General features: G+C 38.8%; 1 protein-coding gene and 1 long non-coding RNA gene across 2 annotated transcripts; both read right to left on the bottom strand.

Moving 5' to 3' along the window:
* Positions 1-17538: 17538 nt before the first annotated feature.
* Positions 17539-43369, bottom strand: gtpbp8 (GTP binding protein 8). Its single transcript, XM_088607491.1, has 7 exons — positions 43118-43369; positions 42210-42555; positions 41045-41143; positions 39735-39865; positions 38047-38146; positions 25475-25593; positions 17539-18416 (listed from the first exon to the last, which is right to left on the bottom strand). The coding sequence occupies exons 2-7, from the start codon at positions 42543-42545 to the stop codon at positions 18320-18322; spliced, it is 882 nt and encodes a 293-aa protein (XP_088463617.1). The 5' UTR covers positions 42546-42555; positions 43118-43369; the 3' UTR covers positions 17539-18319.
* LOC148676391 (uncharacterized) lies at positions 20097-25465 on the bottom strand. Its single transcript, XR_015926635.1, has 2 exons — positions 23132-25465; positions 20097-23084 (listed from the first exon to the last, which is right to left on the bottom strand). It is a non-coding gene; the product is annotated as an uncharacterized LOC148676391 (long non-coding RNA).
* Positions 43370-72089: the final 28720 nt, after the last annotated feature.

Raw genomic sequence — 72089 nt, 5'->3', positions numbered from 1 at the left:
TGACTTGGATGAGAGAATCCAAGAGACAGTAAGTCTTGAGGGTGTACAGGTAGTCGAATTTGTTCTCAACGATACAAACTTAAAAACTACACTGGTAGGTCCCAAGCACAGTCGTTGTGGATCCTCTGGGGCGCTAGGAACAGTAAACGTGGTCATCTTGACACTGCTGCTGGCTAGCTGGATCATGGCTGGGGTAATGTGTTGGATGCTGTTCTCTTGTATCAAAGCCTTGCGGGGTAGTTTGAATGAGACAAAGGGAGCAATGGTTTATCACCGAAATCAGGTAACCACTCCCAAACGTCTGTCTGCTGCAGAGCTATCCGATACTGATAGTGAACTGCCGGAAGTTTAAGGTCTAGGGCTAATGATGACGCCCAATGCCTCATTTCTATGTACCTTATAACTGAGAGCAGGTATACGCAATGTTCTTTCCAACACTATTTCCTGTACAAATTCTCGAGAGGTAATGTGAATATTGGGTGGTAGAATCCACCGGGGTACAACAGACATCACATAACTCTGTTTTTGTTTTGAAGGCAACAACGCCTCAGGACCTCGTGACCTTCAAAAAGGGGGGATATGTAGCGGCAATGCTTGTTAATAAGACAGAATTAAGCGTTGGTATGCTCCTAAAAGAGGCCCCATCTCACCCTCCATCTCTGTGGTGCAGCCACAGAGAAAGAATTCATGCAAGCTGATTTAAGATGTTTTCTTGTGATAAGAAACAAACTCCCAGACGGGGATGCAATTAGCTAAGCCTGGCTATCATGATCAATGGTCATCCATTGTCGCCTATCAGTCTAGGGAGTGCCGAATGGACATCTGGACTGCATTCCTAAGTGTCAAGAGTAAGTGACTTATATCTCACCTTGACCAACCAATCAGGGACTGGCAGGGCGTGGTAATACCACATGGGTCTCCAATGCCCGCCAAACTCTCAACCAATCAGCACACATCTGGGTCTTGATCAAAAAGGGAGCGCAAGCTCAGTTCTGAGCTCTCCTTGGCCATTTTCGCGCATCCTCAGAGACAATCACGTGACAACTGCTGTTGTCTGCAAAAGGACTTGGACTTTGTTCTAAGCGCGAGGCCGAGGATCCCGTACGTACTCAGATTCTACCAACGTGAATGCTCCGCTTGATCAACGGCAGCCTACAGTTGGACCCTCGTCGACAACCTGAATAGCTTATTCAGAAGCAGCGCTGGACCGGGAACGAACCAGTTTCTTCCCAGGCAAAAGAGTGACTTGTGAGGACTCGCGGTCACACTCTGTGCATAGAGACTTTCTACTAGCCAGCCGGACTGCTGGTAGATCCCCTCGGAGCAACGACTGCCCTGCGCGCCGCAGTTAGATTCCTCCGCCCGTCCTACTCCGAGCTGCACCTTGACTGGTTGGCCGGTAGCCAGAGGACGCCGACACAACGCCCATTGGACAACCGCTGGAACAGAGGCTGCAACAGAGCCTGTCAGCTGGTTTGGTGTTCGTGCCGGGAAATTCCAAATCCAAACACAGTGGATAAGTAAACCCCATGTTCTACATTGCGTCTCGAGAATTCAATTGTACCTCAACACAAGTTGTTATCAATTTAATTCATGAGTAATGTATTTACTTCAGAGTTTAGAGTAACAGTGGGTAATAACACTGATTAGCGATTTGGTTACCGAACGATATATATTGACATATATTCTCTGTTGTGTATCTCTTTGTGTTTGCATCTCTTCGAGATTATATACCTTGTATATTGATAACCCTCACAGTAAGGTCTGCTGCTCGTATCCAGGCAGACTAGTATATGTTTGGTGCACAGTTTATATTAATAAATGTATCTTGTGTATTGAACCCGTGTGTGTGCGTTGTTAGTTGTTCTGACGATTGATTTTCTAAAAGCCCCAACGAACAACCTCGTGAATTACTGCTACAATTAATAATTGTCTCAGTAAACCCATCAAACCACTACACTTACAAGGGAAATCTTCTGCCCCTAATGCAAAACCAAACCCTCCTCCCATCCCAGTTTACCCTCTTTATCATCCTCAAAATCTACCTCGATTTTCGATTTAAAGCATTACTGCTTACTGGGTTTTTGAGGGGGAGGTGTCTTTCGCTGGAAATCTCGCCTGCCTCCACTACTCAACCCCCTCCCTCCCGGAGTGCTGGCTGTGACGAATTAAACCGGTCTCACAGGTATTCAAAGTAGGAAGTACAGTGTTAAGTGGTAGCTGGGCTACTCCCTCAATAGAATCGCTTTAAGGAAAAGCATTTTCAGAGAGCAATCACGCTGTGTTTATGTAGAAAAAGCGATTAAGTTTATGAGCAATCTAATTACCTATTCGCTTAAAACGCTATATAAAATAAAGTTTATTTAGAGATGAATGATAGGTGACTATTCATTGTTATTAAAAAGACTTAAATTCGATCATGTCATGATATTTAGAAATATAAATTTGTTTGGTGCGAGTGAGGTTTTATTTAATCTCTGACCAAGGGAAACGTTTCATTTTTTCAAAGAAATGTTTGTTAAAAAATAAAGTCATAGTTCCATGGGATTCAATCACAGACCATGTGACATGGGAGTCAGGAAACTAACACACAGCGCCACCGGATTTAATAACGCAATATAAACGCTATAAAATAATGTGACTGGGCACAGAAAAAGTTTACAGCACAGTACAATAATAAATGCTGAAATAGAATAGAATGAATATGAGTCATACCCCTGTACTTCCAAAGCAATTAATTTATCCAAAGTTTATGGATGCGGTTGAACATTACACATAACAATTCACACAGCTTGCTGAGTAGGGATTTTGCCTATTAGCAGAATTTCTTGACACTTCAGCAAGAAGATTAGGTCACAAGCAAGGATGTGCCTGTGTCTTTTTTCAGGCCACAACATGTAACATTGAACAAAAGTCTTCAATCTTCAATTTCTCTAGTATATGTCCAGAAGTTAAATTTTGGAGGAATTTCATTGAAATAAAATAATCTCAATACTCTACATTAGAAAGCGAATTTCTCCAAATGCAGAAGACTGATGTGTCCTTTAATGTGAAAACATTTGTTTTGTACTGTACCCATCTTCAAAATAAAATCTCATACTTCTGACAAAAATGATAAGCAGTTACAGTAGCTTTATACTGTACCTTGTATTGTCTGCAGCAGCAATTTCAGTGAACCATCTGCCGCCATATCATATCTCGTGCTTCATGCATGAAACACACATTTGCATGTTACCTCAAACTCACATGCTCAACCATTTAAATCTCTCATAAATTCATCCAGGCTTTCTCCTGCTCAAAGAAAAAAAAAAAGTTGTGACAGATAACTAAAAGCAACAAACCCTTGCAAGGTTATTAAACACTTTATAATTTTAAAGTGCACAATCTCTGAAGTTCCCTTTAACTTCACAATAACCTATAGTCATTACAGAGTGTTGAACGGCCCTGGTACTGCCCTGATATAATACTGAGCATGCCTATCAAACAGAATTACCAACTGTCTGCCTGGTTTTTGTGCACTTGCTAGTTTCCAATAAATAAATATATAAAACTATTGTTTATAGATTTGAGAGAACAAGTGTAGGTTTTAATGATATACAGTATGTGTATGTGAGAATTTTTATATGCTGTACACAATCCTTTGCCAGTAATTAATAATAAATTATTGTTATAGTTCTGTCACTTGCTAAAGTGAAAGTTGAAAAAGATGTCTGGCACTTGTGTGAAGTACTTACAGTATGAGTGTAGTACAATGTCTGAGGTAGGCATGAATGACTCAGCCATGGTGTTACCAAATTATGGAATTTGTTTTGTTCTTAAAGGGTCGCTTTCATAAAGATATGTTGCAGATGAAGAGCTCTTCCTTGCTCAGAAAGACAGGAGCGGTAAACTATGAGCTCTACTTGCCACTTACAATACCAACAGTACCAGCTAACTTTAGTAGTGACATTTTCATGGATCTTTTTAACAATAAAATTTACAACATCAGACTTCAGACACAATTAAACAGGCCTCAGAAAAGTCTGGTACAAACATTTTCAGCATGGAATAAACCTTTACTTTAATGGTATAAACCTTAAATGGATTCATATTCTCAATAAGATTTGGTGCTCAGTAACATGACTTAGAAAATGACAGAAGACATACGTATCATGCTTATCCTTCTATTTTTCATAATCGTAAACTCCTTAAGGCAGTTACATTTTCTCTGTTCTGACCTGGAGTTACAGAGAAATTTAAATTCTAATAAGAGATTTGTAATGAGGAAAGTCATACCAATCACTCATACCAGGATTTGCAATTACAATACAAATACTTTCTTTCTGTATGTGTTTATTTTGCAGTTTGAGTCTATGGCATTCCTTTGGGGGTCTATACTCCAAGGCATGACTTTTTTATGGGAATATGACATTTTTTTAAAGTCTTTTAATGCAAGCTTCATATAAACCCTTAGCAGTGGTTACTGTCTGGAGCAGGTACTTGAATGGCACAGATTCATTGAAATGATTCAATTTCTTTTGAAAATATTTGGGATAATACATATTCCAGAAATCACAGCCGTTGAATTATCCAGAAATTAATTTCTCTCAGGGTGTATTTAACCCCTCATGGACGGCATTGTGTGAAATGAGTTTGTAGTTCCCCATTTGCCTCTATTATGAGATGCTGTGGACACTATTTTAGACATTTTAGGAGTGTCCATAGGAAGGTATGTTCTAGAAAGAGTGAACTTCTGTTTTGCCATTATTTTTAATAGGGACGTTACATGTTTACACTTGGTGCTCCTACTAGAGGAGAGGATATGATTAATCTAGGCTTATCACAGAAACTGAAACACATCTGGTTGGTGAGTCTACTGTGGGTAAAATGTTACTGGTACCGCATGTTGTAAAGCTCGGTATTTTCTCTCTTGGCCTGACTTTTTTTAATGTCTGAGTGTTAGAATCCATGTTGTTGCTGGTAAGGGAATGGTAGGTGCTGTGATTGACACAGTCAAAGCCTTGTACAGAGATACCATTGTAGCTGTTTGACAGTATTTTAGATGCCCTTAGTTAAAAGCATGGGAGGAAGTACTGCCAAGGGGAGGGGGGGGGGAGCAAGGATTTTTTCTTTGAGTTTGTGAGGTTATTTTTTGTTATATTGTGTTTCAGAAAGCAAGAAAATAAAATTTACTGTATGATAAAAAGAGAAAGAGCTGGAGTAGATCCTCAGATCAGTTTGCTACCAGCAATCAAACAAAAAAAATGGAAAGAATTGTCTCCTCCTGATTGGAACCTTACTGTCTTTTTATTTATCAGGCTACCTTTTAATTTCCACTGAGAGAAGGAAGTCACTTGTCATGCAGCTATTTTATTCTTCATGGCACAATATGCTCTAAGTTAGCAAATGAAACATGAACACTTATTAAAATATATCAAGAATACGATTAACATGAATGTATAAACATCCAAACTATACTTTATCACATTTAATTATTGGGTTAGCTTTTTATTGAGCCAAAATGTTATAAATGTGTGAAGGTCTGTAAAATGGAAATATTTATATTTTTCTCTTTTCTGTTACCTGCCTGACAGCATTTTGTATCCCATTCTGTATATTACTGGAAAATATTAGACCCAACCTAAAGAATTCATGGGGGTAGTGGGACACAGTACTGCAAAGAGTCTCCTAAAGGGACAGAGCTATTAGTACTTATGTGTTTGAGTCTGGAGAATATAGTAAACTCTAAACATTAAGGGAATGCATGGAATCGGAAAATATAAATTGCATAGTACACAAGACTTAACTGGTTTTATTCTAGGAAAGCAGACAAGACTGAGTCATGGGACTCAGAGGATCCAAGGCTAGACTGAGTATAATAGGCTTTGGGCTTCTATTGTGACATCTACTGTAAATTACAGAAATGTTAAAAGTAAACAAAATAAAGTAACTAAAATGTGGTCTGAAATCACCCCTTTAGACACCCCTTTTACTTCACTGGTGTCAGATATGAAAGGAAATAGTCTCCCGTTCTGTCTGCTGTGTGTTGCAGCAGAGGGACTCCCTGCAGCTGAAAGGGGCAGAGTAACTTGCATGCCCTCTAGTACAGTTTACACATGCACGACTTTAAAAGCTAGCAAGACAGGTTTCGATTCACATTAGCTGGCGAGCCTTGTTAAAAAAACGAATGATAATGTAACATGCCACTGTTCATGAACAAAGTTATACTGAGATTTCCTAAGATACGCGATTAAAAAATAAATAAATAAAAATTTGAATCTCCTGCGGAACACATTCCATAAGAATCAGCGGTTTTACAGTATATATCGCCTTTAAAGGTGGCTTCTCAAAACGCTTTACGGGATAATAACAACCAGAACAGCAGCAACAACAATATTGTATTTCGTTGCACTTTGAAAACCAAGTAATAACTTAACTATACAGTACGTGCAAACGTTTCGTATGTTGCTGTCGTGAATGCCTGCGTACCCATAAGTATCTTATTTGCCTTGAGTCTGTCTACAGTATATCTGTCCCACTACCCCCCTCTCTCCCTCAATTCAATTCAATTCAAGGTGTTTTATTTGCATGACAGATGGGTACAATTCTTGTTGGGAATGTATACTTTGATATTTACACCCGGCGCGGCACCGAGGGAGCGTCTGCATTTATAACTTGGTTTTTAAAATTAGTCAAGCAATATGAAGCATCTCCTTTTACTTTTAAGTTCCTTAAATACATTGAGCACAGCTTTCTCACCATCATTACACAAAGCAGAAACTGTCCGATGACTCACAGTACAAGTGAAAAGATTACAGATTTTAATCGTCTTTAATTTTGTCTTTAATTTTGCCTGTGGAGTGTATCTTATTAAGCTCTAAATTGCATTTTGAGCGCGGTTTTTGACTTTTTTTTAATTGCATTTTGGGCGCGGACAGCACATACAAGGGTTAATGAACTGCGCCAAGAAATTTAAAATAGTATTCTTTAGGTGTGAGGGTAGGAGTGGACCGCAGCAGGCATAATCAGCAAACCAGGAAAACAAAGAACAGGACAGGTGAGATGTGTATCCAGAAAGCGAGTGATCAGAAAAAGGAAATGGAAAATGCAGAAAAAGGAAACGCTTTACAGGATAAAAACAATAACAACAGTAGTGGCTGGGCAAACGATTTTTTTTATCGAAATACAAATTGAGATACTGTATAATGATGTGCATGAACAAAGGTATACTGCAATTTTCCTTAGATACGCGATTAATGCTTCGTAGGAGGAGGCGGTCTTTTCCTCTTGTCTAACAGTCTGTCCACAAACAAAACATTCCTGTTTGACAAGAGGAATTGAAAAAAAACAATTTTGTCAATGAAAACCGGTGTGTGTGTCTCTCTCTGCTGGATGTCCCTCTCACAAACTGCTGAATGAATAAAATAATTTTATTGAAAACGCGTTTGCGATTGTCTGGTATTTAATTTGGTCCCTTTTAACTGTTTTTCGATCTACTGTATTGCTTTGAGATGCCACTTTTAAAGGCGATATGTAAAATAAAGTTTTTTATTATTGTTATAGAGAAACATGATCAGATTTTCCCTGGTTCAGAAAAAAGATCTAAAGTGCTACACATAACTTTTTTAATTCGATGTATTTAAAGCAGTGAACTACTGTAGGTGTCACATAACATTCAGAAATACAATCACGTATTTGACAAATAAAAACGATTATAATCTAATCCTTCCACGTTTGATCCCAAAATCCCAAGAAATATAAATCTTGACGGGTAGAAAGCTATGCTGAAAGTTTATTAAGATACTTAGAAGACAAAGATACTGTATCAATTTATGTTGCATTAGCCTGATTATGATTAAAAAACACATATAATTAAACACGCGTTTGCGATTTAAATCAGAACACGATTTAAATCAATATAAATGTTTATATTGTAACGCATACTGTCCAGCCTCCATTTCTCTATGAAAATTTACTCTGTTGCACACACACACAATAGAAGCAGGAACCGCTGTCAGAAGGGAAGATATGTTCAAAATATCGCAAATATCGATCATGTTGCGATATTTTGAAATCTAAAAGTCAATTGATTGTCCATAATATCGTTATTCTATTTTTTCGAAGAAATGTTTGTTAGAAGAAAAGTCCAGCACCAGCTGGATTCGAACACACAACCTGCCAGTTGGTAGTCACGCACCTAGACCAGTAGGCTACAAGACAGCTTGCATGAACAGGCAGGCGAAACAGCCCTACACAGCCCTGTCGCAGCACACGAATACCGTTATTAAATTCTTTAGATACGCGATTCCATATTATATTAGCAGAAAAGCTTAAAACTACCACTTTTTCACACGCTATTTCACATGCTAGTTAAATACTTCGATGCTTAAAATCGTTAGGGAGAAATGGAATACCGGTGTGTATTTTTCCTTTAAAGTGCCGATTCCTGGAATCTGACTGGCTGACACCCCTCTGAAGTGGTTCCATAAAATCTGGTATACGGAAAAGAAAGCGTTGATAAATACAAGTGTCTTTTAATACACTCTTTGCTGTGCTCTTGAGGATCCTTGTGATATTTTAAGCTCTAGTTGAATGATAAGTGTCGCATTTTAAATCATTTTCGTAGTTAGAAATTATGAAACGCCCTGTTAAAAGCAAGGAAGTTTTATGCCCGTTGAAGTAAAACAAAATGCCTGACAAAGTATGGCTTGGACAGATTCCAAGTGCTTGTACAAATGTACTAAAGAAATTATACTTTGAGTATACAGCTTGTCCAAAGTCATCCATTATTAATACTATTAGTAATATCTTCAGTAAAGGCTTTGATGCATAAATATTTCTGATAAAGGTAGGTTGTGTACTTTTGTCCAACTGAGCAATCTTGCTTTCATAAAATATACCAACATTTTAATGACTGATGATTAACATGCTGTAATACACAGTTCAAAATTAAAGGCTCAAATGCTGTACATGAGAGGTTAAGCTCCCCCTGGCGGTTTTACAAGGCGACGCCGGATAGTTAGCCACGTGACACACGTGAACTGCGTGATACCGCGACACGCCCACCGGGGTATGCCGCGAAATACCTCACCCATTTTGAATGGCTGCATCTGTATCTCTAAAGATCTAACCTGGACTGTAAACACTGACTCTATCATGAAGAAGGCTCAGCAGCGCCTTTATTTCTTGAGGTGCCTCAAGTGATGGGGGATGCCAGTACCTGTGTTGGTGAACTTCTATTGCTGCACCATCGAGAGCATCCTCACCAACGGGATCACCATGTGGTACGACAACACCTCTTCTCGAGAGAGAAAGGCACTGCAGAGAATGGTCAATATGGCCCAGAAGTTCATTGGCTGTGGTCTCACCGAGATTAAATAGCTCTATGCGGACTGCTGCCGTGGTAGAATTCTGGCCATCACAGAGGACAGTCACCACCCCAGGCATGAGCTCTTCACCCCACTGCCCTCAGGCAAGAGATATAAGAGCATATGGACACTTTCCACCAGACTCCTCAATAGCATCTATCCACAAGCAGTGAGATTGGCGAACACATTTAGCCATGCCCCTCGGACCACACCTACACCATCTACCTCATTATGATTTCTTAATTATTGCACATCTCCAGTCATTGTTTACATGTCTGTATTGTTTACAATCAAACTGTTTACTTGTTTACGTGTACATTGTCTACTGTTTGTTTGTATATTGTCTTGATGCACTGTCTGCACTTTTTGTTTTTACACTTGTTTTACAAATGAGAGACTTTCTGTAAATAAGAATTCCATTGTACCAGTACATGTACCGGTTATATATGGCAATAAAGTTCAAGTTCAAGTTCAAGTTCACCTGGCAAAAGCTACAGTCTGAGGCATTGATCGTCTGGTCGTAAACCAGAACATTGATAGGGACATCTATGTGAAAGAAACACAATACAACCAATTAACAGTCAATTGTAACAGTCAATCCTTAACTCTCCTTTTGCAGGACAGAATGTCATACTATAACAAAGATTGTATCCCACCTCTTTCAGGATAACTGGACTGATCAACAGCGATAAAAGGAATTCAACAGATAACACTGTTTATATGGCAGAATAGAACTGTATCTATAAGATTGTCTGCAAACACATAGCAATAACAATGGTATCAAAACAAATGCATTCAGATTTAGAGTTCCTGGACTTTCAAAAGACATAATCATTTTGTTGACTGGCAATGCAAAAAATAATAAGTCCGTCATCCAACAGTATTTCTTAAAAACGAAGAAATGTAAAGGTCCACAAAACAAAGGGTTGAATACAGCAATATTGGAAGTCAACTCTGTTAAAAGGTTTCAGTAAGACAAATCCACAACCACTATCAAAGAGGAGCTTTGAACCTGCTTGAAGTCACTGAGAAAAAAATTGAATACGAACCAGCCAAAAGTTAACAGTTCTGTTTCACAACCTGTTATCTATACCTTCATTTCTTCTTACATGATTCTGGTACTTCTTGGAGTATCAAACAACACTTCCACCAGAACACACATGCTTCTCTCTCCTCAATCAGGAATTTACCAAGTAAATTAAATAATCGTTACTCCCAAATTAAAAAAAGATATGCCAAGAATATACCCGAGCATCCAAGTTCTTTATTTTTTTGGCACAGCTTTGGTGAAAAGAGTAATAGGTCAGCCACACTGGGTTAGACAATTATTTATTAATAATGACTCAACTCAAACTAAATATCACACAACATAAACATACAAGTTACCCTATTTAAAAATGTGTCCCAGAGGCCTATGTCCTGACCAAGCAGAAAAACCCCAGGCTGCTCTTAAATATATAAACCTATATAATACCTACACAGGCCAACTAGAGAGAGAGATCTGTCTTCTAAACTAAACAGAATACTACCTATAGTTGAATCTCTATATACAAATCTAAATGCTACAAAGTGAATGGGAAATCTGTCTCCCTATTAAAATGCATCCACTTACCAGGAGAGGCTGTTTTTAACTTAGGGATTCTTTATACAGGAAATCAGAATTTCCTAAAAACAACAGAATGGGAAGTTCTCAAAAACCTATAGAAAGTCTACAACCCCTTTGGACGTTTTCACATTTTATTGTGTTACAGCATGGAATCATGATGTGTTAAACTGAGAATTTTTGCCACTCATCAACACAAAGTACTCTATAATGTCAAAGTGAAAAAAAAATCCAGACATTTTTCTCAATTAAAAAAAAAACAGAAAATAATTGAATGCATGAGTATTCATCCCCCCCCCCCGAGTTAATACTTGGTAGGACCACCTTTGGCAGCAGTTACAGCTGTGTGTCTCTTTAAGTAAGTCCCTATCAGTTTTGAGCTTCTTGATAGTGGAATTTTTGCTCATTCTTCTTGGCAAAATTGCTCAAGTTATCAGGATACAGTATGCCAGCAGCCATATCATCCTGCAACTCACAACTGGCAACCCACTAAAGCTAAGCAGGTGTGAGCCTGGTCAGTACCTGGATGTGAGACCTCCTGGCAAGACGTGTTAGTGGGCCCAGCAGGGAGCGCTTGCCATGTGGTCCATGTGGATCCCAATGGATGGGGACACTATACTGTAAACAGGCGCTGTCCTTCAGATTAGATGGAATGGTCATTAAAAATCCCAGGGCATTTCTCAAAAATAGTAGGGGTGTAACCCCGGCGTCCTGGCCAAATTTCCCATTGGCCCTTACCAATTATGGCCTCCTAATAATCCCCATCTCTGAATTGGCTGCATTACTCCCCACTAATAGCTGATTGAGTTAAAAATATAACATGACTTTGCTGAATAATAACTGAATTGCTTAGAGTTGTATAATGGCTTGTTAAAATTGCATATTTTCATAAACTGTGTATATATATAAACTATTTGTTGCAATCTTTCTACTCTTAGAGTAAATGTTAATATCAATCTTTGTTGGCCAAACTCTCTTGTATTTCAGGCAATTCAGTATGGAAATAGAATCTGAAATGTTGTTGTCTATATTATGCATCAGGCTATTTGACAATCATTTTGGATGACATATGCTTGCTTTGTACAGTGGAAAGTGTAAGTAATGGGACAGTGAAACGAAGTTTGTCATTTGTGTACTATTGCTCTGTACAGTTGAAATTTGCACTTCAGATCAAAAGATAAATATGAGACAAAAATACAGAATATCAGCTTTTATTTCTGGATATTTTGTTTGTTTGACGTGTTGTGAGCGTTCTGGCGCACTATAGCTGCCGTCGCATCATCCAGGTGGATGCTGCATATTGGTGGTGGTGGAGGGGAGTCCCCATTACCTGTAAAGTGCTTTGAGTGGAGTTTCCAGAAAAGCGCTATATAAGTGTAAGGAATTATTAATGGAATTAATTATTAAAGGAATTATAATTATTAATTAGGTTACGCAGCTACCCACGGAAATTATTAATTATTACTCAAGACCTGTCTTGAGTTGGCTGCAGACCTGGCAGATCTTCCGCGAAGCTGCCAAAAATAATATCAATCTGTATACGGACTATGTTACTGGCTACATCAGTGAATGTATTGAAGACGTGGTTCCCAGGATTACTGTTCGCACATATCCAAATCAGAAACTGTGGATAAATGGTGAGATACGCGCCAAACTGAAAGCTAGGACAGCTGCTTTCAATTCTGGCGATATGGGTAAATACAAAAAATCCAGATATGACCTCAGGAAAGCCATCAAAAGAGCTAAATACAACTACAGAGTAAAACTAGAGTCATATTATCACGGCTGCAACACACGGACCATGTGGAGTTGTATACGCACCATTACAGACTACAAAACGCAACCCAGCTATATCACACAACAGTCTGCCTCTCTTCCTGATGAGCTAAATTCATGCTATGCTCGGTTTGAGGTCAGCAACACAGATCCAGTCAGGAAGATTCCAGAAATCCAAGAGGGAAACCCACTGATCATATCCAGAGCGGATGTGTGTAAAGTTTTTAAAAAGACCAATCCACGCAAGGCTCCTGGCCCTGATGCCATCCCTGGCCGCGTTCTGAAGGCATGTGCAGACCAGCTGGCAGATGTCTTCTCAGACATATTCAATCTCTCCCTAGCTCAGTCTATAGTTCCTTCCTGCTTTAAGAAAACCACCACTGTCCCTGTTCCTAAAAAATCCAGAGTCAGCTGCCTAAATGACTACTGCCCTGTTGCACTCACATCAGTTATCATGAAGTGCTTCGAGTGGCTGGTCAAAGCATACATCACCTCCTCACTGCCTGACACCATAAACCTACTGCAATTTGCATACCGCCAGAACAGGTCAACAGAAGATGCTATTGCCACTGCCCTCCATACTGCCCTCTCACACCTGGATAAGAAAGGAACATATGTGAGAATGCTGTTTGTTGATTACAGCTCAGCATTCAATACCATAGTGCCCTCAAAGCTCGTCATCAAGCTCCAGGACCTGGGACTGAACACCTCCCTCTGTAATTGGATCCTGGACTTCTTGACGGAATGTCCGCAGGTGGTGAAGGTGGGCACCAACCCTGGGCACCTCTACCTTGACTCTAAACACTGGAGCCCCCCAAGGCTGCGTGCTTAGTCCTGTCCTCTACTTCTTATTTACCCATGACTGTGTCACCAGGCATAACTCAAACTCCATCATCAAGTCTGCAGACGATACAACAGTCATTGGCCTGATCACAGATGGTGAGTAGTCTGCATACAGGGAGGAGGTTGAAACCCTGGCAGTATGGTGCCAGGAAAACAACCTCTCTCTGAACATCAGTAAGACTAAGGAGATGATTGTGGACTATAGGAAACATCAGGGTGGAGACCACACACCTATTCACATCAATGGGACTGCAGTGGAGAGGGTCAGCAGCTTTAAGTTCCTGGGAGTTAACATCTCAGAGGATTTAACCTGGACCCACCACACCAACACCGTGGTCAAGACAGCACGGCAGCACCTGTTCTTTCTCCGCAGGCTAAAGAAGTTTGGCATGCCATCACATATCCAGGCCAACTTCTACAGGTGCACTATTGAGAGCATCCTGACTGGTTGCATCACTGCCTGGTATGGGAGTTGCTCCCCACGGGATCACAAAGTATTGCAGAGGGTGGTGAAGTCAGAGCAGCTTATCACCAGCTGTGAGCTACCAAGCATCCAGGAGATCTACTCAGCTAGATGTCTGAAGAAGGCCAGGTCCATTCTCAAGGACCCCAGTCATCCCAGTCACAAACTGTTTTCCCTCCTACAGTCCGGTAAACGGTACCAAAGCATTCGGTCCAAGTCCAACAGACTACGGAACAGCTTCTACCTCCAGGCAATAAGACTGCTAAATAGCCAACCTGTAGCTCCTTAGCAAATCACCTGCAATGGCCACATGGACACATAATTCTCACTATATTCAGCATAATGCACTACATGTATATATTGCATTCACCATGGACACATAACAGCTCTACTCACATTGAGTTTTATTCAATTTCAAAAACGTAACTTCAATTTTGTGATTTTTGTGAGCTCGCAGAAAAAGACATTTCATTGCCAGCAACTACTGCTGCACGCCGAATTGTTGTGCATTTGATAAATAAACTTTGACTTGATTTGATTTGAGACCTGAAAGGATGTGGTTGATTAGGTCTCCCATACGCAGAGGCTTGGCAGTGAGAGAGTCTGGCTGAAGTAACACAGTAGCTGCTGTGAGACGCTGCTGCTGCGGTTAGGAGACCGCTTCTGCCTTACAGGTGCTACAACCCCGGTGGGGGGGTGAAGGGGAGCAACAATCCCAAAGAGGATTGTATAGGAAAACGCGGAAGGGACCAGGAAGAATGTTACTCTTGGAGAAGACTGATGAAATAAACCGAGCCTCAGAAACAAACAAAATTTAAATGGACAGAAACCTGATATTGTAGAAGAGCAGGGCTATCTGTGTGTCAGCTGTATGAAAGTGTACAAGTCTGTTAGAAGCTAGTGTTTGAGTTCCTGGGTGTTGGGTGCAGTAGAGGGACCCCCCCCTGGAAGTAAGGAATATTGGGAGAAAGAGTAGGGTCTGTCTAGCTGCAGACCTTTGTTGGTTGAGAAGACAGTAGGGTCTGGGTGTCTGAAGAAAGGTCTGTCGGACTACTGGCCTCTGGCAGTGAATGGTCCAGAGAGCAGGGGAGTAGAAGGGGGACCTTCCACTCTTCAAATGCATGGCATGAAGTGGAGTGATGCGGCAGATTGAATTGTGTATGTTTGGTAAGCAGTGGTGGCTGGGCATGGGATTGAGGTGCACCAGCAGCTGCATAAGTGTAGAGTGATGCAGTGGTGGTCGGGCACAGGTACGAGGTAGTTTGACAGCTGCAAGTACACAGCCTAAGGCATGAGAGTGAGTGTCGGGAGTGCTGGAAAACAGAACCAGAAGGCACTCTGAGACACTGGTTGTGAGAGAGCCAGTAGCCTTGTGGAGTGGGAGCAGGATGTGCAAGATGTACATGTGCAAGATGGCAACCCCTACCCCTGGATTGTCACAAAACCAATTAATTAGATCAGTTATGAATTAGCTTACTCTGTAGTATAGTTCTTTTTTTAATCTGAGCAAAGCACATTTTCTGTTAATATCTTTTCACTATTCTAAATGCAGCACAACTGGACTGTAATATTACAGCACAGTTATAGCAGACAAGACAGTAAATTAATTGAACAGCATTGAACATGCTGTAAATGTGGGCAGCCTTTCTGTAAATTACTCTAGGACAGTGGTTCTCAAACTTTTTGGACCAAGTACCACCCCTGATCAAACCAAAGCATCCAAGTACCACCTACAAGTCATCTTCTCATAGGAGCCCCAGAAAATCTCAATGACCAACATGAGCACGCACACACACTCACACACATATAATAAATATAATAATAATAAACTTTATTTGATATAGCGCCTTTAAAGGTGGCTTCTCAAAGCACTTTACAGAATGACAACAGGAACAACAACAATTAAAAATAAACAATAAAAAAGCACCATTTCATTGAGAGGGGTGAGCCTGTTTAGTCGAGCACAGCAGATGTCAATTCATTGGTCGAGCCTTGATACAATTCACAACAGAGTCTAACAGATTTTAAATCCAAGGCCTCACGGTGGATGCCGCAGTGTGTCCACTTCATATCTTGAGCAACCTTTTATTCTTGCAACTACACCGCTGTCTGTACAAACTCTGATGAATTTTATCCAGTCGATTCCATTCTCTTCGATAAATTCATTCAGAAGCTGAAATATGTGCTCCCCAGTAGTTCTTGTTGGTAGCGGCTTACAGAACAGAAAATCCTCATGGAACATACCCTCAAACTCGTATCTAACGTAAATGAGCAAATTGGCCAAATCAAAGGCATCTATAGACTCATCTAATTGCAGTTAAAAGCATCTGCTCATCTTAACGTGCTCTATCAGCGTATTTTTGACATAATCTGCCATATCAATAATTCTACGAGTGACTGTGTCTTTTGAAGGGGGCAGCAGGTCGAGCTGTTTAGCAGCTTTTTCTCCACACATAATACGTCAGCTCTTTAGCCAATGGTAAACAAAGTTCTTCACAAATAGTGTGGGGCTTACCTGGTGTAGCAATCCGCAAGCTTTCATTTTCCCCCGTTTCCGTTTCAGGAGTCCATCTCATAAGTTAAAAGAAGTTTTTATTTCATGCGCATGGAAGCGAAACAGAGACGCTCATTGTATTTTTCTCAAATTAACCTAGAACAGTCCTTAAATATTTTTCTATTATCTATCATGCTTTCCTGTGCTCACAAGATTGCCAGTGTTCCAAAACCATGCACATTCTCCTACCTCCCTATTTGCTGACGAACTTTTTTTAAAAATACAATTAGTCACTTACATTTGTAGCATGTATTTCTATTCTTTCCTGTGCTTACAAGATTGGCATTGTTCCAAAATCAGGCACATTCTCTTACCTCCCTATTTGCTGGAGATAACTTTTTCTAAATACAATTGGTCACTCAGGATAGTACGTAGGCTGCCTATTTGACACATAAACTAATTTTATTAAAGTAGAAAATATGAAAACCCATCCCAATTTTTCAGTGCACACAACAAATTTCCAGGGTCATCTGGCTTACCATCTGGGGTACTTAGGGGACAATTGTGTTTGCTGAATTTCATTGTAGCTGAGCTCTTAAATCACTGGTGATAATCTTTTTGTTTGCTTAACTATTTCTGTACTCTTTCCTTAGTTTAAAGTTAATGTACTCTCTCCTCACCTTGCTTTTATATTTGTAGTCCTAATTACCACTAAACAGCTCCTGATGGATAGCCAAATCTTGATGAACACAAATAGGAGCAAAAGTGTGTGAAACACTCCATCTGTGTTTATTTTTTATCCCAGAAGTTAGTTACATTTCAGGAAGCACCTTTTAAATAGGGGAATTATGAACCTCATAAATTGGCTACAATTGTTAATCGCAAATCCCAATCAGCTTTTTGGGAGCTTAGAGTACTTTTATAGATCAGCATCAAATAGCTTAACTACAAAAAAAATAAGAAGACATGGTGGTTGTCTAGGGCCAGGATTAAAATGATAGACCTACACAAATTGTATTTAGAAATAAATGCCAGTTTATTTATTATTGTGTTTATGATTGTATGCAACACAGTTTTTTATCACATTTGATACATTTTCATCTTATCAGAATTTTGAACAATTATCGAAGGATATTCAACTCTTACAAGTATGGATAATCGCAGAATAAACTCTTGGAACTATCATGCTTTTTATCAGTAAAATAGTTTGGTCTAGTAAACTATCAAAAGTAAGATAGGGGCTCCTGATATTTTCTTTGCTAAAGCCTTTTCATCATGTGTAGAACTATACACAATGGGAGTATCCAATTTGAGGCCAATACAAGATTTTCTCTGGTAAAAAAAGAATGACTAGTATCTCATATCCAAAAAGCGCATTTTCTAGTAAAATCTGAGAGGGTTGAGAAACAAAATTCCCATTTTCTGGTTAGGCAGATGTGGAAATACCCAGATGGGATACTTCACAGGGGCTGGCTGTATCAACTAGGTTAAATGTTATACTGTATACAGTATGTCACATCTTTTCTCTTGATTATGAAATTTATTTCAATTTTTTAACCTGGGTTTGACAGTACACCTAAACTTCAGAGTGACTAAAGGTGAAATCTTAGGGAAATTCTAACTTTTATATAACCGTTTAGAGACATAAATTAAGATGTGACATCAAAACATTTGAATACTGAATATTTTATTATAAATATACTAAAGTTGTGGATAGCATATAGATTTTTGATAAATTTAAGAATAAATTATACAAACAACAGATAGGATTTATGTACATTCAGCACATAGTTCTACCATTTTATCTGAGAATCAGACTTCAGGTGAAGGCTTCCTGTCACATGGGCAATGAAGCATCGCAGAAGGTATATTCCCTTGAACTGGGTTGAACTGTGAAACACAAAATAACACTGGTTCAATCAAAAAAATGGTTTTCTCTGTGCAAAAAAATATTTAAACTGCAGAAGAAAAATAAATTTCTGCTTTACTTTGGTGTGTATTTCTAAAGATACTACCCTGTTGGAAATATACAGTATACAGTATTTGATCTGCTCAAGGGTCAGGTTCAAGTCAATTGATAGCATTAAGTTTATTTTTGTTTTCCATTTGTAGCGGCGAGGCTTATTAATAAGAAAGAATTAAGTGTTCTGAGCCTTCCCAAATGAGGCCCCATTTCTCTGTTCATCTCTGTGGTGCAGCCACAGAGAAACTATTCATGCAAGATGTTTTCTTTTGATAAGGACAGCTCCCAAAGGGGGATGCACTTAGCTAAGCCTGGCTATCATGATCAATGGTCATCCATTGGCGCCTATCTGTCTAGGGAGTGCCAGTTGGACATCTGGACTGCATTACTAAGTGTCAGGACTAAGTGACTCATATCTCACCTTGATCAACCAATCAGGGACTGGTAGGGCCGAGTAACCCACGTGGGACTCTGATGCCTATGGAACTTTCAGCCAATCAATGAGCTGAAGTTCCTCCAGGTAAAAACAGGCAACACAGAGAGCCTGAGAGATTCAGATTCAGATTCAGATTCAACAAGATTCAGAAGGGATTCTGGAGAGGATTCTGTGGACTGTTCTAAAGGGAATTCAAAGGAGAATTCCAGGGCAGGACGGCCCAGGAGCAGAAGGCTCCCAAGGGCAGGACATCCTCGCAGCGCGCCTCCTGACCATCCTGAGACTCAGCCCGGACAACCACGGAACGGCCAGTGTGTCCGAGTGCCAGAACTTTCCTTTGTTCTAAGAGTCTAGAGTGGAGGTTGCCAGAGAGTAACCAGCAGCAGGCCTCGTGAACAGGTCGGAATTGTGGACAGCTGAATCACTATTCAGAACTAACTCTTCATTAGGAACGAACCGGTCCTCTTCCTGACTTGCTGGGACCCACAGTCATCTTTTCTCCTGTGCACAAACTTTGCTAGTTAAAGCCAACACTAACTAGCCGGTCAGTGAGCATCAGCAGCGCACCGTCGCAAGCCGCACAGCACAGCGTGGCACCGAGCCAGAGAGCGCGGATTGGACAGCAACAGCCTGCAACTGTTTCTTTGTGCCCGCAGGAGATCTGAATCCCCAAAGATTGGATGAGTATTCAACTTCAATGCATTACAGCTCAAGAATTCAATTGTTATCCCAACCAGTTGATATCAATTTAATTCCTAAGAGTTATGTACTTGTTTTGAGTATCTAATGTAGAAGTTATAACCAAGTTCATTTACGAAACGGTCTTAATGAATGATATACTGAACGTATGTCCTCTTGATATATGTAACACTTCGTAACTGATTGAATATATATCTTTTGTATTCTGATAACCCTCTCGATAAGATCTGTTAGTTTAAGGCATATTCTATGTATTAATAAATGTATCCTCATGTATTAGTACCTGTGTGTGTGCGTTGTTTGAGTTATGTCGCATGGTTGGACTCTAAAGCCATCAAAAGAATCAACTTTGTGATTTACTGCTACAATTAATAATTGTCTCAGTAAATGCCCAAACCCTACAGAACTGGTGCCTTCAGAGAGCCACTAACATTACATATTTGGCGTCCCTGAACGAATATGAATCACTACACATTATTTTGTCCTCATTAATTTGAATCACATGAGGCTGGTATGCCAAAATATTTCAAAGAATATGTTTGCCAATGTCAGAAATGTAAGCATGAGAAATTACCTCAGACATCCAGGCCATGGGAAATCAGGTGACATTTAAAGAGTTACTCTAATATCCTTACCTACCTCCCTGCTTCCTCTTTTTTCTTCTTGACTCATTTCCTTCTTTTTATTCTACCCATAAAAACATTTCTTCCCTGTGGCTTCATACCATCTGTGACCAACTGGCATGTCTTGCTTTGTGTACTGTGTAACTTATTATACTATGGCGACTTTTCATCTTTTTGTTACACTTGTTACATTTATCATTTTTTGGTTTCATTTTTAGTATGTAATTTTTCCAGGTGTTTTTTATGTACCAGCTAAAATCTTATTACACAAACTTAATCAGAAGTAACATTTAATTATCCCACAAGCACATCTACCTCGAATGAATTCTTCTAAGAAGTGACTTTTATATTTTTATTCAGGAAAAAATTATTTTTTGTAGAACTACAAAATCTACACATTTTTCAGTAGTGCAATTGTTATATTAAAAAAAAACCAACCAATGTAATCCACTTGTAATATGCTTCATGAAACCAAGCGATTCCGTTAAATGGACTTCTATCAATTCCCTACTGAAGTTGTTGACAATTTGTTGTAAAACAGCCAATATGAATCTTGTTAACATAATGATTCTCCCATATACTTTCATCTTTCAATTTATCCTTGCAGTCCATAGAGTTTTTTTTTACTTTAGTCAACCAACAAGACTTATATATTATGTTTTTGATAGATGTAGCAAGTATTTTATTCAACTAAAACAGTAATTCCCTCCACCTGTAAGTAAGGCCACAGTATGACCATTCCAACTGATTTATAAAACTGTTTCATGAAATGCATGACTGGTTCTTCCAGGTATTCAAATATGACCATTTTAAGAGTGCATACAATGCATGCTACTCTGTGACTCCCCAAGCCTAGGATCACCACTTTTATATACAGATTTGTATTTATATACAGATCCAGCCATTCATAATCCATGGCAGATACTGCAGCACTTTGCAGTGTGTATGCTCCAACGCGCCATAATGCAACCCATTTTTTAAAATCTGTTTTTGGACTGCACTATTCTGTACAATCACCAGGTGGAGCAGTGAATGCCTAACATGGTGTATGGAAGCATTAGTGTTTTAGCCAGAAACTGTCTGGTTTCGAACCCGTGACAATGCTGAGTCCCCTGAGACAATCTTTTTCCAGTTAGAGAATTTAAGTTGTATACTGTTGAGCCAATTAGAGAATTTAAGTTGCATACTGTTTAGACTTTTATTAATTTTAAACTGTGTATTACAGTATGTTAAATATTAAATTAATTAAAAAGTAGGTCTATTTTATAAAAACAAACTCACTCAGCTGGGTATATAAAAATACATTTATACTATTATACTGTAGCTTGTTGTGAACGTTATGTGCCTCTTTCAGGTTTACATCCGCATTATGAAAATCTATAGGTAAACTTTGGCGGCGGAAAATTAAAACTGAAGTATAATGTAATACATACGTACACACAGCAGAAGGTAGTGGTAGCTAAATATAAAAAAAGTACACAACAGTATTCCACTATTTATTCCTTAAATATTTTATGCAGTCTTTAAGTTGGTGAAGTTTTAATGTGCTTTTTCTAACATTATAAAGTTTATATACTATACTTCATAAAAAGCTATTATGTTTTACCCTTTTCTAAGAACACGTAGTAAGACCACTACTTGTTGTAACTGTAAAAAAAATTCAAGTTGGTTACTCCAAATTTCAGGAACCAGTAATCAGCAATACAATTAAACTTTAAAAGTTTAAAACTTTTAACTATATATTATACCGTACAGTATTACGCAGTCCAAAGGCTTACTAGGATGTTGTTTCTGGCAAAATTGACTCAAGCGTGAGTGTGTGTATCTGGATGAATTATTATAAGTGATATCTGCTTCACACCACACCACTTGTTGCATTTACAAAATTAAAGTGTTAAAACATTAAGTGTTTAAACATTTAATTAAAAAGTAAAAAAAAAAAACAGCATACACAAAACTTCTAAGCTGATCACGAAGAAGAAAAATCACCTGTTTTTATAGCATTTAAAGTCATGCATTGTCTAATTTAGGAAGGGACATGTTATTTTCTTATTTTTTATTTTCTTTTAAAAAATTAAAAGAATCAGCTGCTAATCGAGCTATTCAGTATTAGGTTACACTTTTTAAGTTTTTGAGAAACTTCAGAACACTTCAACTGATGCATAAAAAATGTAGCTGTGCTGTGTGTGCTGTGGTCTTAAAGCTATTAAACACAGAACATTTTTCCCCCTGTAAAATTAATTTAATATGTAGTTTATTCTTATCTGAGTAAAAACAGAAATTACAAAAGAGTTTCACAAATTAAAGAGAGGCTGAACCCAACAAGTTTGTGTTATTCTGTTCTATAGTGTCAGCTGTTTCGCATACAGTACAGCAGCTTATTAATTGCACTGTAATTCTCACGTTATAAACTCTCTTACACCTGGGATCCGCTATATTCAAACTAAGGTTACTAAAAATGCAACCAGGTACTAGATTAATAAATAAAAGCTGGAAAAGTTTCACAAATCATGATCTTTAAAATGCCTGTGATTTGAAGACTCTGTGTCAATTGTTCGCAAATTTATTGACATCTGAAACATCGTGTCTCATTAAAAGGCATTTGAATAAGAAAGTGAATTGAATTAAACCGTTTGAACTGGTATTTACTCCCACTGTTGACAGTATTTACATTTGCTCATTCATGTTTTTAAACAATATCATTTAACATTAAACATGTTGTGATATATAAAAAATAATTAAAAAGTCAACATAGTGTACATAATATTTACTATTTTATTTTTTAAAAAAGGAATCTTTGTAAGAAGAAAAACTTGTGCCCAAAGCGGGAATCAAACCTGGACCTCCTGGGCGGAGAGCCATCCAACAAACCCATTGCGCCAACATGCCACTACAAAATGTAGCTGAAACGGACAGGTCAGAATGTTTCCTAAGTAATCACGAGTGAATGAGTCAAAGAAACTGATGCAGATGTTTACAAAGAACGTGGAATACAGTAATACTACCAGCCATATATATTATATTTAGATCCTTAAATTAATATAATTATTAATTTCTTTAGTTACACGGTTCTATATTATATTCCCTATTAAGCAGATTCTAAAAAGTCTATTTTTTTTACTGCACTAACGACAGCAAGTATTCACAAAAATACTTGTATGTTAAAACATTATAGCTTTTTATAAAGTATAGAAACTTAATAATTAGAATGAGCACATCAAAACTTTTCCAAAATAACCACAGTAAGTGACCGACTTAGAAAAGTTAGACTTTGATGGACAAAAATGTTTATGAAGTGGAATACTGCTATATATTTTTTTATTTTAGCTATGTTTACCAGCCATATACAGTATGCATAACATATTTATATTCCTAAATTAATATAATTTATGATGTTCAGATATATTAAGTTCCGATTATTTTTATGCTCAGCTACCAACATTTCCCCTTAGTTGTAAAATTCCATATTAATATTCCATGTTAAGCGGATTTAAATATGCACAGTAGAGAGATTAAATGAAGCAATCTCTTCACTAACATCTAATTCACCACAAGTGCCACCTATTGATCATCTTTGGCCAGTGAATTACATACTGCAATGCACTGCACGACTTGTACCATATTCGGAAGATTAGTTCTTTCAGGCGTGCAAGAGCTTGGTTAGAGGAAAACTACGTAGGCCAGTTAAATACAACTAAGCATAAATGTGGACTACAACTCACAGAATAACAAATATAGTGTATCATATGAGTGTTTCCCTTATGATTTCTTAGGAAATATGTACAAAAAACAACAATAATCAAAACAATAAATAAAAGTGTCTACAGTTGCTATAGATTTTTCAAATACAAAACTTTCATTTGAAATACATTCTTGCATGGCATTACTTTTCTTTAACCTGAACAGCGTGTTTACTCCTAGAACATTAGCAACATTCCTAATCAGTAAGCCCACATAGGCTAGGAAAATATATGGCCTTTTTCATTCCTGAAATGCTTCACTGCGTAAACACAAACCGTTTTCTGTCTGAATAACTTCGAGTACCTCAAAATCTTGACAAACTGAACATAGTTTGTGCAATATTAATACTGAAAGGTGTCATTTGTGAATCAGACCCATCTCAATGGATATTTTACTCCACCCTCTAAGAGCGTGTTGTGCTTTTTCTCCGTAATGTACCGATAGTTGCAGGCCCCATAAACTCCAAGCGTAAGTACCTTTTTTTCACTTCTCCACCATCCCAAATCCTCATATGTAAATCCATTTGCATGAGTTGCAGTGCGTGATTAAGAATCTCATCAAAATGCAGGGCATATCCTGCTTGTCATGACACTTCTCTTACAAGCAGTGATTTAAAACAGGGAGCAATTCTGAAAATGGTCAAATATGCAGATTTTGTTTCACCACAAGACAATGTAGCTACAATTTCGCTGTCATGGAACAACTGCAAATAATGTGAATCAATTACTTTCAGCACCAACAAAACTTGCAGAAATCAGAAAGTACATAAGTGTTAGACACTGATATCCATATTTGTAGCTGCAGAAGAGTTGAAAAAGGTGCCAATTCCAATTGTTTCTCTTGCAGCCTTATCATTGTCAATGCGTTTTTACCGCGTGACTTGCTAGCTCAGTTTTACCCATATTCTTCACATCAAATGTTTTCCCACATAATTTACATCTTGCACGTCCTGGGTCTTCATCTTTTTGGAGCCATAGCTTGTATTTTTCATTTGCTAACCAGAGGTCACTGAAAACACATTTACCTGGCATTTTGACACGGCTCACTATAAAATTCCCGCAAGAGGGACTGATGTGACAATATAATGTGTAATGTTAGCAACGGTAACGCCGCAGCCTCTTTTTAAAAGTTTCCTAACTTATGAACAAAATTACATGATAGAGCCTTGATAATTTTGGGTCAATTAAAAAAAATCCATGACTTTTCCAAAACTTAATGGACATTGGATCATTTTTCTAAACTTTTCCAGGAAAATAAATTGTCATTTTCCAGAACTTTTCCAGGATTTCCATGACCGTGGGAACCCTGTATACATAATGGCCACTCTGAACAATGAAACAAATTGATTTTTGGAAATGCATCTAATAATATCACAGTAGTTTTAAAATCCTTAAGTACTACAAACAAAATTTAAGAGTTTAATATCGTATTGACTGGCTTTACTGTAAAGAAAAGAACAAAACAAACAACTCAATGTTTAACATACCTTACTAGAAATGGCTGGGGAAAGCATCCCAAAGTGTGCATCTTTATAGTGTCTTCCACCTCTACTATGTGCCTTAACAGCTCTCCCCTGCTTGCCTTGTCAATCTTGGTCACCACAATCTATACAAGAGCAAATTACATTAATAGGATAACATTCACCTGGAGAAAGGACTACTTGTTTCTGACACTGGTACTTCAAAATGCATTACAAAGGCCTCTTAGTGGAATTCTGTGCATTACATTCATTGTGTACAGATGTAGCCATTCAAAGTGCGCGGTATAGACACATACCAGAGGTAATTGGCTACGGCCTCGCGCGTCACAATGACACAAAATACCGCGGTACGTGATTGGTTGACCAACAGGGGCACTCATGGTCCGTTGGTCGGTCATAGAAAGATTTACAGTAAATGTCTTTACTGTGCCCGTTTTAGCATTGAATATTTATATGGAATTTTACCACTGAAGGGAAATCTTAGTAGCTGAGCATAAAAAGAATAGGAGCATACTGTAACGCGTGTGAAGGCCATAAACGATATTAATTTTGGAACTTAAACATACAGTATATGGCTGGTCTCGGTACTTTAAAGAAAACATACACACCAGTATTCCATTTCTCCCTAAACATTTTAAGCATCGAAGTCTTTAACTAACGTGATACCGGAGTCAACAAGCATACTTTTAGAATTTGATTAAAAGGGAATATAATATGGAATCGCGTATCTAAAGAAATTAATAACGATATAATTATACTCATGTACCGCAACACAAGAATTGTTACATAATGTTTTGTAGGGCTTTTTCAACCCTCTTCATGTGACCTTGCTGGTGGCGCTGTGGGTTAGGTTCCTGATTCCCATATCATGCTGTGTGTTCGAATCCTGCTGTAGCCATGACTTTTTTTTAACAAACATTTATTTGAAAAAATAGGTTTCCCTGGCTCAGAGATCAAATAAAACTTCACTCGCACCAAACAAATTTATATTTCTAAATATCACAACATGATTGAATTTAAGTCATTTTAATAACAATGAATAGTCACCTAGGCGTTACAATATAAACATTTATATTGATTTACATCGCGTTTAAATTGCCTTTATTTAAAACCCATAAATAAAGATGATACTGTTTAGACTTTTAATTATTTAAAACTGTATTACAGCAGCACAATGCACAATGCAACGTAAATCGCTATCTTTGTCTTCAGTGTAATAATGTACACCTCTCTGTCCAGCAAATTAACAATAGTAATAATTATGAACTTTATTGTATATGGCGCCTTTAAAGCTGGCTCCTCAAAGCGCTTTACAGGATAAAATCAATAACAACAATACTGTTAGGCTGGCAAATATTTAAAGAAATACAAAATGAGATATAATGATGTGTTCCGGCTTAGACATTAACGAAGAGCATAACACGTGGGCAGCCAGCGGGAGTGCTGGCTGTGACGAATTAAACCGGTTTCACAGGTATTTTCAAAGTAGAAGGGGGCGAGATTTCCAGCGAAAGACACCTCCCCCCCTCCAAAACCAAGGAAGTACAGTACTTACTAGTTAAGAAAGCTAGGCTCCTCAATGAAATCGCTTTAACATGCTAATGCATTGGTGTAAAGTCCTGGCGTGGCAAGCTTCTAATGTCAACCCGACTACGGCGAAAGGAACCCTTCTTTCATTGGAAGACAATGAACATATTCTAGCCCTAAATGAATAGCAAACATGGTTTACATAAAATACATTTTTCCAAGAAAGTTTAGCCTTTGTCACTAATGAAACCACTAAATAAAGACATATATAAAGGAATCTTAAGATTTTTAAAATACATGCCCTTGCTTAAATTTATTTAAAAATAAAAACGATTAAAAACGCCAGCGGAGAGAGAGAACAGGGGAGGTGTGTTGGTTTTGCATAATAGGTGGGGCTATGGAAATTAGGTCTATTTGGGAATGTGGAGTTACATGTTCTGGCTGTTTGTGAATTATCGTTGTTGAGTATGGAGTGTTGAGGCAAAATGCAATTTAGCGCTTTCTGGCAAGAGGAGACCCCCAAATTAATAATGTAACATGCTATTGTTTGTGCATGAACATAGTTACTGTATACTGTTATTTCTTTAGATACGCGATTCCATGTTATTTTTTCATCCCTGGCGGGACTGGAGTCCATAAGAATCGAGTAATAGGTTTCATTGCCCTTTGACAGATCGTCTTTAAATCAATTGTTGATTTAAAGGTTGACAGTAAATGTTTATATTGTAACGCATACTGTACAGCCTCTATTTCTCTATAAAAATCTAAAATATCGTTTGCGCAGCCTAAGGGGGGGGCGAATGCACTACAATAGATTAGGATACTGTAGAGGAACACAGTATAGGCATCGTTGATATGAGGACTTTTGAAACCAAATTTCCCAAATTTAATATGTGCTTTTCTATATTTATTGTCAATTGATTGTCCATAATATTGCTATTCTAAGCAAGGAGCGCTTCACCCTGTCTGCTGTGGAAAGAGTTGGCTTATTCCTTCCCTGCCTCACCGAGGGCAGACCCTGCCAGGCCCTCGTCGACACTGGTTCGACCATCACCCTGCTGCGGCCTGGTGTTTACACTATTTTATTATAACATTTTTGATTTAAATCGCAAACGCGTGTTTAATTATATGTGTTTTTTTAATTGTAATCAGACAAATGCAACATAAATTGATACAGTATCTTTTTCTTCTAAGTATCTTAATAAACTTTCAGCATAGCTTTCTCCCCGTTTAGATTTATTTTTCTTGTGATTTTGGGCTCAAACGTGGAAGGATTAGATTGTAATCGTTTTTATTTTTTAAATACGTTTTAGAAAAGTGTAATCTATAATAAAAAGCTTTACACCACCTGCTATACAGATACATATTGTAATACTTTCGGGTTTGGATAGGACGGACACAAGAACTCAGACTTGCAGAGTTAAAGCAAGTTAAAGCCTTTATTTTTCTTCTCCGTCACCACCTGCTAGCCCAGCTCTTCCGCACCCCTGCCCGCCAACAGCGCGAGCCAACACACCGCCCGCGCGCCCGAGAGAGTAAGATCAAGAGTGCAGAAGCAGAGAACTATTTATAAGGAAAACGGATACCTCCCCAGACTACGCCCGCTTCACTGTGGGACAGCAGCACTGGTCGGCGGCCTTCCTAAACCCCGCCCTGACCACTTTCACTCCTGTCCTGCTCTTCCCCGCGCACCCCAGCCGGGCGCTCTTCGGCCTCTACCCAGGGCGAATGTATATTTAGATATTTAGACCCGGCGCGGCACCGAGAGAGCGTCTGTATTTATAACTTAGTTTTTAAAATTAGTCAAGCAATATGAAGCATCTCCTTTTACTTTTAAGTCCCTTAATTATCATTGAGCACAGCTTTCTCACTACTTAGATTACTTTTTGACACCATCCTTACACAAAGCAGAAACTTCTTGTAATTTCCGATGACATACAAGTGGAAAGATTACAGATTTTAATCGTCTTTAATTTTGTTACGTTATACATTTTAGGAACGTTTCATCTATACAAACACCACAAAACTATTCTCGATTGTATTTCTGAATGTTATGTTACACCTATAGTAGTTCACTGTTTTAAATACATCTAATTAAAAAAGTTAGGTGTAAGCACTTTAGATCTTTTTTTCTGAACCAGGGAAAATCTGATCATGTTTCTCTATAACAATAATAAAAACTTTATTTTACATATCACCTTTAAAAGTGTCATCTCAAAGCAATACAGTAAATGTAAACCACAGATTAAAAAGTAAATCCTTGTAGATCCTTGTGATATTTCGAGCTCTGGTTGAAGTGTCGCAGTTTGAATAATTTTCGTTAGTTAGAAATTATGAAACACTCTGTTAAAAGCAAGGGAGTTTTTATGTCCGTTATTCCTGACAAAGTAGGGCTTGGACAGATTCCAAGTGCATTTTTGCAATTTATGTTGCATTGTGCATTGTGCTGCTATAATACAGTTTAAAATAATTAAAAGTCTAACCAGAAACAGCTTTATTTATGGGTTGCAATTTAAAAAAAGTCAAAAACCTCACTCAAAATGCAATTTAGAGCTTTCTGGCAAGAGGAGACACCCAAATTAATAATGTAACATGCCACTGTTTGTGCATGAACAAGGTTATACTGCTATTTCCTTAGATACGCAATTAAAAAAAATATTATTTTTTTTAATCCCCGGCGGAACCGGGCATCCATAAGAATCAAGTAATAGGTTTATTCCATGCTGAAAAAAAGAAGAAAGAAAACACATTCCATAAGAATCAGCGCTTTTATATATTGCCTTTAAAGGTGGCTTCTCAAAACGCTTTACAGGATAAAAACAACAATAACAACAACAACAACAATATTGTATTTCATTGCACTTTGATAGATCGTCCTTAAATCAATTGTTGACTCTTCTCTCTTTACTACTTGTTTGGAGTGACTGAGCTCCGCTCTGTACCACACAATGATCACCCCACAGTCTCTGCCCCGGGTGATTTAGGTTTTTTTGACAGAGGGCAAAAAACTCTCTCTCTCACTTGCCCTCCCCCCCTATGTATTGTCTGTTTTTTTGTGCTGTCCTTTGACAAAACTAGGCTCGCCAGATAATGTGAATCGAAACCTGTTTTTCTAGCTTTTAAAGTCGTGTGATGCGGAAACACATCATTATATCTTACATATGAAAAATACATAATATAGCTCCCAAACAAACGCAAACGTGTTTTTAATAAAATGCTTTTATTCACTCATAATCTGAGAATTTCCGGAAGACTAAGGAAGGACTAAGGGAATTGTGATCTGTTGTTGAAGCTCTGTGAGGTTGGTGACTTTGAGACCACTTGTTATCCCAGGTTGTTTGAATCGCCACAATTCAAATAGAGAAAAAAGAGCTGACTGACAAGATTTAAGATGTGGCTGTCAATGTTGGATTAAAAAAAACACGTTGCCCGACGTTATGCTTGAAAAATAATTTTATTTCGAGAGACTGGATAAGTAATTCAAGTGTTTTTTTAACTTCCTGAAAAACAAGTAATAATTTAACTATATGTGCAAACGTTTTATGATATATCGCTGTTGTGAGTGTCTGTGGAGTGTATCTTATTTGCCTGTCTGTCCTGGCTGTGCTCTCTCTCTCTCTCTCTCTCTCTCTCTCAATTCAATTCAATTCAAGGTGCTTTATTAGCATGACAGATGGGTCCAATCAGTGTTGGGTATTTACTTTGCTTTGAGATGCCACTTTTAAAGCTGATATATAAAATCAAGGCTTTAACTTGCTTTAACTCAGCAAGTCTGAGTTCTTGTGCCTGTCCTATCCGAATTATTATCCGATTTAAATCAATATAAATGTTTATATTGTAACGCATAGGTGACTATTCATTGTTATTAAAATGATTTAAATTCGATCATGTTGTGATATTTAGAAATATAAATTTGTTTGGTGCGAGTGAGGTTTTATTAAATCTCTGACCAGGGAAAAGTTTTATTTTTTCAAAGAAATGTTTGTTAAAAAAAAGTCATGGCTTCAACTGGATTCAAACACTCACCATGTGACGTGTGAGTCAGGAACCTAACCCACAGCGCCACAGGCAAAGTCACATGCAGAGTGCTGAAAAAGCACTACAGAAACATTATCAACAGACAATGTACAGCGTGTACTATTCTTGTGTTGCGGTACATGAATATAATTAATTCGTTATTAATTTCTTTAGATTATATTCCCTTTTAATCAAATTCTAAAAGTATGCTTGTTGACTCCGGTATCACGTTAGTTAAAGACTTCGATGCTTAAAATGTTTAGGGAGAAATGGAATACTGGTGTGTATGTTTTCTTTAAAGTACCGAGACCAGCCATATACTGTATGTTTAAGTTCCAAAATTAATATCGTTTATGGCCTTCACACGCGTTACAGTATGCTCCTATTCTTTTTATGCTCAGCTACTAAGATTTCCCTTCAGTGGTAAAATTCCATATAAATATTCAATACGGGCACAGTAAAGACATTACATATACATATACATACTGTATACAGTACAGTTAGCATACAGTAATATGTTTATGTTCCTAAATCAATCTCTTTTATGTGCATGTGATAGGCATGGTGAATCGGAGATTCTCAAAAATTACTGTACTTTGCATGATTTGAAACAAATGGGTGTTTGCGAAATGCTGTGGTGTTACTTTTACAAAGACGATCAATGAAAAAAAGAATGTGGACCAGGGCAATACTTTGAGTTTACACTTACAGCTTGTCCAAGATCATTCATTATTAATACTATTAGTAATATCTTCGTTAAAGACTTTGATGGCGACAGCTCAAACATGAGAGGTTGAGCTTTATTAGCTCCACCTTGCGGAAATTTCGGTAACTCGCGGTAGACTGCGTAAAGCGCACCGCAAAATAATGCGGTTTCGCCCGCTTATTTTGAGTGGCTGCATCTGTACGACTAATTTAGATCAATTCCATTGCTAAACAAGCACTATACTTGTGTATACAGTCAAAACAGTTTAATTTATAATTAATTCAAAACAAAATCATTTTTAAAGTTTAGTTATTTCTTCTAATGCAATATATTGTATTTCTGCATTTCAAATTCATCATCTTTCAGGTATGGTATAATTTGCACTTCCTTCATACTGGCAAAGTTCCAAACTGAAAATAGCTTTCGTGTATATGTATTATGGGATATAAGAATCTGCTAAAAGGAAAGACCATGTAACGAAACTAACTGTTTTACATATTTTAAGTCAAAGGAAGGAGCCAATGAGGAAGCAGGTCTTTTCTCTTGTGCATGTCTACAAAGTGTATATTTGTATAATAACTTGGCAGATATTTGTATGATAATAGTAATGTTTTATGGAGGTTTCAAAACTGAAAAGAACATTTAAAAAAAGTTGATAAATATATGAATATCCTAATAGGATAGGCAAATAGAACACAACATGTTTTTTAAACGTCAACAACTTAAGACATTTCTCTGCCCAGTAATCTAGTGCTTTAATGCTACCTTCTGGACAGTTGCAAAATCAGATACTGAAGCAACTATCCTCATATCTGAAACCTTTCACACACAGTTTGAGGGCATGCTAACTTACAATTCTTCTCCCATAATCTCAGCTATATTTAAAGTGCTTAATAATTGAATGCCATTAAATATTTTAAAAATATATGAAACAATGCATTTCATAATTATTTCAATAGTCATATTTCATCTGAGTTGGAAGCTTTAAAGAACAAGTTCAATATTGCTCCAGAAAGCAGAATGTATTCTGTCTTGCCTATATTAAGGGATATTGAGGTCACAGATGCCTGTTTAGCAGCAACCTTTAGTGATACTAAAAATACTGAATAAAAAGAATACTGATTTGGATGGCTACTCTATAATTTCACCTTCTAGCTAGAGGCTGTTCTAACTAGAGTTAGGGCAAGGCCTTGTTCCCAATAGGACCAGCAGTTAGAATACAGACATAGTTTTTACTTCGGTTAGAACACAGACTATCAGTAAAAAACTGACAGACATAATGGCTTCAACAAATTGTAAATGTAGAAAATGTAATTAAATTCAATAGTATTGAATTAAAGTTATTCGGATCCTTCCTATAAGTTTTCCACAAACTATTACACAAACGTTTCTAAACACATTTTACTAAAAACTTGAATACTTTAACAGCAGACATCTAAGAAACAATGTAAGATACAGATGCAGCCATTCAAAATGGGCGAGGTATTTCGCGGCATACCCCGGTGGGCGTGTCGCGGTATCACGCGGTATCACGCAGTGTCACGCAGTGTCACGTGGTTAATCGCGCATCATTTGACGCTCTGCCGGAAACTATCCGGCGTCATCTTGTAAAACCGCCAGGGGGAGCTTAACCTCTCATGTACAGCATTTGAGCCTTTAATTTTGAACTGTGTATTACAGCATGTTAATCATCAGTCATTAAAATGTTGGTATATTTTATGAAAGCAAGATTGCTCAGTTGGACAAAAGTACACAACCTACCTTTATCAGAAATATTTATGCATCAAAGCCTTTACTGAAGATATTACTAATAGTATTAATAATGGATGACTTTGGACAAGCTGTATACTCAAAGTATAATTTCTTTAGTACATTTGTACAAGCACTTGGAATCTGTCCAAGCCATACTTTGTCAGGCATTTTGTTTTACTTCAACGGGCATAAAAACTTCCTTGCTTTTAACAGGGCGTTTCATAATTTCTAACTACGAAAATGATTTAAAATGCGACACTTATCATTCAACTAGAGCTTAAAATATCACAAGGATCCTCAAGAGCACAGCAAAGAGTGTATTAAAAGACACTTGTATTTATCAACGCTTTCTTTTCCGTATACCAGATTTTATGGAACCACTTCAGAGGGGTGTCAGCCAGTCAGATTCCAGGAATCGGCACTTTAAAGAAAAAATACACACCGGTATTCCATTTCTCCCTAACGATTTTAAGCATCGAAGTATTTAACTAGCATGTGAAATAGCATGTGAAAAAGTGGTAGTTTTAAGCTTTTCTGCTAATATAATATGGAATCGCGTATCTAAAGAATTTAATAACGGTATTCGTGTGCTGCGACAGGGCTGTGTAGGGCTGTTTCGCCTGCCTGTTCATGCAAGCTGTCTTGTAGCCTACTGGTCTAGGTGCGTGACTACCAACTGGCAGGTTGTGTGTTCGAATCCAGCTGGTGCTGGACTTTTCTTCTAACAAACATTTCTTCGAAAAAATAGAATAGCGATATTATGGACAATCAATTGACTTTTATATTTCAAAATATCGCAACATGATCGATTCTAAGTCATTTTTGATAACAATGAATAGTCACCTTCTTCCCTTCTGACAACGGTCCCTGCTTCTGCTTCCTGCTTCTATTGTGTGTGTGTGTGCAACAGAGTAAATTTTCATAGAGAAATGGAGGCTGGACAGTATGCGTTACAATATAAACATTTATATTGATTTAAATCGTGTTCTGATTTAAATCGCAAACGCGCGTTTAATTATATGTGTTTTTTAATCATAATCAGGCTAATGCAACATAAATTGATACAGTATCTTTGTCTTCTAAGTATCTTAATAAACTTTCAGCATAGCTTTCTACCCGTCAAGTTTTATATTTCTTGGGATTTTGGGATCAAACGTGGAAGGATTAGATTGTAATCGTTTTTATTTGTCAAATACGTGATTGTATTTCTGAATGTTATGTGACACCTACAGTAGTTCACTGCTTTAAATACATCGAATTAAGAAAGTTCTGTGTAGCACTTTAGATCTTTTTTTCTGAACCAGGGAAAATCTGATCATGTTTCTCTATAACAATAATAAAAAACTTTATTTTACATATCGCCTTTAAAAGTGGCATCTCAAAGCAATACAGTAGATCGAAAAACAGTTAAAAGGGACCTGTCTTGCTAGCTTTTAAAGTCGTGCATGTGTAAACGACAATTGAAATAGAGAAGAAAAGACCTGACTGACAAGATTTAATTAATGCAGATCAGTAAATCAAGGGACAAAACAACTATTGCGCCGGGTCCTCAATGGGCTTTGACGTGCTAATGCGTTGGTTTAACAGTCCGGGTGTGGCAAGCCTCTAATGTCTCCCGACTTCGGCAAAAGGCACCCGCCTTTCATTGGAAGACATTTTGTCAATGAAAACCGGTGTGTGTGTCTCTCTCTGCTGGATGTCCCTCTCACAAACTGCTGAATGAATAAAATAATTTTATTGAAAACGCGTTTGCGATTGTCTGGTATTTAATTTGGTCCCTTTTAACTGTTTTTCGATCTACTGTATTGCTTTGAGATGCCACTTTTAAAGGCGATATGTAAAATAAAGTTTTTTATTATTGTTATAGAGAAACATGATCAGATTTTCCCTGGTTCAGAAAAAAGATCTAAAGTGCTACACAGAACTTTCTTAATTCGATGTATTTAAAGCAGTGAACTACTGTAGGTGTCACATAACATTCAGAAATACAATCACGTATTTGACAAATAAAAACGATTACAATCTAATCCTTCCACGTTTGATCCCAAAATCCCAAGAAATATAAATCTTGACGGGTAGAAAGCTATGCTGAAAGTTTATTAAGATACTTAGAAGACAAAGATACTGTATCAATTTATGTTGCATTAGCCTGATTATGATTAAAAAACACATATAATTAAACACGCATTTGCGATTTAAATCAGAACACAATTTAAATCAATATAAATGTTTATATTGTAACGCATACTGTCCAGCCTCCATTTCTCTATAAAAATTTACTCTGTTGCACACACACACACAATAGAAGCAGGAAGCAGAAGCAGGGAACTTAGAATCGTTCATGTTGCGATATTTTGAAATATAGAAGTCAATTGATTGTCCATAATATCGCTATTCTATTTTTTCGAAGAAATGTTTGTTAAGAGAAAAGTCCAGCACCAGCTGGATTCGAACACACAACCTGCCAGTTGTTAGTCATGCACGTAGACCAGTAGGCTACAAGACAGCTCGCATGAACAGGGAGGCGAAACAGCCCTACACAGCCCTGTCGCAGTACACAAATATAATCATACCGTTATTAAATTCTTTAGATACGCGATTCCATATTATATTCCCTATTAATCAAATTCTAAAAGTATGCTTGTTGACTCCGGTATCACGTTAAAGACTTCGATGCTTAAAATGTTTAGGGAGAAATGGAATACTGGTGTGTATTTTTTTCTTTAAAGTACCAAGACCAGCTATATACTGTATGTTTATGTTCCAAAATTAATATCGTTTATGGCTTTCACACGCGTTACAGTATGCTCCTATTCTTTTTATGCTCAGCTACTAAGATTTCCCTTCAGTGGTAAAATTCAATATCTACAACGGGTACAGTAAAGACGTTTACAGTAAGTCTTTCTACGACAGACCAACGGACCACGAGTGCCCCTGTCGGTCAACCAATCACGTACCGCGGTACCCAACGTCATCTTGCGTCATGATACGCGACACCGCAGCCAATTACCTGCGGTACGTGTCTGTACCGCGCACTTTGAATGACTGCATCTGTATGTCACCGTTAAAGTGCAAAATAAATGAAAAAACTGAAATATGTTGAAGTATTCAGATTCTTGAACTCAATATTTGGTGTGAGCGCCTTGGGCAACAATTACAGCTGCAAGTCTTTTTGGGTAAATACCAACTTTGCACAAGAGCTTGGTGAAATATTTGCCCATTCTTTTTGGCAGATTTGCTCATTTTTTATCATGTTGCTAGGAGATCATTTATGGACAGATTCTCAATAGGATTAAAGTCAGGATTCTAACTGGGCCAATTTATTATTCTTAAGTCAGTCCAGTTCAGTTTTTTTGTTTTAGATTACTTGGCTTCTGAAAGTTTTAAAATAGGTATGAAGCAGACGTGGGGAGCTGTGTCAGCATGCATTGTATGGAAAGAAGCAAGTAAAAGTTAATTCCACGTTGAAAAGTAGAAAGAAGAAACATATTTTAGCTGTTGACCTCTTTTTAGATGTGAAGGTGGGAAAGGAAGTTATCAGACTTAAAACAAAGAAGAACCAATGATAAGAACAAATCAGAATGGAAAGCAGAAGACCAAGGACCACAGGACCAATGTCAAGCTAAAAATCTAGCATAATTCATACTCCATGTATGCACTATGTGGGATTTGCATCAGATGTAACACTGCATTTAGACCACAAATTCCAAGTTTTGTTTAGTCTTGCACAGAACATTTTGCCACATGTTTGCAGTATCGATTATGTGATTTGTTGCAAACTCCATAAAGTTTTTTTTTTCATTTCCTCACGATACTCCTTTGTTCAGTGGCCTGGATATTATGTACCCACTAACTTTCTTCCATCACAGCCATTAATCTAGTAATTTAAAACTCTTTAAAATGTAACCAGTTTTCCCCTTGCTCAGCTGCTCAGTTTTTGAGTGATATGCAAAGAAACAAGTAAAGGTTACTAGTGTGCTTTCCACATATATTTTTTAGAAACAACGGAAGGGTCTGAATACTTTTTACCACAATCTGAGAAATTAAGGAACTTTGAAATGTTAATCCTTCTGTTAATCTGTGCTTTATACATCTTTACCCTTGAATTGATTTGAAAGCTTCTTAGTTTCCATAGCTTCTTTAAATTTGCTAGAATTTCACTACATGACACAGGGACCTTACAGTGATAGGTTAATTCATTCTGAAATCATATAAACCACTATTATTGCATACAGAGACCACTCAACTAATTGTGTGGTTATTATTTTAGGTACACAAAATTACATTAATTTAGGTTAAGGTTAGGACGCACAGCACATAACTGCAGAGTGTCATAACTGCAAGCTTTAAAGCAACAATTTTTTTAAAACTGTGCAGATGTCTAAATATAGTACTTTTGCAAAGCACTGTAAAAGGGTGCTAAACTGAAGAATGTAACACACTTTAGAAATTTCAAAAAGAAGACAGTAGCTTACACAACTGTTTCCAAATGTTTTTATCAACCTATTGTGTAATGAATCTTTGTGGATACTATTCGAACCGTTGATCATATAATGTACTGTTTTACTTTACTTACAACATAGGGAAGGCCAAACTCCTCACACATGCCAATGGCAATTCTGTCTGCCTCTTGAAGTCCCACTGAACCGTCAATAAGCAAGAATGTTCTCTTCAAGCTTACAAAGGGAAACAACGAAGAATGCAATGAAGAAATATGTACAAGCCTATAGTTCATATCTGGATTTGGAGTGTGACATAAGTTTGAAACAACCTAAAGATAAAATACTGTACAATGATCAACAACTAAAATCCTTTTAATGCCCCATTAATTAAGCTTTATATATGACATTTACATATTTCTCCTCAGTGAGGTTTTCTAAATGATAAAAGTTGTCAGTCCAAATGCTGCTTTATGATTTGGAAAAACAATGTATTATTAATATACTAAAAATCGGGCAGTGTTTAAATCCAAAAAGCAATCTAGAAAGAAAGAAAATGATTAACACTGACAAAAGGCTATTATATGTTACAAATGTAGTAATGAAGTCCCAGTCATTCCATACCATTAACCCAAAAAGAGTTTTTTTTATTGTAACGATATACACATGCTATTTTAAATCTATTTTTAACTTAAGGTCATAACTAATTTAATATAGTTTGACAGGAAGATATCCTTGCAGATTAAAAGCAGTAGCACAAAATATAAAAAAAGAAGTTTGCAACATCCAACAGTGACTCTTATCTTTAAGGTAAGAAAATTGTTGGAAATTCCTGTGGCATTCTTTTGACTTTGGGAGTTTTGTAGACAACTTTGTAGGTCACAGTTGTTGTTATCTTGGAAACAGATCAGGTGGCTAGGCAATTTTAGGAATATTTAACTCATTGCCATGCACTGTGAGCAAGTTCCTGGTTTAGCAGTCCAGACTACAGAAATATTCCCGATAATATAAGCATTGACTTGCATAAAACTAATCTTACAGTTTATAAAAGTTAATAGTTATAAAAGTCTAATAGTTGTGTCTATAATTAGAGATTTCTTGAGGCACTAAATCTCTTTCATTTTGATGTACTATTTGGAAAAGGAAGAAAGGTCCTGATTTGTTTAAAATCCATTTAGGATATATTTAATCCTGCATAGGGTATTTTCTTTTATAAGAAACAGGTTGTTGTTTCTTTTTAAATGGCATTTGTGACTCATTGGGTTGAGATCTGTTTCTTGATCCTGAAAAAGCCTGGGCCCAGGTACTCAGTTTTTGTTAATAAGTTTTTAATGTTTTGTTGTTTCTGTAAATATCTTTTCATCTTTAAAATTTGCTGTCTTGTTAATTACATTGTTATATTACTATGCAAGCAACAAAGAAATACATGCACACAATACATGCTTGGTATTAATTTTCCAGATGCCAATTAGTCTACCACTATGTCTTTGAACCGTGGGAGTAAACTGGAGCCCCCGGAATAAACCCATGGTAACATCCTCAGATATATGATCATATTACACAAATTGTGGGTTTTCCAGACTGGACATTTGTAAGGCTTAACATTCAGGCTTCAATTGTGATCAGGCTTAAATTTTCAAAGAACTTTGAACTACAAAAGTTTACATTTTTAAAGGAACCACACATCACCAAAATCCAGCTAGCACTGCTCATAGGATTGTCCACATGTTTTGTTCTCAATGTATAGCTCCTCTGTGTATAGCTATGTATTTTATGTTCAAAGCACATTTCAATCAAAGAAGTAAACAAAAACTTAAATTCATACTTATTCCTGGTTTCAAGATAGGCTTCAACCATTTCAACAAAATCCTTTGGTGCTTTATGTCCATAACCTGGCATGTCAACTAAAGTGAAGGCCTTACCAACGGTGAAGAAATTCATTTTTTTTGTGTGTCCCTGAAATAAAAAAAAAACATCTGTGAACTTGCGTCAGTGAATATAGTACTGAATTGTAAATTCGCTGTTATCAAAGTTATATGCATTTGTCACTAATATTATAGGATAGTGCAAAATTCAGCAGAACAATCAGGAATGAAATTTTATGTTTTTTTATGGCAGAGTGTACAAATAAAGTGCATTTGAAATTGTTTTAACATTTTAGATTTGATATAAAGAACAAAGCTGTCCTTGTTATTCTGTAACTCTTCTTCATATTTATGAGGTACAGGCCATTCTTTGCATTGAATGCATGAGCAGGAGCAAGATTAAATCAACTGATATAATCTTTCCCAAGCATTCAACTGCTTTTAGAAAACCTTCTTATTTGAAAAAAAGGTTTTGTTTAAAAAATAGTTATAGGCTCATTCCTTGTTATACTGTATGTTCTGATGAGGTTTACCCACTGCTTAAAGTCTAGTTCATATTTCTCAGTCTGTCCTAAATTAAGTTCCACCAGTAGCATGAATGGCTGTAGAGTTCCCTATTTAACCACCTCATGTATTGTGCAGTCGAGTTTTTATCTTGTTCAGAATAGCTGCTGCACAAGTGGTCGATGAAGAAAGTTCCATACTACCTGTATGTCACACAGGCAACTTCAGTCAATAAGAAGTTAACAGCTGTTACTAACTTGTTGCATTGACTGCTGTAATTAATACAACAGCTGTAAGACTGTTGATACCTCTGTTGAACCTTCTGATACCTCAGAAACCGTTCTGTTTTTCGAGCAACACAAGGGCAACTTAAAATTTCAGTTAATAATATATGTATATATACATGTTGTAATACTACCACCAGAGATATGTTATTAACTTATTCGTCAACATCTGATCTGACGAAAATATGGAACATTTAATGTCCTTGCATTACAGATTTCATGGGACAGATACCTCAGAAAGTGAACAACAGCAGAAAAACCCGGACCGGTAGCAACCCTAATGCTATTACTAGAATAACAAGATCATTTTTTGTTTGCCTTCACATTTATTATTTCACAAGAAGGCATCTTCCTAACAGGATTCTCATGACCTCTTGTGGTGAGTTAAGATATGTACCAATGTCTTGATGCCCATTTTCAATATAAATTCTATACACCTATAACATGGTGTAGAAATATATTTCGGATTTTGTTTTACTCACCGGCGTTTTAGAAACTCTAACTTCAACCTCTGGGACCAAAGAAAACAATGCTTTAATAAGAGAGGATTTTCCAACATTACTTCTGCCAATAAAGCACACCTGATGACAGGAAGAATGAGTTAGACAAAGGGTGCGTATTCACAGAGCAGGGTCATCACGATTACTGACAGAAAGAATCTAGATGTCACCCTTTCCCTTAAATTATATCTGCTTTATTTAATCAGAACAAGAAAAACTGCCCAAGGACACCCTCTACAAATAAGATACATGAGGACATTTGCTTTCCAAAAATTACTCAGTTCTACTGGTATACAATATTTTCAGAAAATTCTATTTCGCTTTTCATTTGTATTTGACTGTTGGCTAAACATTTTGTTATGAATTTATAACTTCAGTCAAGGACAAAATAAAGCAACCCCCCTCTACCAGCAATACAAAAAATAATGCTTTAAACAAAGAATCAAATTCAAATCTTTTCTAAACAAAGCATCTCTAGAGGTCTCATTGGAAATTGTCATAAAGAATTATAATTTGCTTAAAATTCTAGAGGAGAAGTAGAATAGTACTAAAACTGTTGCCAAATGTCTGTAACATTATTGCTCATGCTTCCTCCTTCAGAAAGTGAAAGCAACCCATATGGCGATACTGGAATCACTAAAGGCAAAAATTATCAACAAAACAACTTGAGGTAAAGTAAAAAAAAAAAGATATATTTACATTATAATATTATAATATTGTAACGCATATGGCCACCGGTGAGTGTGTAAGAGCCGGCTTTCCAGAGCGGTGACGTCACCGCCCTTCCCTGTAATAGGGCCACAGCCGCTGGGCTGGTGGGAGATCTCTCTTTAGCTCAACAGGCTGGGTCCCTGTTGAGTGACACTGGAGGCCTGGGTTTGAGTCCCCGATGGTGGGGGGCTGACCTGATGCGGCAGCAGGCAAGGGCGCCCACGTGAACCCCGTAGCGTTACAATATTAAAAGTTAGTCTTATAAAACCTTTTCATTTGCATTTGGAGAATCAAAAGACAGTGCTATAAATTTAAACAGTTGATTAATTTATTAAAACACATTAGCCAAATGAATTAATTGCCAATTCTTCAACATAACACTCCAGATAAAGTATGAATCATTATTCAAGTTTTAAATCACACCCTGTCCACTGACCTCTGGTTGGGTTATTACTGGAGCATGATCGATTCTTACAGCTGACGTAAAATAATCAATCTTGTGTTTCTTGGAAGGGGAAAAGAGTGCCTCTGCCCTTTCTATGTCCTCAAAACTAGGCTGGAATAACTGGAAGTTGGTCTTGCTCACTCGACTGGAGAGATGACTCTCAAGCTCACTGAAAGGAAAAACAAGGCCCTGGAGCTTCTTCTCAGGCATCTGTGCTGCTTGACGAAATGAAGACAGGCTGTGGGCACCTTGCTGTGAGAAAATTACGGATACAGTTTTGGGCAGCACTGTCCATGTTCTCAAGTGAATTATTCTGTTAAGAAGCATGGTGTTCTGTCTAGGACATATAAAGGCACAAAACAAAGACTTTCGTAAGACATAGAACACATTTTTTTCTTTAATGTATTAATGTGCAATGATGCTTAGTAATGTGTATTCACTGCGTAATCTACAATTTTCAATTTTCAAGTATTTCATTCAAATGCAGTTAGTCAAAAAATTAAGTTGAGATCATACAATGTCACCCATTACACAATTAGAAATGTTTATAAAATTATTTTCTTCAGATTTCTTAAAATATTTTTAAGTGTTCAGAAGTGTTCAAAAATAAAATCTTACATTTCTCTAAAAATTTTAAACGGAAAACGGCTACAAAATAAACAGCAAGTACCGAATACCCCTCAACGCGTACAGATTCACTGGTTTTTAACTGTTTTAACTATTCGTTTAATCGTGCATTAAAGTATTATTATTATTATTATTATTATTATTATTATTATTATTATTAACTTTATGATATTCTGTTGCCCTTAATGATCTAGCATCGTAATGATACGCTTGCGTGAAACATGTCTTTCTACCCACATGGCAAATTACATTACATAATTATGTTTACGTACCTATGCAAAAATCAAATAGTCAACAAAAAATTACTTCCATAAAATATTGTTATCGTCTCCTTTTGAGCATAAACCCATACAAAAAAAATGAAAATAATCTCGCAGTTTGATGCGTAGCGTGAAGCAAACTACATTAAGCGACGGTAGCTTGGCAGCACCTTTCAAAATAAAAGTTACTAAATCCAGTTTCAGGAAAAAAAAAATCTGTACCAGGCAAAGTCACATTTATCGGCTATTTATATACACTTCCGGATCATTTGCGTCTCTTAATGCTATTAGCTTCACTCTACTCGCTTCAAGTGTGTTTCAATTTAGCTTGTCCCCCCGGAAGCTCAAGAGGCGACAAAATGTACCGCACTGACAGGTTTTAAAAAATAAATTTCCTTTTTAAAATGTTGACAAGTAACACAACTGCTTTTAAACTCTTTTAAATAATTGTGCACGCCCTTCGGACTTTCCGTACTTTAGGACAAAAGGACTGCGGGAAATTTTAAAAATAACTTTCAAAAGAAGTTACGTTGTGTGTACAATAGTTTGGCACAATAAAAGCAAGCTGCGTTTGCACTCACCTCCTGTTCATTTCTAATTATTATTATTATTATTATTATTATTATTATTATTATTATTATTATTATTATTATTATTTCAGATATCCCTGGGAGCAAAGAGAACTGAATTTAAGGAAATACATATTTTAAAGGGTTCATTGCTTGTTTAGTTCATGAGCATTTCATTGCTTTCTCCTGAGAACCACAAGTGGAGAGTCCTATCACAATAAAAAATACAACAGATCTATTAAATTCACACCCAGTTGTGAATGAACATATTTAAGACTTACATCCAATTTATTTATGTATCTGTGTAATTCCTCTTTACTCCCTAGGATATCTGAACCTTCACATAGCTTACTAAAGGCTCAAAATGCATTAGCTTAAATACATTTACTAATAACATTAGACATTAAAGTTAATTCTTAATAAATGGCACTTTTATTAATAAATGTGGTGTGACTGGAAGGCAATGTTTGTTAAATAGTACAACAATTTTCCAAGAGACAGATGCATAAATCCATACACAGTGGTGATAATGTTTTTGCAGAATTTAGAAACATTCTAATCTGATCCAGTGTCCCACTTAGAACGATCCTTGAAGTTCCTTGAACCATATGAAGAGGTGGTTTAAGTTAGTTCGCAACTTAAGTTATCTCTAGAGGGCAGCAGCTGTTACTTAGGTTTGTTGCAGATGAGAACAGGTTTAGTATGGTACTGTGGGCTAATTTCAGTGGCCAAGTTTGTTGCGATTTATCGTTAGTTAATGCACTAGTTTACCATGGAGCTGTGTGCTAAGCATGTGCTGAACTCCAGTTAGTACACTGCTTTAAGTTTGTTGCAATAAACCCAATGTGTTTGTTTAGCTACAACACTGGAGTTTACACTCTTCCCTTACAGTGGACCCTGTTAAAGTGCCCAGTTTAATGTCTCGTCTTAGGGACATTTGGGGCATTTCTAGTGCTTCACATCATGTGTCATATTGAGGAATTGGTTTGAAATTTTTGTTCTACAGGGAAGAGCGCCATCAACACCACATCTCAGATTACCACCATTAAATGGGGCTGGCCCTGGGCGTAGGTGAACTAGTCAGCTGCCCAGGGCCCCGAGGCCACCAGTGTGCTCCCTCAATGTACATCACAACATATTTTTTAATTGGTGGCACATGGCAGCCTATTAATGTGAAATATAATCAGAATCATAATATCAGGTGGGTAGCTGCGTCAGCATGTGTAGGCTGCAAAGGAACAAGTAATAGGTTTATTTAATGCTGAAAAGAGAAGAAAGAAAACACATTGTTTCAGCTGTGGAGCCTTCTTCAGGTTGAAGGCTCCAAAGCCAAAACATTGTGTTTTTTTCTTCTTCTCTTTTTAGCATGGAATAAACCTATTACTTGTTCCAAGTCAGGTTTGTGATAAGACAGGTTGTGAAAAAAAAATCTAAGGGATGCCAGCCTTCATCATTGTCCTTTCTAGTATTCGGTCAATTGGGTCATAGCAGTGTCCTAACGTAACTGTAATGAAAATGTAGTTGAAAAAAATAGGAGCTAACTCAATAATTTTGTGCTAATCTAGGATGTTAGAGATTGTTATTATCATATTATATTAAGAATACCTCAATCCCATTGCTGAGGTGTGATCTGGAGCAGGCTGTTCAAATAAGACGTCCCAAAATATACGTGAACTGAAACAGTTTTGTATAGAGGAATAGGCCAAAATACCTCCTAACCGCTGTGCAGGTCTACTTCTTCTTTAGATTTATCTACTTTATCATTAGATTTATTTAGAACATCTAAGCGAAATACTCATTTAGTACATTTGACCATGGTCACGTCAGATATATTTCACTTCATATTTAATGCTATTAACTACTATTTTGATGTAGTAGAAATAACTTTTTATTATTAATTTTAGCTTTTATTTCAATATCACAGTTATATTGCTACAGTATATATATTTGCAATACAGATGAATTGATTGAACAGTGATCCAAATCAAATCATTAAGGTGGAATAGGACCAGGAGTGAATGTTTTTGTTATAAAGCATTATATATTTCTGTTTTTTTTTTAAGAACTTGGTATGCTCTTGAATGTAGCCTATTTTAAAATCATGAATTATTCAGTTAAAAATAAAATCTTTCATTGCTGCTGAAGGCCATGTCACTTGAAAATAGCCAGATAAGTCAAAAATGGTAAATGTGCATGAATAGAATGCATGACTTCATCTTCCTAGTCTCAGTGATGCGTTCATTTAAAAACTGATTTAACATGTTTTGAGTGAACCCGTGGGCCTACCGTACAAAACTGTCAATAAGAGAAGATATTCCAGTCTTACCTAGGTATAATTTTGCTGTGCATAAAAAAGAATACTGAAAAAGATTAAACTATGTGGTTCTCTTTAATACATTTTTCATGATTTTAACAATAATGTACTTGGGTTTGTTGCAATAATATATCAAAATAACACCAAAGAGTCGTACTCAATAAATACACTATCACTCTTTGTCTGTCTTTTGAAGGTTTACAAGTAGATGTAGTCAGCACTACTTAGCTTTCATAGTGCACTGCATCTTATTCAGCACATACAAAGAGTGGTTATGGTCTGTGGCAATTACTTTGATGATAGGTATTGTATGTGCAAATAAGCAGATTTCTGGAGAAACACTTCAATATCTGTTATTAGAACACTAGGCAAAATCTTTAGAATTTATGGAAAATAAATGTAAATATACAGCACGTGTGTCCAAATTACTAAACCATAGCCTCAGACTTTTTCCATGGAGGCAGTCTTACTGATCTTCATATTTCATTATACTGTACAGTAATCCAAACCACACCTCTCATAATATGCATCATTAAACTTGCTAAACATTTCAGAAGGGCATAAATGGGGTGGAGTGGTGGCTCTGTGGCTAAGGATCTGCGCCTGTGGCTGGAAGGTTGCTGGTTCAAATCCTGGGTCCTGAGCAAGGCCCTTAACCCCAACTGCTCCAGGGGCGCCGTACAATGGCAGACCCTGCGCTCTGACCCCAGGCTCTCTCCCTATCTGTGTGTCTGGGGTATGCGAAAAGACAATTCCTAATGCAAGAAATTGTAAAGGGTTAATGAAGTGATGTTAAATGATACAATTATAAATATAGTTAAAATTATAAATATAAATCTTAAAATTATAAATATATCAACATCCTTTTACCTTATATAACCATGCATTATCATACAGATGAAGCCATTCAAAATGCGCGGTACAAACCCGCGGTACGGTAAACTACCCACAAGCCACCGCGGTAAGTGATTGTCTGGCCAAAATGACCGACAGGGGCACTCATGGTGCATTGGTTGGTAGTGAAAAGATTTAATCATTTAATGTCTTTACTGTGCACATTTTAATCCGCTTAGTTTTGAATATTTACATGGAATTTTACCACTAAAGGGAACTTTTAGTAGCTGAGCATAAAAAGAAGAGGAGCATAACGCATCTGAAGGTCATAAACGATATTAATTTAGGAACATAAACATTACTGTATGTACGTAAACTGTACTGTGTATGGCTGGTCTTGGTAGTTTAAAGAAAAAATACACACCATTCTTCCATTTCTCCCTAAACATTTTAAGCATGAAAGTTTTATGAAACGGTACCCAAATATGCGATTGCTGTATAGAATGAATTTTAATTTTAAAAAATTATTTAACACGAAAATTAGGCTGTTTACATCTTCCGCCTGAGAACAGTCACCCGTTGCTACACAGCCACTAACTAGCAAAGAGAAGACATTAGCTAGCCAATATGATAAAGAAATGAATGATTATTTTGTTTATTTCTTTTGCACATTTATTTGAACATTTCCATAGATTGTACAAGCACTTGGAAACTGTCCAATCCCTAGTTCATCAGGCATTTTCTTTTACGCTGCGGGCATTCTCCCGGTCTGGCGCCGGTCTGTGTCTTCTAGGATATAATGCCAGCGAACTCTTGTTTTTATGTCCACTATAACAGACAATCTTCTTTGGTTTTAACTGAGCGTTTAATAATTTCCTTAAATGAAAATGATTTATTTTATTTCCCTCACGGGATCAATAAAAGTATCTATCATCTATCTTAACTATGGGACAGAATTCTGGGGTCTCCCCATACCAGAGATTATGGTAGGGCTTCAGAATGGTGATTGGCTGACACCATCTGACACCCCTCTGATTGGAGAAAAAAGACGTGCTGGTTTGCTATACATACTGTACCAGGAAGAGGATTTCTTTCTATTCAAAACGTGTATTTTAAAAGTTTAAGAAGTAAAAACCTTACAGCGTACACATATTTCTAAACTGATCAGGATCGTTATCTTTGTCTTATGCATAATAATGTTCACCGCTCTGTCCAGCAAATTAATAATAAACTTTATTTTATATAGCGTTTTAAACGAATAAGTAATTATATTGCTCATAAACCTAATCACTTATTCTACATAAACACAGCGTAATTGCTCTCTGAAAATGCTTTTTCTTTTTATTTAGGCTCAGATTTCAACTATAGATCGGATTATTATAAACTTTCTTGGAAAAAATTATTTTATGTAAATCATGGTTGCTATTAATTCACTTAGGGCTAGAATATGTTCATTGTCTTCCAATGAAAGAAGGGTTCCTTTCGCTGTAGTCGGGAGACATTAGAAGCTTGCCACGCCCGGACTGTTACACCAACGCATTAGCATGTTAAAACGATTTCATTGAGGAGCCTATCTTTCTTAACTAGTAAGAACTGTACTTCCTTGGTTTTGGAGGGGGGAGGTGTCTTTCGCTGGAAATCTCGCCCCCTTCTACCTTGAAAATACCTGTAAAACCAGATTAATTCGTCACAGCCAGCACTCCTGCAGAGAGGGGGATTGTACTCGTTAATGTCTAAGCCGGAACACATCATTATATCTCATTTTGTATTTCTATAAAAAAATCGTTTGCCCAGCCTAACACTATTGTTGTTATTGTTTTTATCCTGTAAAGCGCTTTGAGGAGCACAGCTTTCTCACCACTTAGATTACTTTTTGATACCATCCTTACACAAAGCAGAAACTTCTTGTATTTTCCGATGACATAAAAGTGGAAAGATTACAGATTTTAATCGTCTTTTTTCTGAACCAGGGAAAATCTGATCATGTTTCTCTATAGCAATGTAGAGGTTTGATGGGTTTACTGAGACAATTATTAATTGTAGAAGTAATCACGAGGTTGTTCGTTGTGGCTTTTAGAAAATCAATCGTCAGAACAACTAACAACGCACACACACGGGTTCAATACATGAGATACATTTATTAATATAAATTGTGCACCAAACATATACTAGTCTGCCTGGATACGAGCGGCAGACCTTACTGTGAGGGTTATCAATGTACAAGGTATATAATCTCAAAGAGATGCAAACACAAAGAGATACCCAACAGAGAATATATGTCAATATATATCGTTCGGTTACCAAATCGCTAATCAGTGTTATTACCCACTGTTACTCTAAACTCGGAAGTAAATACATTACTCATGAATTAAATTGATAACAACTTGTGTTGAGGTACAATTGAATTCTCAAGACGCAATGTAGAACATGGGGTTTACTTATCCACTGTGTATGGATTTGGAATTTCCCGGCACGAACACCAAACCAGCTGACAGGCTCTGTTGCAGCCTCTGTTCCAGCGGTTGTCCAATGGGTGTTGTCCTGGCGTCCTCTGGCTACCGGCCAACCAGTCGAGGTGCAGCTCGGAGTAGGACGGGCGGAGGAATCTGACTGCGGCGCGCAGGGCAGTCGTTGCTCTGAGGGGATCTGCCAGCAGTCCGGCTGGCTAGTAGAAAGTCTCTATGCACAGAGTGTGACCGCGAGTCCTCACAAGTCACTCTTTTGCCTGGGAAGAAACTGGTTCGTTCCCGGTCCAGCGCTGCTTCTGAATAAGCTATTCAGGTTGTCGACAAGGGTCCAACTGTAGGCTGCCGTTGATCAAGCGGAGCATTCACGTTGGTAGAATTGTGAGTACGTACGGGATCCTCGGCCTCAGAACAAAGTCCAAGTCCCTTTGCAGACAACAAAAGTTGTCACGTGATTGTCTCTGAGGATGCGCGAAAATGGCCAAGGAGAGCCCCGATCTGAGCTTGCGCTCCCTTTTTGACCAAGACACAGATGTGTGCTGATTGGTTGAGAGTTTGGCGGGCATTGGAGACCCACGTGGTATTACTACGCCCTGCCAGTCTCTGATTGGTTGATCAAGGTGAGATATAAGTCACTTACTCTTGACACTTAAGAATGCAGTCCAGATGTCCATTCGGCACTTAGACAGATGGGCGCCAATGGATGACCATTGATCATGATAGCCAGGCTTAGCTAAGTGCATCCCCGTCTGGGAGCTGTTCCTTATCAAAGGAAAACATCTTAAATCAGCCTGCATGAATACTTTCTCTGTGGCTGCACCACAGAGATGGAGGGTGAGATGGGGCCTCATTTAGGAAAGCATACCAATGCTTAATTCTGTCTTATTAACAAGCATTGCTGCTACATATCCCCCCTTTTTGAAGGTCACGAGGTCCTGAGGCGTTGTTGCCTTCAAAACAAAAACTTTTCAGTGGCAGCCCCCTTTCTGATACCACACAACCTCTGAGTTGTGTCCCTAAGGAATGGCTTACTTGGGCATACCCAGTGGATATCCTTGGAGTTAAGTGATGTCTGTTGTACCACGGTGGATTCTACCACCCAATATTCACATTAGAATTTGTACAGGAAATAGTGTTGGAAAGAACATTGCGTATACCTGCTCTCAGTTATAAGGTACATAGAAATGAGGCATCGGGCATCATCATTAGCCCTAGACCTTAAACTTCCGGCAGTTCACTATCAGTATTGGATAGCTCTGCAGCAGGCAGACGTTTGGGAGTGGTTACCTGATTTCGGTGATACACCATTGCTCCCTTTGTCTCATTCAAACTACCCCGCAAGGCTTTGATACAAGAGAACAGCATCCAACACATTACCCCAGCCATGATCCAGCTAGCCAGCAGCAGTGTCAAGATGACCACGTTTACTGTTCCTAGCGCCCCAGAGGATCCACAACGACTGTGCTTGGGACCTACCAGTGTAGTTTTTAAGTTTGTGTCATTGAGAACAAATTCGACTACCTGTACACCCTCAAGACTTACTGTCTCTTGGATTCTCTCATCCAAGTCAATGCTGTGTCCTCTGAAAGCGTCCACAATCTCAAGTTCCGTTTCATACAGTTCTGACTCCAGGTGATATAGTGCTAAATCGTTAAGATGAACTATAGCTCCTTCAGGAACTTGTAGAAAAACTGTTTGGTTGGGTAGCTGCACTTCGGTAGCTGTATCATATCTGTCATAGGTTATTGTAACAGTTAAATGTGGTGTGCTGACCAGCCATTTCTTTCCCACCTGCTCAACCTGGGGTTCGTTAACCTCACTTTTGCTCATCACTGTGGCTTTACACTTTTCAGTGGCAGCCCCCTTTCTGATACCACACAACCTCTGAGTTGTGTCCCTAAGGAATGGCTTACTTGGGCATACCCAGTGGATATCCTTGGTTGATATACACAGTTCCAGGTTTGGAACAAGGTACAAATTCGGATCATCCTCCTGCTAAGCTATGAGCGGTGGGGTGGTCAACTTCACATGCATGTCCCCCCTCCAGAAGCCAACGTTCGACATAGACTTGAGTCTATAGATATCCTTGCTACTCACGATGGGAAGGTTCAACAGGAAACCTATTTCCTTGGCTTCGGGGTTGACATGTATGGGAATGGCACTGCCTAGACTGTATGCAAGATGTACTTGCAATGGCTGCACCATCTCGGAAGTGGTTGTCCTCAGTACTTCTACTAAGGACAGTGGAACCAAGTAGGTTGGAATCTGTCCCATGGCTAGGCTAGTTACCGTGGCACTAAGCTCCCTAAGCAGATCCTGCATCAGCATTTTGACCTGTTGCACATAAGCATAGTCCCACTGTAACACGTCGACAATCCTGCCCAGGGTGTGGAGGGTGTTATTTAACACTGCTGCATGAAGGTTTACTGCTAAAATTGTGCCCTGTAAGGTTTTCCCTAGGCTTTCCAGCCGCTGCTGCTGTTGATACAGCCTGTCATACATTTCTGGCATTTCCTTACGTAACCCAGACACCTGCCTTCTCAGGGTGGTCAGGGTGACAGTGTTAGCAGCAAACAGACCAGCTGAAAATAGCGAACCCACGGCGGAGGCCGCAGCAATCAGACCCCCCAAGAAACTTTTGGGGCGGCTGAGGCCTGTCATCTCCTCCTGGGTGACTGTTGCCTTCCTCAGCTGGCGGAGCATGTGTATAGTGTCTAGCTGGGCATGCCATATAGTATCCCCAGACCACTGCCTACCATGATAGGACACCCTACTGTTCATGTTGATGTGCTTCCGAAACACATCATGTGGGTCCAGCCGTACATACACTCGCTGAGTATATGTTCTGCAATTTGTTAACAACAATCCGGGAGCGTCCTGCAGGACTATGTAGGAGGACTGGGTTCCACAACTTCAAGGGGCTGTGTCGAGGCGATCCACAGTACTGTCAGGACCAGCTGTGGCAGTTTTAGGATTCCCATTCTGGAACACAGATGAGGCACATGGTACAGTTCCACTATAATTTTGAATATATTTTCCTAGCAGGACCTACACTACAGTACCTAACTACCTGCAGCTACAAAGGGGCACCCCCCTCTTTGATCGGGTTTAGACTTTTAACCCTATTCTGTGTCCTCCGGCACCATTTGAGGTGGGCGATACAACCGGAGGTGGTTGCGATGCACCCACTTGTAGACCAGAGATTGCCTTCCCTTTTCAATCCGAATTCGATAAGCTACCGGTGATACCTTATCGACAATCTCGTGGGGTCCTGTCCAACTGGGTAAGAACTTTTGGGCCACCCCTGTGGGTTTGGCAAATTGGAAGTACAGGACCTTGTCTCCTACTTGGAGTTCCTGGTTAACTGCCTTTCGGTCATAGTATGCCTTCCTACCCTCTGCACTCCTTCCTAGATTGTTCTGGGGAAAAACAAAGGTTGCCTGCAGATGTGCTTGCAGGTCTGACACATACTGATGGGCCGTAGCAACCCCTGTCGTGCTCAGGTCCTCCACCCCATAAAGACAGTGTAGGGGAAGAGTCATCTTCCGACCTGTCATCATCTCAAAAGGTGGGACCCCCGTAGAGCAATGGGGCGTAGCTCGGATGGCCATCAGAACCAGGGGCAGCTTAATGTCCCAGTCCCTACTGCTGGTGGAGACATTTGAGCGTATTAACCACTGTTCCGTTTGCCCTTTCTGCCTGGCCCGAGGATTGAGGGTGGTAGGAGATATGCAACTGGGCCTTGACCCCAAGCATATTCCACAGGGTTGCCATTACTGTAGCTGTGAAATGGGTTCCCATTGTCAGGGCCTGCTGGAGGTTGATCAGCACCCCAGCTACTTCTGCATACTGACTAGTCTATGGTCCTAGCTTATAGCGGGTCGGCCCACAGGGAGTATTGTCTTGCCAGACTACTCCTACCCCTGCTAGCACCTGCTGTTCGTGGCGAAAAGAGCAACCGTCAACATAGGCCATGGGTAAGCCCTGGCCCACGTTCTCATCGTAGTACCGATGATTGTTCGGTAGCTCAGCAGCAGGAATAGTTTCTGGAGCTTCCATGTCAGTGTCACAACCGTGACACACTTGGCCCAAAGCCAGGCCCTGTCCCAGGTACATTTTCTTGCTCTGTGCATAATGTACCTCTATCTCATAGCCTTGTAGGGCCATCATCCATGCCACAATCCTGCTATTTGACATCCTGCCCGCTTTCAGTCTCTGGCTATGCAGGAATGTCACAGGTTGGTGGCAGGTTTCGATGATGATCTTTTGTCCCCCAACATAACTACGGAAGTGTTCTACCGACAAAACCGTAGACAACAGGGCCTTCTTGCAGTCCAAGGACATTTGCTCCACTGGGCTCAGGGCTCGACTGGCATACGCCACCACCCTTCGCTCTTGGTATATTCCTGACTCAGAGCAGCCCCAAGGCAGTGCTCTGAGAACCCTGCTTCAAGGTAGAAGACCTTATTTTTGTCAGGGTAGGCCAAGCACGGCGCACTACCGAGTCTGCGCTTCAGCTCCATCACAGCCTGCTCTGGGGAAGGCCCCCACTCAAAGGGCACGTCTTTCTGCAACAGCTTGTGGAGGGGCCTTGCTATTTCAACGTAATCCTCAATGAACTGCCGGGAATAATTACATACTCCCAGAAAGCTGCGCAGTTCAGACAGGTTAGTGGGCGACTTCATATTCTGCATAGCTTGGACTCTGCTGGACTGTGGCTGTATGCCTTGGGCTCCAACCAATAGTCCCATGTACTCCACTTGGGTCCTACACCACTGTCCCTTAGCCAGGGACAGTTTGGCCCCTGCACGGGAGAGCTGGGTCAACACATGCCTGATCTCGGCCATGTGTTCTTCCCAGGTCTGAATCCGCATCAGAATATCGTCCACATAAACCAGGTTGCCCCTGGCGGCTGCATCACTCATGGCTTTGTGCAGAAATATGTTGAACTCCGCTGGGGAGTTGGAATACCCAAAGGGGCATCGATTCCAGGTGAACTGCCTGTTTCCAAAGGAAAAGGCCAGTTTGTACTGGTCTGTCAGTTCTACCTTAAGGGTCCAGAACCCATTGGCCACATCCACTGTGGTGAAATATTTCACTGTTGTCACCCTGGCTAACTCCTGATCTAGGTAGATCATTGGCCATCGTGACAAAGGAACCTGTTTATTCAGCTGCCGGTAGTCAATGGTCAGACACCACTTACCACTGGGTTTCAGCACCGGCCACAGTGGGGAGTTATAAGTGGAGTTACACTCCCTTATGATCTGACGCTCTAGTAGAACATCCAACGTCTGCTTTATGGACTCATATGCCGTGAGGGGAATGCGATACTGCCTGACATAGGTTGGGTGGGTGCCAGGGGCCGTGGGAATGCGCACTGTGTGCAAATCCGTCACCCCGCAGTCATAGGCATCCCGTGCAAACACTTCCTGGAAATCCTGGAAGATCTGACACAGCTGCTGACGCTGGCTTTCCGTTTCCAGGGCATCTGCCTTACCAACCTGTTCCTGTACCTGCTCTAGGAACCCCGCTTTTGACGGCATGGCGGTATCCCGGGTCGCACTCTCGGCTGAGTGGTCCGTTGGAACACCTGCGTGTACTGTGTACACAACCATCTCATCCTTATCGCTAAGGTCCACCCTGCACACCTCCTGGTTGCAGAATCCCTCTATTGGCATAATTGCAATCATCCGCGGGGGGTAGGTGTAGTACACCTGCTCGGTTCCCCCCTCCCTGGCCAAGGGACCAGGGAGCTGCCCCAGTACTGGGATGGCCAGTTCGAAATCATAGAAACCATTGTCAATTACCAGTCCCATGTCAGTGCGAGCAGGGATTTTGACATCTTGTTTTGCTATGTTCTGCACCAACAGGCAGGTGGCTCGGCCATTCCGTTCCAGTCTGGGGGTACCAGAGACTGCTAGGTTCAGTCTGATAAACTGAGCTGATGGTTGGAAGAAAACCATCTCAGCGTCCATTCTCTTTCCCTCCTTTAGGACAAGGCATACCGGAAACCCTGCTATTGACGCAGGAACGATCAGGTCTAATTCGTTTACTACCTGGCAGGCCTGAGGAATCGTCTGACCTGACCGAATGTTCTCGGGGTCGCCGCTTAGAGAGTGGGCATCTGGGTTCACCCGTGTCCACAGTACACTGTTTACTGTGTCCAGCTGGGTGCCCAGTCGAACCAACAGGTCTGCACCAATACAGACCGAATGGGTCAGCTGAGGTGCTACCTGGAAGTAGTGAGCAAACTTCCTTTTTCCGATGGAGATGGAAGCTACACAGCTTCCTTTGCTCCAAATGGACCTATGAGGTGGGGGTGCCCACCACAGAACCTGTGACTGCGTCACCAGGGTCACCTGACGGCTTCGCGACAGGTCCTCGAACAGACCTTCACTGATTATGGACTTCTCAGAGCTGAGGATAAGAATTACATCATCAACCTGCACTTCTGCCACCTGGACCCCTCCCACCACCATAGGGTGGTAGTCCTGGTCCCCCTGAGGTACCAGGGTGCACAGAAAGGACTCCCATTCATTACCGGACAGGGAGATCCACTCTTCTTCAGGGATGAAAAAGGGGTGTGCTTTACCTGGCGGGTCAAGCAGCTGCTCGGAGCACTGCTCCTGTAGTTGGGAGACCGTGGGAGTGCTGGCCTGGGCAGGACTTCCCTGTAGTTTTGGAAAGCAAGAAGAGACATTTATTTCTCGTCCAGAGGAACCAGGAGGAACCTCCAACTCAGCTATAGTGTTCAGTGGGCACTGTGTGAGCACAGCATAACCACTGAACCCCCCTTTTTGCTGTGCGACAGGCTTAGGGTTTTTGACCTGAGCCCACAATTTTCCACGCTGGCAGTCCACCAGAGGCTCCAGCCTGTCAAGCAGGTCTTGGCCAATGAGTAGTGGCTCTGTTTTAAACCTAGAGATGTAAACAGGATGCACCACGTTCATTGGCCCGAACCTAAGTGCCACCCACACTCGGTGTGTGATCCTGGCATGATCCTGGGTATAACTGGAAATATCTATCTTACACAGTTCTACCTTAAGTCTGATTCCTTTTCCTTTCGCTACTCGTTTGAGCTTGCTGAGTAGATCGGCTGACATCAAACTAATTTCAGCCCCAGTGTCAATCAGTGCTTCTCTATCTAAGACGTTTTCAAGAGAAACCTTGATATAAATACGCCTTGCTTTGCCTTTCTGGCTGAGATTCCCTAAGAATTGTTGGAAGCCTGCCTTTTCTTTGACTTCAGGGGCGGGGTCAGCGCCCAACTCAGAGTCACAGCCTTCTTCCAGGCAGGAACCCTCCCACCCAATCAGATCATCCTCCAGTGAGAAGGGGCGTGGTCCCCCTCAGCTTATTCATGCTTCCAGCATTCGGTGCGGAAGGTTTACCCTGTCCTGATCTCTCAACAAGGGCTTGTTCAAGCCTGGCTAGGCGGGCTGCAGTCGACTCCCTTCGTCCAGCCTTATGATAGGCTCTGCCTGAGCCCTTGCCTTCCCCGTAGCGCTCACGGCGGCTCTGACGGTTAGTGCGGTCCTGCCTGCCTATTTTGCGCCGGGGCTTAGCGGGCTCAGGAACCTCAGCTCCCTCGAGCTGAGGCGAGTCGTCAACCCTGCTGGCTTTAGTTGCGAACATGGCCGTTTTAGCAGGTTTTCGCTCTGAGGAAGCAGAGACTTCAGCATGTTAATCATCAGTCATTAAAATGTTGGTATATTTTATGAAAGCAAGATTGCTCAGTTGGACAAAAGTACACAACCTACCTTTATCAGAAATATTTATGCATCAAAGCCTTTACTGAAGATATTATTAATAGTATTAATAATGGATGACTTTGGACAAGCTGTTTACTCAAAGTATAATTTCTTTAGCACATTTGTACAAGCACTTGGAATCTGTCCAAGCCATACTTTGTAAGGCATTTTGTTTTACTTCAACGGGCATAAAAACTTCCTTGCTTTTAACAGGGCGTTTCATAATTTCTAACTACGAAAATGATTTAAAATGCGACACCTATCATTCAACTAGAGCTTAAAATATCACAAGGATCCTCAAGAGCACAGCAGAGAGTGTATTAAAAGACACTTGTATTTATCAACGCTTTCTTTTCCGTATACCAGATTTTATGGAACCACTTCAGAGGGGTGTCAGCCAGTCAGATTCCAGGAATCGGCACTTTAAAGGAAAAATACACGATTCCATTTCTCCCTAACGATTTTAAGCATTGAAGTATTTAACTAGCATGTGAAATAGCGTGTGAAAAAGTGGTAGTTTTAAGCTTTTCTGCTAATATAATATGGAATCGCGTATCTAAAGAATTCGTGTGCTGCGACAGGGCTGTGTAGGGCTGTTTCGCCTGCCTGTTCATGCGAGCTGTCTTGTAGCCTACTAGTCTAGGTGCGTGACTACCAACTGGCAGGTTGTGTGTTCGAATCCAGCTGGTGCTGGACTTTTCATTTTTATTTATTTATTTTTTAATCGCGTAACATAAACATATTACCGTATGCAAACTGTACTGTATACAGTATGTATATGTATATTTAATGTCTTAACTGTGCCCGTTTAAGTATTGAATATTCATATCTAATTTTACCACTGAAGGGAAATCTTAGTAGCTGAGCATAAAAAGAAGAGGAGCATACTGTAACGCGTGTGAAGGCCATAAACGATATTAATTTTGGAACATAAACATACAGTATATGGCTGGTCTCGGTACTTAAAAAAAAAAATACACACCAGTATTCCATTTCTCCCTAAACATTGTAAGCTTCGAAGTCTTTAACTAACGTGATACCGGAGTCAACAAGCATACTTTTAGAATTTGATTAAAAGGGAATATAATATGGAATCTCGTATCTCAAGAAATTAATAACGATATAATTATATTCATGTTGCAAAAGAACTGCAACGGACATAAAAACTCCCTTGCTTTTAACAGAGCGTTCCATAATTTCTAACTACGAAAATGCCAGGTGAAAGGATTTGTAAACATATTTTGTTAAAGCAAGTCAGTTTTTTCCGCAACACATAAAATACATTTTTCCAAGAAAGTTTAGCCTTTGTCACTAATGAAACCACTAAATAAAGACATAAATATAGAAATCTTAAGATTTGTTTTATTTAATGTTGGTAGCAGGATGAACTGTCAGAGTGTATATTTTGTCGCAGAGTTGCTGCAAGATGTTAACAGTGAAAAAGCTATTTAGAAATGAGTTATTTCAAGATGAAAAAGAAAACATACACGAAACATGGTTTCATTATGACCAGAATCGGTCTTGAGATATTTTTAACTTGATTTACAGTATTTGAGAGGTATGTCTTAACACCGATACTACAGTGCTTAAGTACTGCTCACGTATATGTTTCTAGGTTTATATTATGCATTTCATACGGTCAAATTACTTTTGAACAACTAATAAGAAGCGCGAAACGGTATGCGTTTTAGTTTCGTTTTGTGCTGGGACCCGTGGATTGATTAGAGATATCAAGTACATACAAGTCATTTTTTAAATGTTGTAGTTCGTCTTGAAAAAATGTTACGAGTACATCATCTATCAACAATTACACAGGTTCTGTTTCCATATTGCGGATTTTGGTTACGTAATATTATTTTCTAGATTTCACGTTGTGAATATATGATTTGGGCAAACAGAGCCGCAAAGAAGTACATTATTGGTTGTTGTTTTTTTTTTGCAGTTTTATCTAGAACAAGCGATGCTTAAACCTTTGTCTGATTCTTGTGAAACTATCCACACGACAGTTACAGTACCTAGGAGTTGACTTCAGTGATGTCACTGATGGGATGTTTCTAAAAATCCATCCTCTGTAAAATGTCTTCTCTAGTTGTCCTGCATATGTATTCGCTAATGAAGCTGTGTGTTCTGAGCCTGGATCTCTACATTTCTGTATGAACCAGCTTAGAGGGCTAAAGACAGCTTGTGTTTAAATTGAGTGTAAGGCAATTTATGCTTCTAAAGTCATGGTCAGCATTTATCTTTGTACTGTGCTGTAAACTTGTTCTGTGCCAAGTCACATTATTTTATAGCGTTTTTAAAGCGTTATCAAATACGGTGTTACTGTAGTTTACTGAGTCCCATGTCACATGGTCTGTGATTGAAACCTGTAAAACCGGTTTAATTCGTCACAGCCAGCACTCTTCAGGTGTGAGGGTCTTCTGCTCAGAATGAAACGCTAAAATGTTTGTGTATATTCTAATGGTAGTGGGGGCAGGGTGTGTGGGAACAGGTTTGGTTGAAATTGCATTGGAGATCTATGTTCTTCACACCTGAAACATTTTCTCTGAAAGCATTTTCTTCGCAGTTTGACCGATCTTGTTACAGCATTTTACAGTTTACTATTATTAACCATATTAATTTTAAGTGCTTAATGTAAAATCTTGTAAAAATATATTTTCATTGTTCAAATATACATTAAGTCTGACTATCATATAATAAGTTAAATACAAAACTAAAGAAAAAATAGGGTTAAATATAATTCAAAATATTTTGCTAACAATGTTAACTGTTTATGAATAATAAAATGTATTAACTAAGGAGTAGGATGGCACAGTTGTTAGTATGTTTTTTGTTTTGTTTCTTTTTTATAAATACAACAGTAGTACCTGATGTCTCAGTGGCTTTCAAAATTAAATTATGCATGCAAACCTGTGAACTAGAAAGATAACTAAGATATCCATCCATTTATAATGGTGGCAAAGTGGTTAGCATTGCTATCTTGCAGCACTGGGGTCCTAGGTTCAATTCCTGCCATCCTGTGTGTGGGGTTTACATGTTCTCTCTGGGTTACATGGTTTTTCTCCATATGTGTGATATGACTCCCTCTCGCACTCCAAAACATACTGGTAAGTTAATTGGTTTATGGGAAAACTGGCCCTGGTGTGTGTGTGTTTGTGTCTGTCTGTCCTGTGATGGACTGGCGCTATGTCCAGGGTGTATTCTGCCTTGTGTCCGTTGCTTACTGGGATAGGCTCCAAATCCTCTGTACTGGATAAAGAGATTAGAAATGGAAGTAAAGGCACTGTGCGGATGGAACTATACACGGTGTTAGAAACCCACTATGAAATGGCTGCATCTCACTGAGAATAAAATATTTTATAGTGCTGGCTTAAGGAAACAGCCTTTCCACCTCTCTTGCACATCAGTATCCATACCTAGTTATTTAAACAAATTGCCTCTAATTATAAACATCTTTATATGCTGGCTCTGTGGATCCGCATCAACTATGTTTGCCCATTCCTTCAATTCATGTGCATCCAACACACAGTTCAACGCTAGCAACTACACAAAATCTAAAATATGAGCTCTACTTGCCACTTACAATACCAACAGTACCAGCTAACTTTAGTAGTGACATTTTCATGGATCTTTTTAACAATAACATTTACAACATCAGACTTCAGATACAATTAAACAGGCCTCAAAAAAGTCTGGTACAAACATTTTCAGCATGGAATAAACCGTTACTTTAATGGTATATTCATATTCTCAATAAGATTTGGTGCTCAGTAACATGACTTAGAAAATGACAGAAGACATACGTATCATGCTTATCCTTCTATTATATTCGGTGATCAATAATAACAGTTTATATCCATGGAAATATATTCATTATATGCCAGCGAACCTCACCGTGCCAGGCCACCACTGCGTCACAACACACAGCTGCCAGTGCACCTCTACATACCCAACCACCACTGCATCACACAGCTGCAAGCGCACCTCACCGTGTCAGGCCACCACTGCGTAACACCACATAGCTGCCAGCGCACCTCACCATGCCAGGCCATCACTGCGTCACACCACACAGCTGCCAGCGCATGTAACCGTGCCAGGCCACCACTGCGACACACCACACAGCTGCCAACGCACTTCACCGTGCCAGGCCACCACTGCGACACACCACACAGCTGCCAACGCACTTCACTGTGCCAGGCCACCACTGCGTCACAGCACACAGCTGCCAGCGCACCTCACCGTGCCAGGCCACCACTGCATCACCCAGCTGCCAGCGCACCTCACCGTGCCAGGCCACCACTGCATCACACAGATTCCAGCGCACCTCACCGTGCCATGCCACCAGCTGCGTCAAACCACACAGCTGCCAGCGCAACTCACCGTGCCCGGCCACCACTGCATCACACAGCTGCCAGCGCACCTCACCGTGCCAGGCCACCACAGCGTCACACCACACAGCTGCCAGCGCACCTCACCGTACCAGGCCACCACTGCGTCACACCACACAGCTGCCAGCGCAACTCACCGTGCCCGGCCACCACTGCATCACACAGCTGCCAGCGCACCTCACCGTGCCAGGTCACCACTGCGTCACACCACACAGCTGCCAGCGCACCTCACCGTACCAGGCCACCACTGCGTCACACCACACAGCTGCCAGCGCAACTCACCGTGCCCGGCCACCACTGCACAACACATATATTTAAACCTGCGTTTGCGATTTAAATCAAAACGCGATTTAAATCAATATAAATGTTTATATTGTAACGCCTAGGTGACTATTCATTGTTATTAAAATGACTTATATTCGATCATGTTGTGATATTTAGAAATATACATTAGTTTGGTGCGAGTGAAGTTTTATTTAATCTCTGAGCCATACTGATTCTTATGGAAGCCAGTTTCCGCCAGGGAGTAAAAAAAAACACACTATGGTATTCTCTCCGATGCAGTGCATTTAAAAAAATATCTCTGATGCTGTTCCTAAATGAATATCGTTTATGACCATCAGACGCTCATTTTCTTTTTTCCAGTGGATTGAACAAGGAGAGGCATTTCATGATATACTTTTCACTGATGAAACAACAGTGACTCTGGAACAGTTTTCAACCATGTCGTTTTATAAAAAGGGGAGATATGTACGCGTTACTGAAGCTAAAAGTTTAGCCTGTGTCACTAATGTAACCACTAAATAAAGACATATAGAAATCCCTACGTTACAGACTGTATATGGCTGGTATTGGTAGTTCAAAGAAAAAATACACACCAGTATTCCACTTTTACCTTAACATTTTAAACATCAGAGTCTTACATGTTTTTATTTAGGAAACGTTTGTATGTTCTCCTTCTGACCATGTTACTGTTTACCGTTACTGACCATATTAAGTTTAAGTGCCTGTGGGGACTTTTCCTGTCCGTGGGGGGTGGACCGTCTTTCATTAGAAGGTTAGTCTGTTCTACTCTGAGAATGTAGAGGGGGTGGAAAGTGCCCGCGGTCATTTAATTAGTATTAAAAGTCGCACTGATTCCCTTGCGAAGATACGGACATAGGAATATTCGTGCATGGTCAAAAAAATGGCATAAAAACGACAAAGTGAAGGCTGTGAAAACATTCACAATGTACTTTATACACAAAGCAAGTGTTCTCACAACTCTAGGAGGTTTCGTGAAAATGCTACAGGCGTGCCAAAATCGTTTTTTTTTAATTCAAGGTGACTTTACCGCGGTCTTCATTTTCAGTTTGTGAATCAAAAAGGCATTTAATTAAACACGCGATTGCGATTTTAATCAATTACTGTATTGATTGAAACACACATTCTGTACAGATACAGTACAGTCACATTCTCCTGTCGTCCAGTGGTGTAAAACGAATTAGCAGGTGATTGAGATAACAATGCACCGCCCACAGAGTGGAATGTTCTCATTTGTTCTAAATTGTAAAAAGAGGTGATAATTCTTAATAATTCCATGTCGCATTAACTAACCTCTTCAGTTTATTCCGCCAGACAGTACATGAATATAATTATATTATTCATTTGTTTAGATACGCAATTCCATATAATATTCCCTGTTAACCAAATTCTAAAAGAATGCATTTGTTAGATAACAAGCGAGTTCACAGAAAAGGTTAAAAGACTATCACTTTTCACAAAGTACATAATCCTAATATAAGTCTAAATCCTAATATAAGTCTAAACAGTATCAGCTTTATTTACGGGTTGCAATTTAAAAAAAGTCAAAAACTGCACTCAAAATGCAATTTAGAGCTTTCTGGCAAGAGGAGACACCCAAATTAATAATGTAACATGCCACTGTTTGTGCATGAACAAGGTTATACTGCTATTTCCTTAGATACGCGATGCCTGTCTGTCCAGGCTGTGCTCTCTCGCTCTCTCTCTCTCAATTCAATTCAAGGTGCTTTATTAGCATGACAGATGGGTACAATCAGTGTTGGGTATTTACTTTGCTTTGAGATGCCACTTTTAAAGGTGATATATAAAATCAAGGCTTTAACTTGCTTTAACTCCGCAAGTCTGAGTTCTTGTGCCTGTCCTATCCGAACCCAAAAGTATTACAATATATATCTTTATAGCAGGTGGTGTACAGCTTTTTAGTATAGATCACACTTTTCTAAAATGTATTTAAAAAATAAAAACGATTACAATCTAATCTTTCCACATTTGATCCCAAGATCCCAAGAAGAATAAATCTAAACGGGGAGAAAGCTTTGCTGAAAGTTTATTAAGATACTTAGAAGACAAAGATATCAATTTATGTTGCATTTGTCTGATTGTGAATCAAAAAACACATATATTCAAACCTGCGTTTGCGATTTAAATCAAAACGCGATTTAAATCAATATAAATGTTTATATTGTAACGCCTAGGTGACTATTCATTGTTATTAAAATGACTTAAATTTGATCATGTTGTGATATTTAGAAATATAAATTTGTTTGGTGCGAGTGAGGTTTTATTTAATCTCTGACTCAGGGAAACGTTTCATTTTTTCAAAGAAATGTTTGTTAAAAAAAAAGTCATGGCCCCAGCGGGATTCGATCACAGACCGTGTGAGGTGGGAGTCAGGAACCTAACCCGCAGCGCCACCAGCAAGGTCACATGAAGCATGCTGAAAAAGCACTATAGAAACATTATCAACAGACAATGTACAGCATGTACTATTCTTGTGTTGCGGTACATGAATATAATTATATCGTTATTAATTTCTTTAGATCCGTGATTCCATATTATATTCCCTTTTAATCAAATTCTAAAAGTATGCTTGTTGACTCCGGTATCACGTTAGTTAAAGACTTCGATGCTTTAAATGTTAAGGGAGAAATGGAATACTGGTGTGTATGTTTTCTTTAAAGTACCGAGACCAGCCATATACTGTATGTTTAAGTTCCAAAATTAATATTGTTTATGGCCTTCACACGCGTTACAGTATGCTCCTATTCTTTTTATGCTCAGGTACTAAGATTTCCCTTCAGTGGTAAAATTCCATATAAATATTCAATACTTAAACGGGCACAGTTAAGACATTAAATATACATATACATACTGTATACAGTACAGTTTGCATACGGTAATATGTTTATGTTCCTAAAGCAATCTCTTTTATGAGCATGTGAAAGGCATGGTGAATCGATTCTCAAAAATTACTGTACTTTGCATGATTGGAAACAAATGCGTGATTGCGAAATGCTGTGGTGTTACTTTTACGAAGACGGTCAATGAAAAAAAGAATGTGGACCAGGGCAATACTTTGTGTTTACAGCTTGTCCAAGGTCATTCATTATTAATACTATTAGTAATATCTTCGTTAAAGACTTTGATGGCGACAGCTCAAACATGAGAGGTTGAGCTTTATTAGCTCCACCTTGTGGAAATTCCGGATACTATTATTTTACTTGCAGTATTATAGGAGAATTTACGGTAACTTGCGGTAGACTGCGTAAAGCGCACTGCAAAATAATGCTGTATCGCCCGCTTATTTTGAATGGCTGCATCTGTATATAAACACTGTGTTATCCCATACTGGGATCCTAGTATGATCCTATACTTAAAAGATAATTAATTTATCAAAAATCTAATTAAAGGGCTTAGGTTTTTAGGATGTGATAACTCCAGCATGTCAGTCACATTCACATTTTAGGAATCAAATAACTTTAGTTGTTGTGGTTAGTTACAGTAGTTCTTTTTGGCCATCTGCTTAGGAAAAGTCTGAAGATTGCAGTCACTTGTAACCAAACATCACAGAATGCTGAATTCTTTGCAAAAAGAATTAGTGCTTGAAGTGGTGGTAACATGTTCTTTGATTTTGTTAAAACTCATATATCATCAATGAATTTAATTTCAGATGGTATGAGGTTATACTGCTCCATTTTCATGAGTTACTTCTGGTGTAATTTGAATCATGTGTATTATGTTTTTCTCATGAGGTTCCATGTTTTTAGAACCAGAATGTTTAAAATAGTTCCAAAACATATACTGTAAAGTGAAAGAGAGGTTTTGTTAAACATTAGCACATTTAACAATAAGGTCCTTAATAATACTAAACAGATAAGAATATATATTTTTGTAAACATTGTTCTTTCAAATTTTCAAAAAAGAACTAACAAAACATTTCCATTTGAGCAAATCACAGACATGGGTCAATAGCTCATTTGTGTTTTAATCTTTTATCTCTCTTTGTTCATAGGGTTGTAATGGCAGTGTTAATGCTAGGAATTAACCAATGTCAATGGCAGAATGTTTCAGTATAAAAGAGGAGTGTCACGTAGCGTTCTTTCAGGACCCTATGCAGACAACACGATCCAGGGGGAAGTGATAAAACACGGGGAAAGAGGGATGCTAGGGGCTGGAAGGAAAACGAAGCATGTCCATGGTGCGCTGGTGTTCGGGGGAGGTGTGGTGAAGGCAAACAGTCCGAGAGATTGCAAGGCAGAGCCGAGTGTGTAGCAAATGTCCAAGACCGGGTAATCCATTCTGACAGACAAACAGAGTTAAAAACCGGGGCGGGATCCGGCAGAGGGTCGGGGGAATAAGAAAGGAGGTAACGGGCTCCCTGATCCTGGACCCAGATGGTCAGGATGCCATTGTGAAGCCTATGCCGTCGAGTTGCTCCTGGACTTGCTGGTAGGCGGGCTTCCAGGCGTCCATGTTCCAAAGCTGAGCCCCGATAGGGAAGAACGTCTGGTTTATATAACACGGGGGGCAGGAACCGGAGGCAGGTGCGGGAGATGAGTATAAACAAAGTAGGGCTGGAGCGTCCTTAAGAGGAGGGGTTTACGATCTTGACAAGGAGGACTTACAGTAACTGGGCTTAGCAAGTCAGGTAATATTTAGATAGAATGTCAGCAATGTCATATTATTCACTCCTTGTCATTTAATGAACTACTGTACTTCTGTTCATACAGGAATATACCATCGGTGCTAAATGAAAGGAAGTAAATGAAAAGACTGGAAATGCCATTTATATATCTGATCATATAGAGAGTCTGGGCTTTATAATTTGGAATGCAAAAAGGTGAAGAGTAAAGTTTATCTGCATATTTGAAAAAACAACATCCTGTCCCAGTCTAATTGCTCGAAAAAAATATTAATCCTCTTATTCTTATCTGCTCATGAAATTTGCTTCAGTGAGATGGCTTTGTGTAAAGATTAGCCCCCTTTTCTCATTTTAATTGTGCTTCCCTTTAGTTCCCACTTCTGTCACTTAGTTGTATTTCATTTTTAGATGTATCTGAATGATTTATTTCAATCTTTTTTTCATCTTACTCTCCTGTAGTTAGTATTTTGTGCACAGCAAGTGCTAGTTTAATTTCTAGCTCAGAAATCGTACAGAAAGGTATGACATATGAAACATTTTCATTTTATAAAAATAAGATAGAGGGATTATTAACTATCACCAACATTTCATCCCACCACAGTGACCAAATCACAGAATGAGGGTTATGAAAACCCTTTCTTACTGAACTGCTTGTCATGAAACATTGACTTCCTTTTAAAACTTATCTGAACACTAAATAAATTTATTCAGTTTTAAGTTTCTGAATAATGCTTGCATTATACTGATTCATTGCTACTACATGTAACTTTTATTGTTTTTATTCAATGTGACTTCAGTTAATGATTGTGCAGTTGCAAGGAAAAGTGCTGTAAATTTCACAAATTGACTTATGAATTCAATAATATGTTACATTGTCGATGATAATAGTTTGTTGCATGAAATAAAATAAATCAGTTATTGTAAATGTCACTACATTTTGCAGTGTCTTAAAAGTACCAACTACTTTGTGCTGCAGATACGAAGTTGTGTATCATGCGGTGGTTTGCCTGGTAGAATAAAAAAACAAGCACTGTAATGACCCCAAATGCCACCACTAGATGACACCAAAGTATCAGTTCAAAGACTTACATATTTAAACTGCAATAACCACAAAATGACACCACTAGAGGGCACCAATACATCAGTTCAAAGGCTGTTTCATATTTAAATACCTCACCTTTGCCAATTGTTGATCAATGTGATTATAATGAAAATCAGAGGTTTTTACATTGGTTGTTGTGTACATAAGAATGTGGCAGTCTCACAAGGAGGGGTAGGCAAGATACTGTAAAGGTGGTAATAAAAGTTAAAATATGAGTAAAGGTGGGGGAATTGTGTAGAATTTAATCTGAAGGAGTATATTGTTATTATTGTGTTGCTTCCTAATAAAGTTAAGAACTGCTCCCTCTATTTTAGAGTTGTTTACTGTGTAAAAATCTTAAATGACATCCTGTTAAAAGGACAACAGCCGTGTAATTTCTAGTTTTTATTATACCAAAGAATTTTAGAGGTTTTGTTTTAGGGATTTATTGTTTTATCCCATTCTGGAATTAGTACACTTGTTTGTGTTAAACTGAATTATAGTAGTCTAATAGAAAGTTTGTATAAATTCAGTTCTAAAACCTCTCAAAAATAAAACATTTCTTTTTTCAGTTCTTCACACACCATTTTTCTGGACTTCATATTTTAAACTGTTTAAACTTTTTTTGCTGAGCTGAATTAAAATTAGAGTGAAGTGAAGGTGATAAATTAAATTTATTATTTTTGACATTCCTAACGTTCCTATAGATTAAGAGCATTAGAACCAAGAGTATGGTTACAAATGGAGGGGGAGGGGGGTCAGAAACTGGTAGAATATAACAGGATTTGCAGCTTAATCAATAACTAAAATAATCAGAACCCCCAACTTCTGCAAGAATATACCTGAGCAGTTGGTATAGTTAGAGTCATGTGAATTCTTCATTCACTGGCAGAGTTTTGGAGAAAAGACCAATAATTCAGACACACCTGATTAAAGAGTGACAATATAAACACTACACACACCACATAAACATAAAACACACAAGTTTTCCTATGTACAGTACCTTACAAGTTTATAGACAAGGCATTTCAAAGACCTATGTCTAGACCACCCAGAAAACTCCAGACTGTTACTAAGTATGTGACTCTTAAATAATGCCTACAGAGGCCAAAAGAAGAGATAAGATGCATTTTAAACTATCAGTGGGTAGGAGAACAGAGTAATGAAGCAAATTTATAGATGGGGATTATTAGGATGAGAGGTGATATCAACAGGTATGGTAGTAGTAGTAGTAGTATGGTAGTATGGTAGCATTCTAGTCTAGTCTGCAATCATTCAAAAGACCTTAGATGGCATCTGGCAAGACATCTTTACCCTCTGCTAAAGTTAATTTATTGCAATACTTATGCTGACCTAAATTTGGGTTGACTGATCACAAAAACATTTTTCATCTAAAATGGTTAAACAGGTATGAACAAAAATATCCAGAAATAAAAGCTGATATTCTGTATTTTTGTCTCATATTTACCTTTTGATCTGAAGTGCAAATTTCAATTGTACAGAGCAATAGTACACAAATGACAAACTTCGTTTCACTGTTCCATTACTTACACTTTCCACTGTACAAAGCAAGCATATGTCATCCAAAATGATTGTCAAATAGCCTGATATAGAGATAAAGCATAATATAGACAACAACATTTCGGATTCTATTTCCATACAGAATTGCCTGAAATTCAAGATAGTTTGGCCAACAAAGATTGACATTAACATTTACTCTAATAGTAGAAAGATTGCAAAAAATAGTTAATTTATATATACAGTTTATGAAAATATGCAATTTAAACAAGCCATTATACAACTCTAAGCAAGACAATTATCATTCAGCAAAGTCTGTTATATTTTTTGCTCATTTGCAAAATCTAGCTAGTCCTGCATGTTCACTTAGAAGCTTTCCACTTGCAGATGTTGTCTTTATGCTGAGACTGTTAATGTTTTCATGATATTCAGTGCCACTGTTGGCATCTCACATCAGCATACACAACTTGTGTGTCCATCTCTCTTCTTTCCTCTCCAATTTAGTTGTTTTTTGAGTAAACTTCAAGACAGCATAATTCAACATATCTGTGTCCTGATTCTGAAAAAAATACATATGATAGATTAGTATAAAGTAGTTTTGGTATGTGTAACTAGTAGACATTTCAGAAGTTTTCTTTTTTATTTGCAAGCTTTAAATACTCTGAATCTGGCCTATATCATTCAAAGATTATGGAATTTTATATTAATAATAGTTGCTTCCAAGAGTTTTTCTGGACATTCCACTCAAAGCACTTTACAGGGAAGGGGGACTCCCTTCCATGTGCAGCATCCACCTGCATAATGCGACAGCAGCCATAGTGTGCCAGAACACTTACCACACACAGTTATTAGTGGGGAGGAGAATAGAGTAATGAAGCCAATTTATAGATGGGGATTATTACAAGGCCATGACTGGTAAGGGCTAATGGGAAACATGGTCAAGACACCAGGGTTACACCCCTACTCTTTGCAAGAAACGCCCCGGGATTTTTAATGATCACAGAGAGTCAGGACCTTGGTTTTACGTCTCATCCGAAGGACAGCGCCTGTTTTACAGTATAGTGTCCCTGTCAGGAGGTCTCCCATCCAGATACTGACCAGGCTCACTCCTGCTTAGCTTCAGTGGGTTGCCAGTTGTGAGTTGCAGGGTGATATGCTGCTGGCAGCATGGGACACTGTTTTGAATACACAACAGTTATACACATATACAATAGCAATGACAACAACTATTAAAATTCAATATATTTGTCAATAATAATAGCAGTAATTGTATAGGTCCATACCAGAGTACACAGTGATTCATCAGGCCAGAGCTCAACAATAAAAATATTAAATACATGTAATTTTCCTTTTATGTGTTCCTAGGATTCTGAATAATGGTGAACCCTGTGCAGATACCAACAGACTAGAAACTGTAAGTAATAAACAGAAGACCAAGATGAAGTTGAAGAGCAGGCAGAATTCAGAAAACAGGAAGGCAATCTGAGGGGAAAATAACACAAAAAGTGGGGTTTCAGGTTATGTCGCACTCCGGGGTGACATGAAAATTGTACAGTACCTCCACCAGAGTACAGGAGGACAGAGTTTGGGACAAACAGGCTGTCAGGAAGACACTGTGGGGGTACAATCTGTCCAGTGAAGGCAGCTCTTACAGTCTCTATAATATCCCACCTTATAGCAGCCAGGAACTTGCTTAGGGCTAGGATGGATTCAGGGAGATCTTCTCTTGTAGGAGGGAGATTGTATAAGCTGTGGTATTCTTTGAACCTGTGGTGTAAGTAATGAGTAAATGAAAATGAGAAAATAAGACACACCATCTGGCTGACGAGGATTAAGATGTTTAGCAGACTGCAAGTAGGGGAGATTGTTATGGTCAGTGTAAACAAGGAAAGAGTGCTGGGCACCTTCCAACCAGTGATAGCAAGAAGCTCCCAGTTTCCAACATTGTAGTTAATCTCAGCAGTAGATATTTGCCGAAAGAAGAAGGCACAAGGGTGAAGAATACCCTTTACGCCATGATGTTGGCTAAGCACCTTGGACCTTTGTTCCAAGGTGCAGTACACGCCTGAGGAGTCTGCCACTGGGGTCAGGCAGGAAACTCATTGTCTGGGCAGTTATCCTGAAGTGGGCCAATGCCAGGTTGAATGTGTTGCGCGGTCTTGGGCGACATGGCACAGACTGAGCTGAGAGAGTCATCTGCTGAGTCCAGGTCCAAAGCGGGCTTCTGACCTCTAGTCTATAGTCAGCAACCTGGAGGAGCTGTGGACTGCAAAGCCACTGACTAATGAGGTTAACATTGCTGTCTTGCAACACTGGGACCCTGCGTTCAATTCATGCAGTTGCTATCTGCATGGAGGTTGTATGTTTACACCGTGTATGTGTGGGTGTTATATAGTGTGGGTTCGTCTGGGTGCATGAATTTCCTCCCAGTCCAAAGACATCTTGTGGAAAAATTGGCCCTTGTGTGAGTGTGTGTGTTTGTACTCGTATGTCCTTTGTGATGGATTGGTGTCTAGTTGTGAGTGTATCTAGTCTTGGATCTGTTGCTTGCAGGTATAGACCTTGGCCTCCCAGCATCCCTAAATCAGTCAAACTGGTTAGAAAATTGAGGGATACATGTTTTTTTCCATGGGCTTGCCACCTCCCTCACCATGCCACAACCCTCACCATGATTAAGAGGCATCTTTATATTTGATGGAGGAATGTTTATTTTTAGTAAACATACAAACAAATGTAATCAGCAAAATGTTCTATTCTTTATGTTCTTGATAATCACTGAATGTTACATCTGATCTCACCAATAGGGTAAAATGTATTATATGACACTTCAAATGTGAAAATTCCTGCCTCTGGTGCATTACATTTTCAAACACAGTTACAGTGTGCATTGAAAGATGAGAAATGCACTTTGTTTGATTTCACTATATAATTGTATGCAAGAAAAAAAAATCTGATAGTTTCCTTCTCAATTTGCTAAAGAGATGGCTGTATTGTATTATGTTTGACTATAGCAAGAAGTGAGTATTTTTTGTACTATGACTATAATAATTCCACTATATTTATCAAATGAAATTAAAATGAAAGCCAATTCAATTACATGTATTTCTTTTTTTTTCATT

Source organism: Lepisosteus platostomus, chromosome 2, assembly GCF_059453375.1.
Source record: "Lepisosteus platostomus isolate fLepPlt1 chromosome 2, fLepPlt1.hap1, whole genome shotgun sequence".
Taxonomy (NCBI): Eukaryota; Metazoa; Chordata; class Actinopteri; order Semionotiformes; family Lepisosteidae; genus Lepisosteus; species Lepisosteus platostomus.
Note: the sequence above shows the minus strand (reverse complement) of the source record. Positions and strands in the feature narration are given on the sequence as shown.

What these genes read in the sequence shown, in the direction of transcription:
- gtpbp8 (XM_088607491.1), bottom strand. Translation starts at nt 42,545, where the DNA reads ATGCTTCTTAACAGAATAATTCACTTGAGAACATGGACAGTGCTGCCC. An exon ending in CAGTAATAACCCAACCAGAG is followed by an intron (nt 41,144 to 42,209) that starts GTCAGTGGACAG and finishes TCCTGTCATCAG; the next exon opens with GTGTGCTTTATTGGCAGAAG. An exon ending in CCCCAGCCATTTCTAGTAAG is followed by an intron (nt 18,417 to 25,474) that starts GTATGTTAAACA and finishes TGTGTTTCACAG; the next exon opens with TTCAACCCAGTTCAAGGGAA.